At 46.4% G+C, this 71,664-nt stretch overlaps 1 protein-coding gene and 1 pseudogene across 1 annotated transcript; both read left to right on the top strand.

Moving 5' to 3' along the window:
• Positions 1-30,433: 30,433 nt before the first annotated feature.
• Positions 30,434-34,022, top strand: Six2 (SIX homeobox 2). Its single transcript, XM_020168988.2, has 2 exons — positions 30,434-31,101; positions 33,126-34,022. The coding sequence occupies exons 1-2, from the start codon at positions 30,542-30,544 to the stop codon at positions 33,454-33,456; spliced, it is 891 nt and encodes a 296-aa protein (XP_020024577.1). The 5' UTR covers positions 30,434-30,541; the 3' UTR covers positions 33,457-34,022.
• An 18,054-nt stretch (positions 34,023-52,076) lies between these two features.
• LOC109689902 (large ribosomal subunit protein uL11-like) lies at positions 52,077-52,633 on the top strand (annotated as a pseudogene).
• Positions 52,634-71,664: the final 19,031 nt, after the last annotated feature.

Below are 71,664 nucleotides of genomic sequence, written 5' to 3'. Positions count from 1 at the left end.
GAGGAACCCAAAGGAAAGAAGAGCATTGCAATGAGAAAGGAGCACTAGAAGTACCAGCTGCTGGGAGTGGTGGGATAGGAAGGCAGGGCAAAGACTCAGGCAGGTGGTGGGCTGAGTTGGAAGGAGCTAGGGAGGAAGAAAGGGGAAAATGCAAGAAGACCAGCATAGAGTGAAAGTTAAGCAAATGAACTCTGGGGGAAGCAAGCCTGAAGCTAATAATTTCACCCTGCACTATGGGGTTTGGAGCAGGTGTGGGGCAATGATTGTGATGGTGGGAAGGGAAGGATTTGCAGAGACAAAGCTCATGAGTCCTGAGGAATAGCATAAACAGGTCACTTAAAGTTACTGTTGCCTGCCAAGGTTCAGCTGTTCCCTTAGTGTAGCTCCTAGCACCTATGAACTTTTGACTATTTGTGAGTTTTCTAATTTTCGAAATAAGCTCTTCTTTAAAAAAAAAAAAAAAAAAAGGATTTAATGGCCAAGTATGGTGGTTCATGCTTATAACCCCAGCTACTGGGGATTCTTAGAAGCTGAGAATCAAAGTTCAAGAAACTCAAAGTACAAAGCCAACCGGGGCAAAAAGTTAGTGAAATCCCACCTCAATTCCATCACTGGTGGAGTGGCTCAAGGAGTAGAATGCCTGCCTAGCAAACATGAAGCCCTGAGTTCAAACTCCAGTACCACACACACACAAAACAATGTATAAATAAGCCAGGCATGGGGACAAGTGCCTGTACTCCCAGCTGTGCAAGAGTGTAGGTAGGAAAATTGAGATCCAAGGCCCCCCAAAAAACATGAGAGACTCTATCTGAAAAATAGCTAAAGCAAAAAAATGACTAGAGGTGTGGATCAAGTGGTGGAGCCCCTGCCTCACAAATGCAAGTCCCTGAGTCCAAACCGTAGTGCCACCAAAAGAAAAAACAAAACTATTCAAATAAAGCATTAACCTCCAAAGTAAAAGGTGAAAATGTGAAATAAATCCTCCCTCCATAAAGATACATTTTTTCCAGAACAGTCTGTGCACATGAAAACATTGTTTGCTCTTTCTCAAGGAAAAAAAAAATCAAAGTATGCATCCTAATGAACAACTTGTTTTTTTAAAAATCGGTATATTATGTACCTTTTCCAGATGGGCGCACATAGACCCACTCCATCTTTTTCCCATAATCAGACAACATTTCACTGTGTGGATTGTTGAATTGCCATAGTTTATTTAATTCTCTGTTGGTGAATAGTTAAGGGTTTCCAACATTTTGCTATTATAAATAAAGTAATGAGTATATCCATTTCCTTCACAGTCGTGCGAGCACTTCATCCTATATGTGTAATTTTTGGCTCAAATGGTGTGGATGCTCTCATTTTTATACACAATGCTAAACTGCTCTGCAAAAATACTGTGTCAACTTACCCTTCTTTCCCAGAATAAAAATATCTCTTTTCCCCACATTTTTGCCAAACCAGGGCATTAGCAATATTTGTCACCTTTCCTAATCTGATAGGTAAATTAAAAGGCAGTCATTTTTTAATTTGCCTTACTTATTGCTGGTGAGAGGGAGCATCTTTCTGTATTCTTTGTGCTCACTTTAGCAGCAAAAATATCATATGCTATTACCATTTGTAATCTTCTGTGAATTTGTGCAAATGTTTTTCTCCCATTTTTCTAATAAGTTGATGGATTTCTTTTCTACTTATAAGAAGACAACAATTTAAAAATGTATACAATGATGGCGTTTGGTGGTGCACACCTGTAATGCCTGCATTCAGGAGGTTGAGGCAGGAGGAATGCAAATTCAAGGCCATCCTGGGCTACATAGTAAGACTCTTTCTTGAAAAAATAATAATAAAAATGTATACAGAAGTCCACACTAGGAAATATTCCTAAACTTTTTAATGTACACAGACAGTCTTATCATCTCCAACACTTAGGTTCTTCACAAATCCTCACAGTGACAATGTGGATAGCTAAAGCAGTAGAAACACCATTTAATATTGTTTAAAAGACTGAACTTTGAGGTTACAGACATCAGTAATTGGAATATATCAGATCAGATTCAAGGAAAGAGCTGTTCAACATGGACACTAGCTTGTGATACAGAAGCAGATTGGATAGTGACAAAAAATCAGGTAGAATACTACCTTGGGTACCCCCTCCTTAGGGCCTTATCCCAATACCAAGCTTGGAGGAGGTGGTAATTAACCATCAAGGCGTAGCTGATGTCATGCATGCCCACAATGTTTTCTTTACTGCTTTCTATTGATGTGTGTAAGTTAACAATTTAATAAACTGTGTATTAACTTTTTCCATCTTGTGAATTCAAGTCTTCTCAATAAACCCCTTGCATCCTTATAAAAATCTCAAGAATACTCTCATGTTTTATTCAGAGATGATATATGGAGCAAAAATAAGTGTGTGAATGCCGATGGAGGAAAGAGGTGTGAATAGAGCTGACAAACCAACAGTTGCTGTTACCATACAGATGCCCAGAGTGGACAACAAAGACCCTCATATGGGTCAACCATTCCCATGGGAGCACTCCATCATTTGCACAAGCAAAAGAAGGAACCAAGATTGAACCCTCATGATGCCAAGGACCAGATACTCAATAAACATTTGTTAATTAAATCAAAAATTTGGTGAAGCATGCTCCCCCAAGAAATGGAAAAGGCATGCAAATTTAAACTAAGGCCAAGCACAGACAGGTTGGTTTTCACTTTGTTAAGTGAGATTTCTCCTCAGGGGACATTTTTTTTCTTCTATGATTTTCACTTTCTTCTTCACCAAAGTACACTTGCTTCTTTCCCTCCCCAGGGCTGCAGGAGACTCAGGGTCCCCACAGCTGCTCAGCTGGGGCTCTCTCTGGCAACTGATTAGTCCCTAAACTCTGCCTCCTGATCCTGCAGTATTCTCAACACAAATGCCTGAAAACATGCCTTTCCCAACAAGGAAAACATGTGAGATTGAGTTCCCAAGTCATGTTTCATGTTTACAACGGTCTTCTCATCAGCATTAGTTGGATTAAATTTAGTGATTACAAAGATTTTTGTTTTTATCAATAATACCCTTGATCTTGAAAACAAGAGCAATTTAAACAGACCCAGATGCTGTAAACTTCACCACATGTTTGTTGTAGGGTTTTTTTAATCGCATTGTATTTGAGGCTGTCCTTCAAATCAATTAAATATGAATGGTATCCCTATGGCCGTATTTCCCAGCTTCTCACACTAAACCTTTGCTGTTTTGAGTTATTTAATTGCAGAACTTTGGGGGGGGGGAAATGTTTTATGTTAATTGTGATGTTATCCTCCATAATTTCGACATAGGTAAGTCTGCCTACCAAAGCTCATGCAGAAGCCAGGATGTAATCCCCAGGGAAAATGACCCTGGACCTGCAAAGTCATTAAATTTGAGTCACTGCTGCCTGTTCATTTCTTTTCAGGAAAAGATTTTTCCCCGTTAAACAAATAGATCACTTGGGGCTGGAGGTGCAGCTAAAGTGGTAGAACACCTGCCTAGTAAGCACAAGGCCCTGAGTTCAATCCCTAGCACCACAAAAAAAAGGAGGTGGGTGTCATTTGATTGTATTATTATCACTACAATTATCAATAGCTCTTTCTGTCAGTGTAATTCACCCATGACTTACTGAGTGTCCACTAGCTGTGTAAACCTTTCCTCCATCTCTGAATCAAAGCAACCTCAGTAACTGGTCATTCTGGAGATGGGGAGGAGAGGTGTGGACAAGAAAGGTAGGAAACAATAGAATCTCAGATGTATGTTTAAGAGAAGAACGCCATAAATTGAATCCTAACTTTTACATCCTCTGGGGACTTGGGCATTGCACTTCATTCAAATTTTAATTTTTTCATCTGGGAAATAAACATGTACCTAATAATACCTTGAGAGGAAATACCCCCTGGACATATTGGTGGGTAGCACTGGCATCACTGCTGCTTCAACAGTGAACCTGCACAGGAGGAAGCTGCCTGCTCTAAAGCTGGAGCCTCTTCTAAGAAGCTGCGGTTCTTCCTGGGCCTCTTGGGTCTTGCAGATAAAGTCCAAGGACTTTTGGCCAACCACTGAGGGCTACAATGTGAAGGGGTGGGGGGGTCCTCCTGGAAGGGATGAAAATCATGCCCACTCCCTGGACATTCTTGTCCAGAAGCTGAGAAAGAAGGCTAGCAAGGGACCGACAGAGTTGCTCCTACCCTTTGGGAGAGGAGTGAAAAATAAATGTCTCTGGGCCATTCCTGGGATGAGACAGTGCTGAAGGTTCCTGTCCTCTTGAAGCCAGCCTGGTCTTCACTCTTCTCTTCTTTTCTGGGCTCTCCATTAAGATTTACTGAAGACTCTAGAGAAAGTCTAGCTGCCACAGCTGAGCTAAGGGAAGTTAAGAGCAAGGGCTCGGGTCCAGTCAGGATGGGGCATTGCAAGGGCAGCTCCATATGCTGAGGCCAGCAAGGTAGTAGAAACAAAGAAGGTGATCCCCAAGGATGACCTGGACTGGTGGTCCAGAGCCACAGGTCTCCACCTCAAGAAACTCCTTACAAAGATAAATGTATTTGGAATATTATTTTATGGCAAGGAACACAGTTCTGCCACACTCCTTCCAAGTCTCAGAGCCCAGATACTTAAGTACCTGATTTCTCAGAATTAGTAACAAACCTACCTCAACACTGAACTATTTCCAGCGGTGATAATGGGCTGCATAGAGCCAGCCACACTGTCCTCCAAGCCACTGGATGACCAAACTGTATATACTGGATGGCTAAAGTCAGCATTTCTCTAACTTATCCATTCAAATGTTGACCTCATCATCTACGACTTGGCTCCAATCAACAACCAACCAGCCCCCAAGACTCCCTTTTGTGATTTGAAGAGCTGAACAATCCTGAAAAGATACAAGCCTGGAACCCTTTGCTAGAAATTAATTTGCTGTCAGGGGTCAAGTGCTTCCCATTAAATGTCAAAAGGTCACTTAAAGATCAGAATAACCTCCTTTGTCATCTGTGTTTGTTATCTATGTGCTGCACCAAGCATGGTAAATGGAAGCTTATAGTTCCTGGCAGCCTGCTTCTACTCTTTAAATTCAAATTGTAATAGCAGCAGCTAACACGTTGTTTTTTGTTTTTTGTATTTTTTTCAGAATGTAACATATACCAGCCATAGATTATCTCAGAAAATCCATAACAAATCTATGCATTTGGTCTTATTTTGCTTCTTTGAGACTCAGAGAAAGTAATCTGCTTAAAGTCACAGAGCTGGTGAGTATCAGGCCAGGACTCCAGTTGAAAAGATTGGGCTCTTCACCAGTGAGTCACACTTTGCGGTGGCTAGTATTGGTTGATCTTGTGGTCGCTGGTACAGACACACAACAGCAAAGCAAGTTAGTGAATGACTATGGGGTAAGAAGAGGGGTTCATGTTTGCCAGAGGATTTCTAGGAGAGCTCTCAGAGTTCAATGGAGGGCTGTACCCTGGCAGGAAGAAGGCAGGGCAGCTGGGGCCTCTACAGCAGGATTTGTGGGCCTTGTCTCCAGAGCCCTTGGTGCCAGCTCTCATCTTGGGTGGTTCAAAGATACAAAACTCCTGGAATAAAAGGTCAGATTATTCCCAGTATAGACAAATGTATATACATCCTAGACCACTCCGCCTTGGCTCGCAGTGGCAGGAGCAGATACAAAGATGCTGAAAAGGGGGCAAGGTCAGAAGTTCCTAGAGAAGAGAACACTATGAGCTGGGAAGCTGTTTCTCCTCTCCACCTCCTCTCCAGCACCCCAAATCTTCCCCATCCTGCAGTGTATGTCCCACATCCTCCAAGCCTTTCTTGGCCTCTCCCCACCCTCTTTCTTCAACAAACACCTTCAGCAATTCATCACTCCTGACTGTTTGAGTCATATTCTGTACTATTTTTGTTGCAAATAGTATAGCAACATTTTCTGTTTCTTGGACTTCTCTCTGCTAACTGGAATACAGTCTTTGAGAGCAGAGACCTATTTCCTCCATGTTTTTATGCTTTTCTTATATAATCTAATATAGGACTGCACATGATGATAAAATAATAGTGGCCTTTATCTAGCCTTTTTGAAAGGTTTCATTGTGTATTATTTCATTTGCTCCTCACAACTGTCCTGCAGACTACAAAATGGAGATATTCTACCACTCTGTGCACAATGTCTGGGGCCTGTGCTGGAGGACACAGTCATCTAGTACTTGGTATTGGTGCCAACTGAGACCTCTGAGGCTATTGGCCAGAGCACCTCCATGTGGCCTTTCCATGTGGCTTGGACTTCCTCATGGCATGGTGGCCTTGGAGTAATCAAACTTCTTGCACACTGTCTCACTCCCAAAGATCAGGCTGATCTAGTCTCTGAAGTCATCCAGTGTCACTTTCTACTGCTCTCAATTGTCACTACAGTTGACTCATATTCAAAAGTGAGGGATTTAGATGTCCATCAAAGAATTTGCCCAACATGTTTTTAAATTGTCACAAGTCCCATTGAACAGATAGAAAAACTAAGGCTTAAAAAGGATACATGGATTTGCCCAAGGTCATGCAACTGACTAAAAAACTGCAGAGTCAGAAGTCACCCCTACTCCCTGTGCAGGGTTCATTCTCCTTCCTGGAAACTGCTGGGTAATACTTCAATAAGTATCTATGTGCAGATGGGAGCAGCGCCAAAAAGGAGGGAGAAGAAGGAGCCAGTGACCTCTCTGGATCCTCCTGCTCTATATCTTCTCAAAGTCAGTGGGTTCTTGGGGCCACTAGGACCATTTTTTGTACTCTAGGCATAGTTTAACAGGTGCCTACTTTCTCAGCCCTGAAAAATAACTCTCTTTGATAGCTGCGACACAAATAAAATAAGAAAATCAGTGTCAGCTGTGTGGCATAAATTAATCAAACTATAAAGAGCAGATCTGTCTATGGTCTATTTCACGAGGCCAGCTCTATAACCAAGCAAAGGGACTGAGGCTGGAGGCTAGGGCTGGGGCTTGGTCTGGGGATGAAGGCTAATTGCTTAGAGTTGGAGTTAGAGGCTAAGGACTGGAGACCTGGAGTTGGGAGCTGGAACTAAAGGTGAAAGACTGGCTGCTGGGGCATGAGGTTGGGAGCCTCAGCTGGGGTCTAGAGCTGGTATTAGGGCCTAGCACAGCCTGGAGACTGAGCCCAGGAGTAGGGGTCTTTGCCTTGCTTTCCAATACGATCTGATATTCAACCCAAAGCTGGCACGCCTTAACACATCTGTTCAGCACTTGCCTGCAATCACTTAGGTTTTATTATTGACTTGTCACCATATTAATGCAGCTGTACATTTAAACTGATTGTAATTTTAAGTTTCCTGAAAACCCTTCTTTTGTTTTGTTTTTGTAAATATTAATTAATTGATGCACTTAAATTAAAAACAGTTATGGGACTGGGATTGTAGCTCAGCAGAAGAGTGATTAGCACGTGTAAAGTTAGGTTCAATTCCAGCACCAATTTTTTTAATTTAAAAAATATTTTAAACAAAAACAATTATGTAACCACAGACCTGCTTCCCTTGTTCTCCATGTCAAAAATGAGAGTTCTGTGTGACATGAAATATGTGGATTAATATTTCACAATTAAGGCCAATTTTTGTTTGGAAAGGAAGGGTAATGAACCAATTCTTACCTGTAATTTCCTGACCTGTTTTTATTAAGAATACAAATCTTTATTTACTTTCTAATCTGGATGTTCAGAGATCAGGTTAATGAAGCCACTGATTAATAGTGTTATTAACACAATAAACTGGGGCCCTGGCTGAAAAGTTGAGGTGGCATCTGTCTCCCTATTAAGCATGAGGCTAGAATTTGGAAAACCTTATACAAGGGCACAGCACAAGAACGGTCCTTTGTAGCAGAGAGAGAAAGAAAAAGTGGAATTCTCATCCTGTCCCTGAACTGAGGTGCTTCCTATAGGGTGAGGGTAAAATATGAGGACTTTCTAGTCACCCTGTGCTACTTCCTAGCTGTGTAGCTCTAAGCAAAGGACTTGACCTCTCTGAGGCCCCATACCCTCATTTATTAGGTGGGAATAAGTTGCAAGGACCTGGAGAGGGGTTAGGAATTGTACCTGGGCTAATAAATGTACGTGCTCAGCACTAGGACTGCTGGCAGTCAGGGCTCAGTAAAGAGGATGTCATTATGCTCACTGATTCTAGGACAGATAGCTTAGGTGGAGAAATCTCAGACTAAGGAGCAGCGAACCAAGAATCTAGTCCCACCATACCTTCACTGTGTACTCTTGGGCAAGCTCATGTCCTCTCTGGACTTCTGGCTTCCTCTGTGGATGATGTCAACTGGATCCTCTCCTTCCCGGTGACCCTCCCTGAAGCAAATCCCTCCTGTCAGAAGTCAGATTCCAGCTCTTCCATCCTTCATTCACCTCACACGAACTGGGAACTCACCCAAAGCCATGCTCTCAGCAACTGTAGAGATGCAAGATATTGAAAACCAAGTATTTCATCCATTTAACAAAGTCTGCCCAAGGTCATGGCCAAAGAGCAAGTAAGTTCCACAGTCCTCAGTCACCTACATTGTTTGTTTGGTTGGTTTGTATTTGAGACAGGGTGTCACTATTTAGCCCAGGGTAGCCTCGAACTCTTGATTCTCCTGCCTCAGCCTCCTGAGTGCTTGTCCCTTTGTGACAAGCCTTGGCCTCACTTCCCGCCTGAAGACACCATAAACCCCAGAGCCCAGGCTTCAGGGGATGTTGACTACCCCAGAACAGCAAACCTGACCCTTGAAGAACCATTCTCGGAGTTACCCAACGGCAGTAACTTCCAGATATGTGTAGGTGGCAAGATCGGACACAGGCCCCACCTCCTCCCACCATGAATTGAGCCCATCCCAACCTCTTCTGTCTTGGTTTCCTCCTCAGTGAAGGGCTGGGTAGAGGACTTCAAAATCTCTATGATCTCCAGTTATGAATCCTTTTTTATTTTTTATGTTTCTCTGGAATCTTTAATAATTTTATAAAGTCACAGACTTGGGCCAGCAGAGTGGCTCAAATGGTAGAGCATCTGCCTAGCAAGTGTGAAGCCCTGAGTTCAAACCCCAGCACTGCCAAGAAAAAAGTCACAGACTTGACAGAGGTTTTTGACATTCCTTTTATTAAAAGGAGATGTTTGTCTCAGTGGTCAGGGCTTTGAACTCTGTCTCCACCCACTGTATCTGGCTGGTTCCCCACTCTGTGAAATAGTCTCTCTCAGTGAAGGTCAATGCTGAGAGAGGGTCAGTGGGGATGATGGCAAGGAAGTACTCAAAATCCACATGCTGGCCCACTGGCAGGGCTCCAGCCCATGATGTGGGGATGGCACTCCCTTTGTGAGGTCACCAGACCAGCAGAGATTCCCAAGCAAGGAAAGGGAAGAAGGAATTCACAATCAACCCACCACCATTCAGTGAGTGATGACCAACAGACAGAGGCAGAAGCTCTGGTTCAGACCTCTTTATGGGACACTTTTGCTTCTATACCCTCAGCAGAGGGGGCACCTGTGGTTAGCTGAGTTCTTTTGTTGCAGAGACAGCTCCTCTTCCACGTGCTAGTCATACCCTTCTCCATCTTTTTTGACTTGGTCCACTCACTCTCCTGCCTCACACAAGCAACTGCTGACATCCAGCAGGATAGTGGAAGTGGCTGGGATGTAAGGGCAAATCTCCAAGGACTATGTACCGCCCTCCACAACATACATCCTCATGTGGTCCCCAATGGCAGCTATGGCACAAATTTCCCGGATCCAAGGAGGCTGTGGGGCAGGGAAAGCAGAGGGCTGCAGAGAGAACTCCTGGCTATGAGTCTGGATCCTTTTGTTCATCCATTCCACAAATATTTACTGCCAGCCAACAAAGTGCCAGGCACTTAGTTCTAAGCACAGAAACGAATGAAACAACATGTCTGCCTCCATAGAGATCACACTCTAGGAGAGAGAGAGAGAAGAAGAATATGAGAAAAACAAATCAGGTCTCTGGGTGGGAGGGGGTACAATTTAAAACGAGAGGTCATAGAGAAGGTGACAAGGGGGCAAGGACTAATACAGGTGAAGTACCCAATTACTCTTATTAGAAAGTATTTGTTGTTTATCTGAATTCAACTTGGTTTTAGATAAAAAATCTGACAGTCCTGCTGTAGGAGACACAGAAACAAGAATGAGGACGCCCTTCCACCAAATATCCAATGAGAAGGTATCCAACTCAGCACCTAGCTATGGTAGGCGCCCAGAAACGAATTGCTTTGTTTGGACCTCATTTTCTGGAAAACTATCTTTGCCTTCTCGCCCTCCATGTAATCCAGAGGTCCGCTCTTGGTCCCTTGAGCCATATGGTCCCAAAGGGCCAGGAAGAAGTTTCCTGATTAGGGAACTGAGCTGAGTTTGACCCAAATGCTCTTTCACTCTCATTGGTCTTAGAAGGGCTGGCCCTGGGCTCTCCCACCCAGAGAGAGCTTAATTGGAAAAACAGGTTACATCTTTTGATGAAAAGAAAAAACAACCCTCAAAGCTCGATAAAAAGTAGAAATGGGACCACAAAATTCTAGAAAGCTCCCAGAAGGTTTTAGAAAGGGTCACTTAATGTCATGCAGTAGAAGCAAAGTCACCGGCTCCTCCAGTACACAGCTTCAGAACATGCTTTGAACAGCTGGGACTTCTCAGCTGGCCACAGCACTTGTTCTCTCTCTGGGGCAAAATCAGTAGACAAGGCAGTCTGCTCTCAATTACGTGCCTTGTGGCTTATCTGAGTTGTGATAACTTCAGAGTGAGGGAGAAGGAGACTGGGAATAGAAGAGAGGGGACAAAGTTGGCAGAGGGCACTGACCAGAGGCAGAGCGGAGCTGCAGGAAACCACGGCAAGTGGCTGTGCCCATTCCGGTATCTACCACAGTGTAACAAACCACTTTTAGAATGGGTAGCTGAAAACAACCACTTCTTTCAATTTCTTGGGGTTCATGGGTTGCCTGAGCTAGCTGAGCAGTTCTCCCTTTGGATCTCTGCAGACAGTAGCAGGAACTGTAGCCATCTGGAGCCTTGATGGGGCTTGGTGCCCAGAAAAGCCTCCTCTTGCACACTCTGGCACCTGGGCAGGAACAGGAGGGGCACTGGGGGGTGACCTCCACATGTCCTCACCATGTGGCCTTCAGGAAAAGGGATTTTTGACACAAACTGATGGCTTCCCCTGGAACACCTTAGGGACCTGGCTCTGTGCTTCTAGAGTCCAAGGCAGAAGATGCCAGGCTTCCTATGAGCCAGTCTCAGAAATCCCATGCTCTTGCTGACTTCTGGTGCTTTCTATTGATTAAAAGGGCCAACCCAGATTCAGTACATGACTACACAGGGTATGAATTCTGGGAGGGTTATTTCATGGAGGGGACACATATGACCAGCTACCACAGTATTCTTGCTGTGTGGCTGGGACTGAGGGAGGTGGAGCGTCCATCAGCCCAGCTTCCAGGTAGAGCAGAAGCCAAAGCGATGAAGACAGTGTTGTTCATTGGTGCAAAGGATGCTCTAGGAACATGGGCGGAAGGGGGGAGTAGGGAGAATGGAGGGTTACTGCGGTTGGGATGTTGAATGTCCCTCAAAGGCCCCCGTGTTAAAGGTTTGGTCCCAGCGCAGCCCTACTGGAATGTGGTAGAACCTTTGGGAGGTGGGACCTAATGGGAGGTCTTTTGTTCACTGAGGACATGCCCTGGAAAAGAACTGTGGGACCTCCCCCCTTCCTCTTTCTCTTTTGCTCCCTAGCCATGTAAGATGAGTGGTTTGATCTGTCACTCTCCCTGCCATTGTTACCCAGCAACCCATCAGAGGCATAAAAACAATAGAGCCCCTAACTGTGGACTGGAACCTCTACAACTGTGAGCCAAGATAAACCTTTTCTCTTATAAGTAATTAATTATCTCAGTTATTTTGTTATAAGGATGGAAAGCTGACTAACTCAGTGGTGAAAAGAACCAGGAAAATGGGAGTTGGTTCACACTCTGGCTTTCTGGGCTAAGTGTCTTTGTGCTTCATCTTAAAAGTGAGACAGTTGAATGAAATCACTTAAAGTTTTCTTCCCCCTCTGAGGTAAGAAATTCAACATGTTACATGAGTTCATCACAGAATCCAAGTTCTCTCTCAAAAGGCAAAGGGACATACTCCCAGGCCTATTCTCAAAAGCTGGCATGAAAATTAGAGGAGCTAAGTTATCCGTCACCTGTGTAGCAACAAAACTTCTGTGGCTAAATGGATAAGTCTAGTCAGGAGGTCCTACACTTCCCTTCCTGACTGCAAGCGTAAATGCATGTGTGCGTGCACCAATGTGCATATGTATGCACCAGTGCATGTATATGCAGTGAGGAGATGTATGTATCAGACAAGTGTCCTCTGCATGTGTGTTTCTGCTCCGGAAAAGACTGCCAAATGGGTAGTTTATACTGGAAACAGTCTGGAATATCTCACTACTTATATAACTATGTGTTGTATGGCCTTTTAATTTAGCCTTCATTCCAAATGCATGACACATTCTTTTGACACCTTGAAGAAATGTTTCTCAGAAAGCAGGCTGGGCGCCTCAGCTCCAGGCTGCAAAAAGGAAAACTCAGAACCCTGAAAATTAAAAGTGATTTAGGTCCTCGTAGGAAATTCCTCGCTTCAGGCTACTTGATGTGGTCATTTATTAAGTGACTTAATCAGGAAAAGGAATTTGGTCTCTGAGCAATTCAGTCTCTTTCTGGGTGCTTCTGAGTCTCCTGGATGATAAGTGAGCTAGTGCATTCATAATGCATTCTCTCCAGAAGAGAATCCTGTCCTCGGGCTGGATAATGGTGGGCTGCTCAGTGAGGGAGACTGTTGCTGGAAAACATACCTTAAGTTGCTGGATCTGTGGAAACTACCTTTGATGGAAGCCAAACAGTTTTAAAACATGTTTTCATTCACCCTTCAGTGGCAAAGGTTAGAACTATAGAAACACAGCCTGGCAGAATCTGAAGACTTAGTTGTCTGCTGGCCCAAACCTGTCACCTCTCTGCCAAGGAAACAGAGAATGTCAGTGCCCAAGGCCCACACTGCCTTTGGACTAGCACCCAGGACTCCTTTCTCCACCATGGTTCTTGGCTAAACTTGAGGGAAAAGGGACTCTCCAGGACTCTGTTGGGATACTTGAGGGGCTTTCTGGTCTTTCCCCCTACCCCAAAATAACCAGACATGGCTCCAGAAATGAGCAAGGCCAAATGGATTCAGTATTCCTAGAAGAGCATCTGTGCAAAGTGTGAAGGGTGAGTGAGTGGTCAGTGAGAGAACTGATTCAGCAGTATGTCTGAAAGGCCTACTAAGTGTCAGGGACTATGCTAGAAACCAAGAGTACAACAGAGAACACAGGTCCCTAGAGAGGGACCTTATTAGAAGTGGTAGAAGGAAGGTAGAGAATAAGGGAATGAGTGGATGGGGAGGGATTTAATGATGAACAGGTGGATAATATTTGATGGAGGGAGGGAGGGGAGAGAGAGGAGGAGCTGGTTAGTGCATTTAGAAAGACAAGAGAGCAATAACTCAGGGAATAATTAGGTCGTGGACTCAGAAGCTTGGAAAGCTGCCCTTCCCTGCACACCCGTAATGTAACTCCTTCTCAAAAAAAAATCTTTAACGGATAGCCAATCCTCCATAATCCACACCTTACACTGCTCCAGTATTTTATTTCAATCTGGTTAATCTCATCACAGTGCCCTCAACACCATCAAAACCATTTCTGCTCTTTCACGCAGGCTGACATCTCCTCCTAGAAGTCCACCCTCACCTGGTACAGCCTCTTCTCTAGTCCCTCTCCCTCCAGCCAGCCTTCACTGCCCACCACAACTGCTTTAGCACTCACTAATATTGAGCACATCACTCTGGGAGGCGTACTGTTCCTGGCGAGCTAGACCTGTCTCCCCACCCTCACCAAATGGTCAGTTTATCAAGGATATCTTTTCCTCTAGAGGGTCTCAACCGAAGCATGTGTCTGGGCACACCATGAATGATCAATAAAGACTTTAGATATAACACAGAATATGGCAAAGGAGGTCTAAGGAGCCTGGTTTGAGCTCATCCGTAAGAAATTTGAAACCTTCACTTTTCTTTGAAACCTTCACTTTCCTCCTAGGACTGCTTCCCCAACCCCATCCTTTGCAGGAAGCACCCCTCAGGATTAAAATTGGGTTGAGGCCTAGAGTGTTGAGCAGGGGTCCAGGGAAGAACCTCCTGGACCACTTTCCAACAAACACTACTCTTTGGAGCTGGTGAATGATTCAGAATGAACAACTGTTCTCATGCAGGAGACACACAGGGTCTGGCTGACTTTGTGAAGACACCATGCCAGGCTCAGCAACTTCCCAGGACAAATCTGGGCACCTGAGGTATGAACTGCTCTGCCAATCTTCTAACCAGTCAGGAATGGGGAAAGGGCACCTCTGTTGGTGGACCTGGCAGTTTTATAGATGAGGAAATTGAGGCCCAAGTAAATCAAAACCTCTTAAACCTCTCCAGGCTGTCCCTCTCTCTCTGATGTCTGTCCATGGCCTCTCTGAGCAGGTAAGAGACAAAGAATTAACCCTTCTTCAAAACTGCTGCAACCATTTGCTGAAGGAAGAGCCCCTAAATACACATTGATTCTGCTGGGGTCCTCAACTAATTTTTGTGCCTTTGTATCTTTGGCAACTGGTGGATCCTGTGATGGCATCCCTATCAGAATAACATATTTGAATATGTAAAATACTCATGATCGCAAAGAAAACCAGTTATACTGAAATAAGTTTACAAAAATAATTTTTAAATGTGATATAGCAATCTATATGCTTCTTTATTAACATTTTTTGGCAGTGCTAGGGATTTGAACTCAGGGCTTTGTGCTTGTTAGGTAGGTGCTACCACTTGAACTACTCCATCAGCCCTTTTTGCATTGGTTATTTTGAGATAGGGTCTCACTTTATGCCTGGGCCAACCTGGACCATGATCTCCCTACTTTTGCTTCCCCATATAGCTGAGACAAAAGGTGCCCACAATCTCACCCAGCCATTGGTTGAGATGGGATCTTGAGAACTTTTTGCTCAGGCTGGGCTTGAACCTCAATACTCCTGATCTTTGCCTCCCAAGAAGCTAGGATTACAGACTTGATCCACCATGCCTGGTTTTATTAACATTTTAAATTGCAAGGTCTGCAAGAGGTCTAACAAATCCCAGAATTTCAAAGTAGTAATGAACGTAGCTATGTCCAGATATGAGATAAGTGTGTATGTCACTCATTTCACTATGACTCTTGCTGCAGTCCTTTTGTTTTTAGTGTGTTTTGTTTTTCAGATAAGGTCTCATGCTAACTTTGCCCAGTCTGGCCTCACACTTCAATCTTTCTGTCTCTCCCTCCAGAGTAGCTGGGATTACAAGGTATATGCTACCACACCCAGTCCCCTGTTGCCTGCTTTCTTGAAAAACCTAATAATGTCAGATAGAGGTTAGTCACAGTGAAGATGCCCTTTTTCACATCCATGTTCACAGACTCCTCGAATGCTACCCATAGCAGCGTTTCACAGGCTGACAAAGACCACACGACGGTAAGATCTCACATAAAAGCCTAACCTACAGTGCTCAGCACACTGCCGGACTTTCACAAAACTCCATGCTGAACAGAATCAAACGCTTCCCTTGGGCCCCACTCCCAACCCCCACCTCCCTTCAGAAGACATCACTGCTGCCCGGCCCAACTGGCTCCTGAAACCAGGGGCCCTTCAGAGAGGAGCTCGCTCCTCTTTTCCTTCAAGTGTGTTTAGAAGTAGAGCAAGGTGTGAAATAGCAGGTCCTGTGACTGCTGGAGGGAGATCTGGACCATAAGGAAACATTCAAAACCAGTCCATCCCTATGAAAATATCCTCTCTCTGACACCAGTCAGCTCCAGACATGGGAAAAGGCAGTTGGAAAGTTCTCCACTCCAGAACCAGCCAACTCTTTCATTGAGGTCGTTGTCCGTCATGCCCTAGCCATCACTGTATAAAATGCCAGAAGCGTGTGTTCAGTCTGTCCCTGCATCTCAGCTCTAGCTTCCCCAGGACCATGCCAGGAGGAAAAGCGAAGGTCCTGCCTTCATTCTGTGGTACTCAGTCATATCAGCACTGCTGAGCTGTAGGTCTTGGGTCCCCACTTCTTTCCTTTGGCTCCTGCCAAGGTGTGGGCAGTGCAGTCAGCTTTCACTCGACAGTGCCACTGCTCAGAGCCCAGCATAGGATAGTGGTTACTTGCCCAGACCTTGGTTCCACTCCCATCTCTGGCAGAACATAAATCCACTCTCCACTCTGCAAGATGGGCCTAATAACAGTCCCCACTTTACAGAGTTGTCATGGGAGTCCATGAAATCCTCCCGCCAAAGCCCCTTGCTAAGCGTCTGCACATAAGCACTCAGCTAACAAAGAGAGGGAGGAGGTGAAGCAAGTATAACAGAAGAGGTGAACTTGTTCAAAGTTGGTGGAGTGACTCAATGGTGCAGGTGATAGAGCACCTGCTGAGCAAGCATGAGGCCCTGAGTTCAAACCCCAGTACCATCAAAAGCAAGAAAGGGCTGGAGGTGTGGCACAAGCGGCAGAGAGCCAGCCTGGCAAGCACAAGGTCCTGAGTTCAAAACGCCAGTACCACCAATTAAATAAAAAAAGAAGAATTAGTTTTGGGGTGATCCAGAGGTATATGGTGCATTAAAGGTGAACGGTCCCATGAGTTCAGAAATGATCTCTGCGTGTGAGCGCGAATGTTGCAACCATCATGTGTGCACCCACATAAGCATGTGTGGAGACAGGTAGTTGCCTATGTGCACGTTACTTATACATGCGTGCACGTATATTCCTGTTTGATTCTATGCACACACACGTGTATGTATGTTCCTGTCTAGACCCTTTAAAATCTTCTAGGGCTACCAAATATATTCGTTATGTCAGAATCCATTTTCCACTGTTATAACAAAATACCCAAAACTGGGTATTTTGAAAAGGTATTTGCTTTGGCTCATAGTTCTGGAGGCTGCAAAGCCCCAACGTGTGGCTTGCAGTGAGCTATGCTGCTTCATAACACAGCAGAAAAGCAAAAGAGCAAGTGAGATGCTGAGAAGTCAGAAAACATGAAGGGAAGCTTTGCTTTGTAATAATCCACTGTGGTAACTAATCCCGTCCTGCAAGAGCAAGAAGCAAGAAGTGAGAATTAACCCAGCCTCACAAGAGAGCAGTATTCATCCCTTGATGCCTCATGACCCAAACACCTCTTAAATGACCCATCACTTCTCAACACTGTCACATTAGGAACCAAATTTCAACATGAGTTTTGTAGAGAACAAACACATGCAAATTCTAGTCGTCTGATAATTTTGTAGGCTCAAAGTAAGCCTTTCCCATGAGGAAGTCTCATGTCAGGAAATGCTCATGGATTTCTTAGTCTGAATCCACTCTCTGACCATGCTTCCATTCCCCAAGGAGCCTTTTCCCTGGGCCTGCCCTTAGCCTGACTCTGCCGGTAGCCTAATTCAGCCCTTTCCCTTTTTCTTAGAGCAGAAGACCTTTGCCCTCTCCTGCCTCACCCTGCATCCACACAAAGTGATATTTTGTCTACCCTTTAGCATTAACTTGCTATTTAAAACTATGCATGTTTTCCCTGGCCACAAAGGAAATGCAAATCAAAACTACATTAAGATTCCACCTCACTCCTATTAAAATGGCTACCATCAAGAACACAAAAAACGACAAATGTTGGCAAGAATGGGGGAGGGGGTCTTTTACACTGTTGGTGGGAATGTAAATTAGTTAACAACCACTATGGAAAGCAGTATGGAGATTCCTCAAAAAACTAAAAATAGAACAATCATTTGACCCAGCAATACCACTCCTGGGCATATACTCAAAGGACTGTAAGTCAGGATAATAATAGAGACACTTGCACACCCATGGGGTTGTTTGTTTGCTTGGTTGGTTTGGTTTTTTTTGGTGATACTGGGGTTTGAACTTGGGGCCTCAGACTTGCTAGGCAGCTGCTCTACCACTTGAGTCATTTTCCCAGCTCTCTTTTGGTTGGGTATTTTTTGAGGTAGAGTCTCACAAACTGTTTGCCCAGAGATGTCTTCAAACTGCAATCCTCCTGATCTCTGCCTCCTGAATAACTAGGATTACAGGTGTGAGCCACCAATGCCTGGATATACCCATGTTTATTGAAACATTGTTCACAATAACCCTATTGTGGCTATGGAAACAATCCAGATACCCTACAACTAAAAGAAAATGTGAGATATATATAGATATATATTTATAGATATACATAATGGAATTTTATTCAGGCATAAAGAAGAATGAAACTTTGTTATTTGCATGTAAATGGATGGAACTGGAGAATACCATGTTAAGTGAAGTAAGCCAGATTCAGAAAGACAAAGGTCGCGTGTTTTCTCTCATATGTACAAGATAGATCCAAATACAAGCATTATCATATGTGTGTGTGACTGAGTGTGTGTGTGTGTGTGTGTGTGTGTGTGTGTCTCCAAAAGTGGGGCTGTTAGAAGAGACTAGGGGAGGAGGGAAAAAAGAGAATGATAAAGAGTGGATAATATTGAAATGCATTGCATTCCTGTGGGAACAAGACACAATGAAACACTGAAAACTGCTGAACAATATGGGGTGGGGAAAAGGGTAAGGAAGAGTAATAGAGGGGATTAGACCCTCTATTAAAGTACAATATATTTACAGGTAAAATACCAAGACAAAAGCCCACTGAACAATGAGCAGACACTTAAACAATGAAGAACAGGAATGTAAAGCGGTCATGCTAAGGGGAGGATAACATCAGGAGGGGGAGGGGGAACAAAGAGGGTAAGGGAGGGTGAGTATGGTTGAGGTGCTTTCTATACATGTATGAATATGGAACATGGAAACCTGTCAAAGCCATTTTAATAAGGGGAGTGGGAAGAGAATAATGAAAGGAATGAACCAAACCAGGGTACATGTCACAACAAAACCCCATATACAGCCATTATATACTAATAAAAATGTTTTTAAAAAAATAACTACACATTTTGACTTGTATGTTCTAGGTAGAAAGTAACAATGCATGTTCTTTGAAGAGGAAATTGGCTGGTGGTGCAGTCTATCTTCCAGCTGTGGCACGCTGTAGACGTCTCTTGATTTTGACAGACAACCTTGAGGGGTTATTGAAAGCTTGCCAGATGTGGATGAAGTCACACTTAGTCCTCACAATAATTCACAAAGTAGGCATTAACAGTAATCTATTTATAGGTGGAGAAGGTGAGATATTGTCTTAATTTAGGCAGTCCCAAGGAATCTGTGAGCCACAGTGGCACAAAACAGGTGAGAAAGAATACAGCTGCCTCATGGTTGAAGATTGCCCAGCTGGGTCCTGGCACTTGGTGAGCAACTTGCAGGCACTGTCTGGTGTCCAGTGGAAAGAGGGCACTCAGTATTGGTCTCACACTGGCACAGGTGCCAGAAACTCTAGTCTAGGGTACAAAAACTTCCTGAAGCCAGATAGAGGGCTGAAGACCAACATTCATCAGAGAGGTACCTCCTAGGCACTGTATCTGGCCTCTAAGAGAGAGATGGTATTAAGGCCTAAGGCACAAGACTAGGGTTCAAGACAGGTATCCAGATTGGATTGGTAATTAGATTACTAAGAGAAAGCTAAATGTTCTGATGAGCTATTCCTCTGTAGCAATCACTCTAAAACTCTGGCTTAAAATAAGAGTCATCACTGATTTGATTCATTTGCCATTTGGGCAAGACTTGGCAGGGATGGCTCTTTGTGGCTGAGCTGATTTCATTGGAGCCAGAGGGCCCACTTTCAAGATGGCTCACTGACACGACTGGCAAATTGGAGCTGGTCATTGCTGGGAGCCAGGCCAGGCCTAGGGGGCCTTGGTTCTCTTCCACAAATAGGCTCTCTGAGCTTCCTTAGAGTATGGTGGCTGGTTCTAAGAGCAAGTGTCCCAAGAGGACTAGGGAGATACTGCATTGCTTTTTATGTCCTAGCCTCAGAAATCACATTGTGTCCCTTCTGCTAAGCCCACCACATTTGAGGTGACCACACACACACACACACACACACACACACACACACACACACAGTCCAATCAGAAGAATGCCAAAGTCATGTTAAAAGAAAGACATATGGGATAAGAGAAATTGCTATAACTATCTTTAGAAAATAAAATCTGCCACATAGGTAAGAGATTAATCATGCTATGAAATTCATTCATTTTTCAACAAATATTTTGAGGACCTACCATGTGAAGCAGAAGGATACAGTCCCTGCCTGCTGTAGTCACAGTAGTAGCAGGCGGGAAATGAAGGCATGCTGGTGCTGTGAGGCAAGCACAATGAGGACGAGAACAGGAAGATGGTGTGGGAACTGGAGCAGGGTCACAGACCCACCTTGGGGAAGGAAGACGGTCAGGAACATTTTCCAGGAAAAGTAACATATGATCTGGGTCCTTCTCAGAATCAGGAGGTTGGAAATGGAAGGAAACCTTCCAGAGCAAGGGAACACACATGAAGGAATTTGAGGAATTTTGCTGTAGTAAACAACAACCCCCAAATCTCAGACAATGACAACTTTGCACATTATTTCTCACTCATATTAAATGTAGGCTGAGGTCAGCTATGACTGCTGGGGCTCTGCTCCATCTTCCTTTTCATTCTGTGGCACAGGCTGGAGCAGCTCCAGTCAGAGGAATGAAGAAAAAGAGAAAGAGTTCTGATGGCGATGTTCTTAAAAATGTCTGTTCGTCTGCTCATATTCCATTGCTCAAAGCCAGTCATAGAGCCATGCTCACGGACAGCGAGGCAAGACACGTGCTTCTCCAATAGGAGCATAAGTAGGTGCTGAAGGGCGTTCCACACACGGGTAAAAAAGTGCATGAACTGCAAACTGTTCAGGATTGAGGATGGCAGAATCCTGCAGTGAGAGGTGGGTAGGATGCATGTGCAAAGCATAGAGCCAGAGGGCCTCATAAGCCATGCTCAGGAGTCCAGATTTCACTCTCAGGTTAATGGGTGCCATTAAAATTGGTGGCTCTGGCTGCTTTGTGATGGATGGATTGGAAAGGCAATGTTGAGGAGTGGGGAGGAGGGGGAAAAGAAAGAAACAAATAATTAATGGCTCTTGTGTACCAGGCACCACACTTGCACATTGGATAGCAGAGCGGCGCACGTTGGATTGTAGAGTGTAGCTCTATAACCACTTCATTTCACCAAGTCTGGGCTCCCAGTCTCTGTGGATTAGGCAGTGGGCCATATAGACCCCACCTGCCCACCTGAACATCACTGATGAGAGTGGGAGCCATCTGACCCAAGATGAGTTGTATCCTCTCCCTTCCCCACCCCACTTTTTCTCTCTCCTTTCCTTTGCTTCTCCATTTCTCCTCCCCCTCTTTCTCTTAAGAATTTGGAACAGATCAGTGATTTTCAAGTGCCAGAGCCAGGAGGACACATTAAAGGCTGGAGAAGTATCAACAAGAGTAGAAAGAGGGAAGGTTGCTCTTCAGAGGGAGAGCAGAGATGCTCAAAAGGGAGCAGAGAAAGAACCATCCCAGGTCAGGAAATGGCTGCCTTAATTCTCCACTGTTCTGCAGGTCCTGGTTCCACTCCTCTTGAGGACAGTGGTGCTCCTTGCACCCCTGAGTCCTCACCATACGCTTATTCTTCTGTTTCTTCTGTTAGTCCGAGCAGGTTTCTGTGACTTGTACTTCAAAGTGCCTTGACTAAGACACTAATTCTTGGAGTGTCCCAGGCTTACCCTGGCCATAATGGAGACCAACTCAGTAGAGCCAGGAATATGGCCATACTTCACCAGCTATGGAGGAAGAATGCTACTCTGCAGTTTGCCCAGGCCACAATGGTTCATGCCCAACAGGGGCAAACAGAACCAAAGGCCACAAATTCCAGGACTTGGGGCCCCAAAGAGAAAGCTTCTCCTCGCAGCTATCTCATCTTCTTCCTGGCTCCTGGAAGGAACTCTCAACCATTGAGCACTGGAGTGCCTAGGACCCTGAGTGCAGACAGGGAAGACCTGTAGGGAGCAAGAGGAGCATGGTGGGCAAGTTAGCCCACTGAAGTGTGCTCTGAAGCCAAAGAGCTCTGACATAGCTGCATCATTTATACTTATCCTCGCTGAGCCTCAGTGTCATGGAGTTGTTCATGCCCAGATACTGAAATATTGGAAATTATGGAAAACTGTCCAATGCCTGACACAGAATAGATATTCAGTAAATTCTTCCTATTATTATTACTCTTGCTATTACAGAGGAGCTGGGAAGGAGCCTTATGGTTTATGGTATGGATTTTGGTAACAAAGATTGAAATTCCAGCTGTATGACCTCAGTCAAGTTGCTTAACGTCTGAGCCACATCTGTAAATGCTGATAATGCCCACGTTACAGGATTATCATACCAATTGTACATTAGTATATTGCTTTGTGCATACAAGATATTCTATTAGTGGAAGCTATTTTTTATTTTAACAGATACATCTGGCTCTATCTCAGGACACAGAAAGCCAAAGAGGAAGGAGTAGGGAGAGGAAGTGAATCGCTTCATTTTCTCTTGGTCACAATCCACACACCTCTGGAGTTTTCCATATGAGTTGCTTTGTGGTCAGCCCTAAAAACTAACCTAACAGACAGAGAAAGCTTTATGTCAAGCCCATAGGAATATACAATGTCACGCTTACATGCAGCTGTCTTTTGCTTTCTGAGATTTGTTCTAATGAAACCAGAATCCTGGAAACACTATCAGATAATGCAAAACATTTTGGCAGCTGAAGTTCTCCCATTTGTCTCAGAACAAGGATCCAGCCATTTTGCATACATTAATTCACTTCCTCTTCCTAAACCCTGGGAGCAAGGTGTTTGTTATATCTGCTTTCAATGCTTGTCCCAGACCAGGAAACCAAGTATTTGAGATTAAGTGGCTTGTCCTTAATACTGTTACTCAGTAGCAGAGGCAGGATTTAACCCAGACAGCTGACTTACAAAGCCCACACTCTTTCCAAGGTAGCTGTGGATGGCAGATCACAGAAACCAAGGTAGTTTCCTATTGTACACTTTCTTCTTTCCAACTGCTCCCAAGAACCTCCAGTTCCATACCTACGTATTTCCAAGTGTTTCACCTGGGTCCAGGCATATACTGGAGACTTGATAATATTTATCACTTAAAAACTGTCTTTTCCAGGTGTGGGTGGCTCAAACCTATAATCCTAGTCACTTGGGAGGCTGAAATCAGGAGGATCTCCATTCAAAACAAGTCCAGACAAATAGTTCATGAGACCCCCATCTCCAAAATAACCAGAGTAACATGGACTGGAGGTGTGGCTCAAGTGATAGAACGCCTGTTTTGCACGTTTGAAGCACTGAATTCAAACCCAGTCCCCCCCGCACCACCAAAAAAAAACTTCTTTTAGACACTTAAGTCATGAGCTTTCTAAAATACAGTTGACCCTCCCCTCTTACCAGCAGGAGATATGTCCCAACACCCGTGGATGCCTGGGACTGCAGATAGCACTGAACCATAGGTACACTGTTTTTCTTATACAACTTACCTATGATAAAGTTTAATTTATAAATAGTGCACAGTAAGAGGTTAACAACAACAACTAATAATAGCAAAACAATTGTAAGAATATGCTGTAATAAAATTGCCAGCATCACTACTCTTGGCTATGAGGCCATTATTAAGGAAAATAAGGGTCACCTGGACATCCCAACCGATGATAACAGAGACAGTTACCACGTGAGTAATGGGTGAGCAGTATACACCGCACACTGTGCATATGCAGGACAAAGGGATGATTCATGTTCCAGGTAGGTCACAGCAAGACAGCTGCAGATTTCATTAGAGTGACACACAATTGAGATCTTATGTACTGTTTATTTCTGAAAATGACTAATAAGTTGGCCAGGGGTCACTGAAACTGAACCCAGGGATATGGAGAGACTATGAAACACTAATTATATGCAACTCTAAACACATCATCACAATCACAACCCTGGTGGCAATAGCCACTCTTATTGAGCCCATACTAGGAACCAGATGTTTTATGAGCTTTGTCTCCAACAGCCCAAAACAATTTATTGAATTCAACAAACAACTGTTAAATGCATACTATGCTCTGGGCTCTTACACCCATTTTACAAATGAACAAAATAAAGCTCCAAGCTTAAGTAACTTACGAGAGCAGTGAGTCTGGGTCAAGGACCCAGTTGGTCTGATGCCCACATCCTCTGCTCTACTCACCTGAGCATAAGCTGACAACTATAACTATACCTGTCACCACAAGCCAGAAAACCACCGTGCTACCAGAAGACATCTATTGACTTGGACCAGGTCCCCTGCAGCAGCCTCCTGCACAGGTATCCCTGAGCTATCTGCTCTGCCTAGCAGGACTGTATCTTGTTTCTACCTGCTTTATTAAAGTGTTCTTACAGCACTATGCATAAATTAATTAGTGCACATTATTCTATAAGAAATAGCCCCTGGACTTTAGCCTTAATTCATAGAGACAAGAAAGTATTGGCTTTCCAAGTTAGGAACAATGTTGGCTTTTTCCAGATTCTCTTTAAAAATGCAGAACTTGATGGAAACCCCTGTGTGGCTGTCACCAATGGCCAGATGGGAGCAGCCTCTTGCCCAGGTGCTACCCAAATCAGGAGAGCCAAGAGCAGTCACCAGCTTTGAGGAGGGAGTATCACTGATGAGTGCAGCTGATGCATTGTAATTAATGGTAATAAAAATAGATAACTCACGAGAGAGAAGTACCAAGCCAGGAATCCCTACTCCCAGATAGAGTTTCTCACAGGTAATGGAAAGAAGATGAAAAAAAAAAAAAAAGTCACTTCTTACCGGAAACCTGATCTACTCGTTGCCTATAGAGGATTTTTGTAAAGTAACTAAGGAAATGCAACTAAAGACAACAGCCCCAGAAAAATTAGAACGACTACTTAGAAAAGTTTCTTTCCTGCAACCCATGGGAACTTGGTAATGCTGTAGGCAGTCAGACCTGAAATTTTTAAGAGCAGAAAGTTCCATCTGTAGCTTCTTGGGTCCTAAGGGGACTCTAACACCGTGTACTTCTGGTTGAAGAAGGAATCCAGCTAAGACTTCCCCTATAAAGAAAAGGAGGGCTAGGGAGAGAGCGCCAGAGAACAGGAGCCAAGAGGAGGAAGAGGACCATTCTCTACTGGCCGGTCACTTCCCACTTGTTGCTGTCAGTCAAACCCTCTTGGTCATTCAGGCATCCATCCAAACGTGTCCTGGGGGCCCAGACACTGCAGGAGAAGCAAGCTATGGAGAAAAGCTAGTGTCTGTTCCCCAAGAATCCGACCCTGTCTGGCAACCTTTCGCAACCCCGGGTGTCTGCAGCGGTCCTCACAGACGCGTTCTATTTCTCTTGACTTCTCTGCCAGCTCATAGGTGGGTCAGTGCGTGGGGTGAGGAGCAAGGAGTCAGCGGGCACTCCGGGTGCCCTTGCCCTACTCAACTAGGCCTGGGGAAACCGAACAAACCCACCCGAACTCGAGTTCCTGCTTGGAGGGGCGGGGGGGTGGCGCTCGCGCGCAGACCCGACCGCAGACAGGATGGGAACACACAGCCACTCAACCGTTGCGTGGAAAAGCAACCCGCGGCCGGCATCGGCGACTTTCTGAACCCGGCCCGCCGCGCCCGAGTGTCCCACCCATGGGAGGGAGTCAGGGAGAGAGCGCGGCGCCGGGCCTATGCCGTGACCGCAGGCAGGGACCGCAGGCCGCGAGCCAGGTCAGGAGTCGCAGGAAAGTAGCCGGGCGCCCGCCGGGTCCGGGCACCTCCCAGGCCAATTCGCTGCCTCACCGGCCTCTCATGGGCCCCGAGCTCCCGGCTTCGCTCTTTTCGTTTGAAAGAGATCTCCCGGGAGACCGCGGCCTCCAAACCGTTTTCTTAGGACAAGCCTCCAGGCCGCCGCGTCGGTCTCAAGCTAAAAAGACTGGGAGGGCAGAGGGGCAGCTGTGACCCCAGGGATCCTTGCAGACCTGCCCATCTGCGCCAGCTACATGAGGCGCGGGCAAAGCCGCAGTTCGCGCCCTTTTGGGAGTGCAGCTACCTTGCGGGCGCGGGGAGTCCGGGGGGGCGGTTCGGAAATTCACGTAAGAGGAATCCCACCTCCTGGACCTGCCCCCAAACGTTCAGCGACACGGAAAACTGCGGGGTGAGGGATTTGCAAACACCCCTGGGGCGTCTGCCGGACGCGACGACCCCAGCTGGTGCTGGGGCAGGTGAGCAGGCGCCGGGAGCCGCGGCGCAAACCCGCCGGGACTGGCCCGCTTTCAACGAAACGCGCCACTCAGGCCCAAGTGGCTCGGCCGAGTGTGTGGCGGGGAGGGGGACTCGGGAAGGTCCAGCGGCCGCGCCCTGAGCTGCGGGAGCGCGGAGGGCCCCCACCGAGGCAGATCGTTCCACAACTCTGATTCCGGGTGAGGAACTGCGCAGAAGGCGTGAGGCTGGCGGTCCGAGTCTCCCGAGGGATTTCTGCTTTCAAAACTCAAGTGACACACGAGAGAGAGAGAGAGAGAGAGAGAGAGAGAGAGAGAGAGAGAGAGAGACAGAGAGACAGACAGAGAGAGAGAGAGAGAGAGAGAGAACCCGCTCCCTTCTCTTCTCCTTGAGTCAAAACAAGGGCTCTATTTGCCCAGGACAGAGGCCTTCTCATCCGCTAACCTTGGAAATAGCCCGGCGAATGCCTCCTTCTCACAAGATCACCCTCGTTCCTTTAGAAATGGCTCCAACTCAAAGCTCATGCAGCTGTGTGTGGGAGTGGTGTGCCAGCCGTGGCTGGTCCGTGGGCGCCAGTAAGTGGTGGCCTACTGGCTTTGTCCTGAGAGCTTCCTACCCAACTCCAGATGCAAAGGCCTCAAATTGTCCCATTCCAAAAGTCAAGGGAAAAAGCATTCTGTCTGTGTGAGATCATGGGGCGCACCCACCAACTCCTGTGCCAGAAAGTCCGATACTCCCAGGGGACTTCCAACGCAGCTCAAAGTGCTAGGAAGCATTTCCATGAAGCCCAAATGCCCATAGGGTCACAAAAGTTTTCTCTTTTCTGGCCCTGGATAGAGCTGCTCATTTTTGTGCTTGCTGAAGTATTTTTAGTGCAAGCCTCGAGTGAGCATCTTAAGAGAGAAATGAGAGCAAGGATTCTGGAAATCTGGAGAGGTAGACCCAAGGCACCTGGCACCCATAGGCCTGGCAAGCAGCTGTTCTAAGCACTGGAACAGGAGGCTGAGACTGTCTTAGGGTCAGGCTGGCATCTAACAAATCCCCACCCAGACACCTACCAAGTGTTCTGTCCTGTGGCAAAGACTGGGAGGGAGGGAGCAGGCAGGAAGGGACTGAGAAGCACGAAGAGACCCTAGCTGGGCTCCTAACCTTTTCAGGGCAGGCATCTAGAGGCCCCTGCTGCCAAGAAGTTCTGGCCCAGACCTGCTAATACTGGATCCTACAATCATAGAAGAGTGGATGACTGGAGACATAAGAACACACACACACATACATTAGGTAATGGCTCTATAGGTTTTCTATACATGTTCAGTAATGACTTTTTATAAGACACACACTGTATCACCCAGAGTGGCAGGTCCCTCCTCTGCTTTACTCTGCAGTGCTGAGTGTTGCCAGGAAGCTCCAGGACCTGGGGAGCAAAAAGGGAGCAGTGCTGGGAGGGACAGGGAGTCTGAAACTCCAGAAAAGGCACCAAAAATCTGCCTATGCTGAGCATTAACAGGACCCAGTCCTGGGGGAAGTCCATTCTTGAAGCAAATGCTAGGGCCTGATTTTACAGTGATCATCTCCACTTTTTCAAGGTTAATGCTCTAAAACCCACCCAACCCCAGAACTGGCAGGAATTTGAAAGATCATTCAGGTCTCATCTAATAGTGGAAAAGAATGAAACAGAGCACACCAGAAAAGACACAGCAACCAAAAGTCACACCAGGAAGTCACTGCTTGGTCCCACCCACAGCTGGCTGAGGTGCTTCTCTCCAGCCCCAGCCTGATCAGATGGCCATGGCCAGAGCTGCCAACTGAGTCCTCTTAACTGTGTGGCTGAGAAGAGGTGCTGGGGAAAGAATATGTTGCCCTTTGTTGGAGGTTAGCAAGACTGGGCTCTGAAACTCATTACAGTCTGGGATAAATTCTTCCCTAGGTCTCTCAGGATCCCACACAGGGGCAAACCCTGTGTGGCAGCTCATAGAACTCCCAGTAGGGTGGGCCTGGATGCATCAGACTACCTCCTCTCCCCTGCAAGACTACACTGATGCCACCTGGATTTCTGCAGGGAGCTGTCCTCTTGGTGCTGGCTTGGAACCTACTTTGACAGTCCTGTGGCCTCAACACCAGGAGCTAAAGTCTTAGAGGAGTCCTGGGTTCTGTGCTCTCTGCTTACAACACCCCAACAGGGCTTGCAGCATGCTAAAGCAGAAAGAAATTTTTGGAAATCCTGCTGGACACTTAAAGGAATAAATAAGTGCCTTACCCATAGACATTAAGCAAAACCAAAGGTCCAACCCAGCGCTCTGGACTCCAGTTCCAGTGCTCCCATCACAGCCCCCTAGAAACCCTAAAGGGGTGAGAACAAGAAATCTAGCCTAGACTCAGGTTCCATAGCCCTAGGCGGAGAGCAGAACCAGGATCGGTGCTGGCTGGAGTCCTGGTATTGCGAATGGCACTGAGAGCCTCCGGCCTGCAAACAGCTGTGCGGGAAGAGGGGAAACGGAAGTGAGAGGACAAGTCGGGCAAGGAGCTAAGCCCGTAGAAACAGCAGAAACCACATACTCACACTCACACACACACAAACACACACGCGCACACACCAGTTCCCCACATGCGCCCTTCTCCCAGAGAACCAACACCACGTGCCCTGACAAATAAAGCAAAAATCAGGACACCTCCCCCCGCCCCGCCGCCGCCCAACGTTTTTTTAAAAGCCCTCAACGCCCGGGTTCTCAGCCTGAAGCGGCCAGGAGCCTGTGTCCAGGCAACCAGAAAGGCCTGAGGATGGTGGATCTTGCATGCACTCTCTCCATCCACCCGGGAAGCACTACAATCATCCAAGGTTCCCTGCCCTCGACTCCCGTGGGCAGTCTCGGGTTTACGCCGTCCCTCAGTTCTGTGTCGCCGTCCCTCAGTTCTGTGACAACTTCCAGAGGCCACTCGGAACTGCCGGGAGCTTCTCAGACCATGGGACCCGTGGAGTTAAGTCTGAGTCACTGCCCGCCCGCCCGATGAGGAGCTGGGGCGCAGAGTAGGGGCGGTACCGGCCCGAGCAGCCGGCTCGGCTAGGGAAAAGGAGGAAAGGCGGGATCCTCCGGGAAGTTGATTCTCAGATGTCCGCCTGCAGCCACTGCCAAATTCCCCACTCCCTCTCCTTTTCCCTCGAGGACAGATCGGGTCCGGAGTTTTTAGCATGGAGGTGGGGCGTTGTCAGCAGGAAAGGCCAAGTTTTTGAGCGGCGCCTGAGCACACCCAAACTCTCCATCCCACTGACCCACTCCAGGATGGTATCTGCCCAGAACCTCGGGAGGGACGCAATGACCCAGCTGGGGTTGGGGCACCTATCAGGGCCTAGGCGAAGCTGCAGCAGCACCGCCCCTTGCAAAAAGTTGCCCCAAATTTCTTCCCTTTGGAGGCTCCTTCTACTCCTCTCCCACCCCTTCCTGCCAGGCTCCCCCTTAAATGGTCCTCCGCCTTTCCTTCTCTCCTATCCCTCCTCATCCTTCCTCATCTCAGTCTTTCCCTTTTCTTCCCAGCGTCCCACTCCGCCCCCACTTCAGTGTCCTCCTCCACCCACCTCCTCCCTTGCTCTTTGGGCGTCCGCGCCGTCAATCACGGGCGTCGCGGGCCTCTGCCCACCCCCTCTCCGCCTCTAAGGTTCTCCGAGTGCCTCCGGCTTCTGTCTCGGGCCGCCCTCCGCTTTGCGCGAAGCTAGGCGATCTGTCAGCGGAGCCGGCCGAGGGGAGCCGCCCGGCCCGCCGGGGCTCGGGTTACCGATGACTGACAGCGTCTCCATGGCGAATAATTTGACTCGACTATTGTCTGGCACAGGCAGGCCCCGGGTCAGATAACCCGACCAATCAGGGCGCGGGCCGCCGCGCCTCATGCCCGCTTAGAATAATATTATTAAAAAAGCTGCGAGCGAGCTAGACGGGAGGGAGAACGAGCGAGAAGCGAGCAAGGGAGCGGCGGGCGGGCCCGGAGCATGCGGAGCGGCGCCCCGGGCGGGCCCCGGGCTTGGACGAGGGCGCGGGCACCGGCGGGGCGCTCAGGCGGCGGGGGCTTGGAACAGCACGGAGTCCGCGGTCGGCGCAAGGACTTACTGCAGTGACTCGGAACTCGCCTGGAGCCAGCACCTGGCCAGGGGGCTCGCCCCTCCCGCCGCTCTGCCCGGACGGCTGGCGGGGAGGCGCCCATGCGGGACCGAGAGGCGCGGTGAGGGCGCGCGGGGGCGGGCGGGGGTGCAGCCGGCACCATGTCCATGCTGCCCACCTTCGGCTTCACGCAGGAGCAAGTGGCCTGCGTGTGCGAAGTGCTGCAGCAGGGCGGCAACATCGAGCGACTGGGCCGCTTCCTGTGGTCGCTGCCCGCCTGCGAGCACCTCCACAAGAATGAAAGCGTGCTCAAGGCCAAGGCCGTGGTGGCCTTCCACCGGGGCAACTTCCGCGAGCTCTACAAGATCCTGGAGAGCCACCAGTTCTCGCCACACAACCACGCCAAGCTACAGCAGCTGTGGCTCAAGGCGCACTACATCGAGGCAGAGAAACTGCGCGGCCGGCCCCTGGGCGCCGTGGGTAAATACCGCGTGCGCCGCAAGTTCCCGCTGCCGCGCTCCATCTGGGACGGCGAGGAGACCAGCTATTGCTTCAAGGAAAAGAGTCGCAGCGTGCTGCGCGAATGGTACGCGCACAATCCCTACCCGTCACCACGCGAGAAGCGCGAGTTGGCAGAGGCCACCGGCCTCACCACCACGCAGGTCAGCAACTGGTTCAAGAACCGGCGTCAGCGCGACCGGGCGGCCGAGGCCAAGGAAAGGTACGAGTAAGTAGAACTTCCGCGCCGGCTTTCCTGAGCCTGAGGGAGGGAGTCGCAGGGAGTCTGCCCGTCCACCCTCCCCCCCAAAGGCCTAAACTAGACCCTCTAGTCTACAGCCCAACTGCAGCCTAGCCTGACCCAGACAGCACTTAGGTCTTGCTGGAGTCCGGGAGAGCAGGGATTTGTCTAAAGCGGGCAAAATAATGCGGGAAGTTGTCAATTTAATGGACAAGCAGCGAGCTTTGGAGCAAGGGCAGAATTGTGGGTGTGAATCCCCTGCAAGGTAGGCACCACAGGTGAGGCCTGATTTTCCTTCGAAAAACCAAGACCGATGTTTAGGCCTAGGTGGAGGTGGGTGGCAAATTTCTGGCTAGTTGTGCTTACCGCCCCCCACCCTCCGCACTTCCCAGTTTGGCTTTACACACCTCCAGGCGAAAGTATGATTAGGGGTCAGGACTGGGATTAGAACTTCCCTAGTAAGGCCTGGGTAGAGAACGCCATGGACAAGAATTTTCCTTGTCTGGATGTGGAAGCCAGTCCTGTATCCCTCGTGGAAAGGACTAAACGGTAAAAGGCTCCAGGGAGGAGGTGTCAGCTCTGGGAGGGAAGAAGAGAAGCATAGCCCCCTTTTCTGCCTTGCTCGACCCAGCAGCCCGGCAGGCCCTTGACTTCTGTCTTCTCAGGTCCTAGGTAGGTAGGTAAGTATGTCTGAAGAGAGCTGAGACCCACTGATGGGCTGAGAGTTACATGTCCTCAGGGAAACCAGGACTTCCTGAACTAGCTTAAAAGTTGACCAGGAGGTCTTGTAAATGCCTGCCCTGTAGCTCCTCAGAGGTCCAAATCTGGACAGGAAAATGGGAGAGAAGCTGATCGATCGATCGAAGGAACAGAAAATAGCCTGCAGGTAACTGGAAAACAGGACACCTGGGTTTGGTGATATGGGGTGTGTTCAGCCCAGAGTTTGAATGATCCTAGTTAGGGGTGGGGATGCTGGATGGTGGAAACAGATGGAGAGGGTGCTGCAGACTGGACCTTGAACTTGTAATAATCCACCATGGTAAGGTTCTCATTCAGCTTCAAACCCTCTCAAGAAATCAGGAAGAAAACCTTTGGGAAGACGCAAAAAAAAAAAGGTGGGGGGATTCTACCCAGGATTTCAAATATCCACATCTGGTCTGGGTCTTTCAGCAAAGGTAGGGCAGGAGGTGGGTTCTCTGTGCTGGATGCCCTCCATGCAGACTGGCATGAGTCCAGACTTCTGAAGAACTGGATTTTTGGGCCAAGCCCCAGGTGAGAGTTGCAGATTGGGTCCCCAACTTTCTGGTTAAGATGGGCCAAGGCTAGGCCAGGACAAACAAGCACCTCCCTTCTTTCTTGCTTCTTCCAGGGGCTACCCTCCATGCTCCACCTTCTGGTCTTCTGGCTGAAGTTTTCACTATGTTACCAGGGAAAGGGAGTCCTCCACCCTTGGAGCCTCATCCGTAGGCCAAGTCTGTCCCCAGCCAGACGTTTCCCTGAGGCAGAGAAAACCAAAGGGAAATGAAGGCCTGTGAGATACCCAACTTCACGTGGGTCCCTCAGTCTGCAGGGTCCCTCATCGGCCTGTCCCCATTTCTACCAAGCAAACTTAGCTTGAGGAGCCAAGAGTGATCTGAACATACAGGCATCATTTCTTCCATCCTGCCCAGCCCCCAACTCCTGCTCACCAGCCACTGCTCCTAAAAAGAAATAGGGGTGGGGAGAGGACAGGAAGTGCAAAGAGCAGGAAAGATAGTCTTGAGATTGAGAACAGGGGACCCGGTGACACAGGGAGAGGGATGGAGAGAAATCTTGTTGGGGGTTGAGGGGTTGTGAGAACTGCCAGAAAAGAGAACCTGAGAAATTGGTGGAAATCGAAAAACACCAGCAACCAGCGTGGCGGCTCTGTCTCCTGAGAAGGGCGGCAGGTTCTGACTCCGGGTAGGATAGCTCTGAGTGGCCTCGATTTCTCCGCTGACCCCGCTGCTTTGCTCCTGCATTTGCAGGGAGAACAGCGAGAACTCCAATTCCAACAGCCACAACCCACTGGCTTCCTCGCTCAATGGCAGCGGCAAGTCGGTGCTAGGCAGCTCGGAAGACGAGAAGACGCCGTCGGGGACTCCAGACCACTCGTCGTCCAGCCCCGCGCTGCTGCTTAGCCCACCACCGCCACCCGGGCTGCCCTCCCTGCACAGCCTGGGCCACCCTCCGGGCCCTAGCGCAGTGCCGGTGCCCGTGCCGAGCGCAGGCGGCGCAGACCCACTGCAACACCACCATACCCTGCAGGACTCCATCCTCAACTCCATGTCTGCCAACCTCGTGGACCTGGGCTCCTAGGATTCTGTTGTGGACGCGCTTGCTTTCCAGACTTGGCGGGGGAGACCAGAGAAAGGCGGTGCCAGGAGGGCGCCCTGGGCCAGCGGCCCTACCAGGTACTGAAAGACCCGCATGCAGGGCGGGCAGAACTGCCGGGCAGCCGAGGCAAAGCCGACCGCTGTCTGTATGGGTCCTTTTTAGGGATTTATTCTCAACAAGTTGCTTTTGAGATCTTTTGGAGGCCAGGGACGGGGTCTTGAACCAGGCAAGGGAATAAATTATACACCATTCTCTCTCTCCCTACCTCTTTTTTTTTTAATATATTTCTTCTCTCTTTCTTTTCTCCCCTTCTTTTGCCTTTCCCTTTCCTTCTCTTCCCTTCCTTCCTTTTTCTGGTTTCTTTCCTCTCTCCCCTTCTTGTTTTCCTTTTTTCCTGTTTCCTTCTCAATTTTTGGCGCTCTCTCTCTCTCTCTCTCTCTCTCTCTCTCTCTCTCTCTCTCTCTCTCTCTCTCTCTCTCTCCCTCTCTCCCTCTCCCTCTCCCCTCCTCTCATCTCTATCTCTATCTCTATCTCTGTCTCTATCTCTGTCTCATCTTGGCCTGTACTCCTTCTCTTCTGGTCTATTTGCCCCCTCCCAACCCTCACTTTTCAAGAGTGAGGGGAAAGAAGAGGACAGTCAGGGCCTTTAAACCTAGGACATCTCCAAAGACTGTCACCCGAGGACCACCACGGCCCCCGCCTCACCAGGTTGTTGAGCCACAGGTGATGGCTTTTTGCATAGTAACTTAAGGAAACGAGAGAGGGGGGGCCCCAGAAGCCCCTGAACAATCTCTCTCTCTCTCTCTCTCTCTCTCTCCCTCTCTCTCTCTCTTTCTCTCTCCCCCTCCCTCCCTCCCTGCCTCCACCCCCTCACTCCTCTCCCCTTCTCCCTCCGAGGTTCCACTGCGCTGGCTCTCCTCTTCCTCCCAGGACTGTGACCGCGGTGCTCCCGGCAGAGCGCGCCTCCCTAGCCGCGGACTTGCCGTTTCCGTGTTATGCCCTCAGTGAATGTTCTTCGGGAGATATTTCTGCTTTTATTTTATAATAAAATTAGAAATCATAAATATATATGGATATATGCCACGAGGCCTGCGGGCCTAGAGTGCAACAGTGTCTGATTTCCCAACAGGAGCTAGATAACCCTGGTGGGCTTTTCTGGGCACCCGAGCTCCGATGAGACCCCTGAAACCGGGAGATACCTTCCCACGTAATGTCCCACTCTCTAGGTGAAGGGACGAAAAACTCTGAAACCTCCTGCCCCAAATACCTTAGTCCGGGTCCTAGGAAAAACTTCCTGCAGAAGCAGGGAGGGAGGCGGCGTGCTTCTCCCCCACACCAGCCACCAATCAGTGCCACTTTGCACTTGGGGTGTAGTGGAGAGCTATGAAATCGGGCTCCGGTACTCACGTTTGCAGATGCTGAGGATGAGGAGCAAATTGGGCCAGGAAAGTTTTCTGTCGGACAGACTCCTCGGCGTTGGTCGCAGTCCCCAGAACTGGAGCGATTCGCCTACCCCAAGGGCAGCCATTGAGACCTAAGCTCCGGGTGCGCAGCCGGGTGTGGCCGCGACGCAAAGGTCTCTGCACCGCGAACCTGCACTGGGTGCTTCTGTGGGTTTGGCGTGGAGGTGAAGGTTGGGGAAGGAGGAAATCAGAGAAGACAGGGTAGCGGAGCCGCGGGCGCATGTTGTAGATGGGAACAAGTGGGGTGCCTTCAGTCGAAGTATCAAGCCAAAGGGGTGCCTTCCTGCGTGGTGCACTGCAGGTGCTTCTCAGATTGTAAATTAATCTACAGTACCGCCTCCCTTCCGGCCTTCTAACCCCCTTGCAACCGACACGTTCCGGCCGGTCCCGCCAGATACAAAAGGGGCAGGACTGCAAAGAGGAAGTTGAGGCTTTTTGGAGTCGGTTCACAGTGGTTGTGGCTGCTGAACATGTTCCTTCTGGAGACTAGGACTCTAAGACGATCGTGCCTGCTACAGGAGTTGGGGGGGGGGGCGGTGACAGGGAAGACGAAACATTTGTCTGGTCTGTGGCACCCCTTGGAACTTTTCCTTTCTGGTAAAATTGGCGCTTCCTGATAAAATCGGGATAAATTCAGAACATCTTTGCTCTTCCACTTTTTAAGAACCAAGGATTTCTTCTAGCACCGACTCAGGCAGCTGAGTGACCTAATGACTCAAGAGGTTACAGGCTGTGAGTTTAAGGGAATTCCATTATGCTGGGACTACTCACCGAGGCTGGAGTCCTCCGCTTGGGAAGGTGGCACCCTGGGTCCCTCCACTTCTGAACCCCAAGAGAAAATTCCAGTCCCACCAGCTCCCGTGGCCTCTGCTGGAGACTCTGTTTTCAGAAGACAAGTCAGATGAGCTTGAAAACTGGTCTGTGCTTGTAAAGCCTAAGCCGCCCAACCTCAGCTGAATAGAAGAGTGAAGTTGCCGGCTACTACCTGAACTTCCAGAGACGCACACAACTAAAGAAGTCGTTGCGCATCAGCCCAGCTGCATCGTGAGGCTCCTTGCTGAGTCAGAGTCCAGTCCATGCTGTCGTACTTCTGGGGATGAGGCACAGTAGGTTCAGTATTCCGCATTGCCCCTGCCCTCCCCATTGTCGAGTCCCACACTCACCGCCGGAGGCTGTGTATTAACTGTCACATGGACACATACACACATTAGGTCGACTAATCCTGCTATGTTCCATACATGTTGAGTGGCACCAAAACTTCTTACGCATAGTGATAACTTAGGGAAACACAGACTTTTTCACACACACGTTCGCATCTGCGCTCACACAAATACAGAAGCAAGCACAAACAGACCCTCAATCCATTTTCACACACATGTACTCAGGCACTGTCCCCTATACGTGCGAATAACGCACAACTGAATTCCTCAAGAGCGTGTGTGCTCTCACATGCCCGGCCACACCGAAGAGCGCAAATCCACAGTCACACACTGGTGTCTCGGTCAGCAGCCAGCAGTTCTTGCCCAATGACCTGAGGGATCAGGGCTCCTCAAAGTGACTTTCTGGGAAGGCCTCCGGACCTAACTGCTTGGTCCCAGAGAAAGAGATGGTCCCAGCCTGAAAAGGCAACGGATCGGGGATCCCAGCAGGGGCACCCCCTTTCCAGTCAGGCCAGGTGGGATCCCTAGAGTCTGCCCAGAGCTTTCACGTGCCAGCAGAGGGCGGGGAGCCAGTTCCAGGGCTTTTTTCGGTGAAACCAATCCCGCTTAGTGGCGCAACTTGCTGCAAAGGCCCTCTTTCCCTTACCGTTGGACAGCTAACCCGGAAAATGTTTATTTAAACGGGATGGGGAAAACTACACAGATGTGCTGAAAAATTCTAGTAGCTACTCTCCCACTGCATAAATTTTTACAAGTTATCCGGAGCTCCTGCTCCGACCAGAGCACGCCAAATAGACTTAATTTGCACAGCTCTTGCAGGGTGAATAAAGCCATTCCTGTCCGCGTCTATGAGACAGGATTCTCAGTGTCTTGTCAACCCGTCTACCTCCCCTCACCCACCACCCCCCACCAGGGGCAGCCATGGAAGCCTCCAGTTTTGCTCGGGGATCTAAAGGAATGCTGTCGCTTGAAAACGCGGAGTCTCCCCTTCTGCACCTCTGACCGCGTTGCCCTTCATTTTTTCCCTACCAGACTCCATGCCCACGCAGCCCGCCAGGACAAAACCAAATGAAGAAAGAGGAACCAGTCCTCATTGCTTTTGCTCAGGCTCAGGCGTAAAAGCCCTGAGCCACGGAGGGCAGAGGGGAGCAGACAAAGCTGTCCAAGCGTTGATCAGTTGGTCAGTCTCCTCTCCACCCGCACCCCAGCACCCCGTGGCCCTCCTAAGAACTTGGGTCAGGACCTTTTGGTCCCTGCCACAGAGGTGCATCTCGAAGGAGTGGTGCACCCGCTTGGGAAGCAGATGGTGATGGCGGCCATAGCCAGGAAAAGTTAAACAGAGCCAGGCAGATGTGGGAGTAAACACTGGGCTACTGAAAACACAATTTCGGCCCTTGAAAAAAGTAGAGGACAGCCAAGTGGAGACGTCTAAGTCTGCATGCCGGAATTTGGCCTCCACGGTCCCACCATCCCCTCTCTCCTGTGGGATGTCCCAGGGACTCTGAAAGAAAGAGACACAAAGGTTTTTGTGTTGACAGGTGAGCAAAGATCAAGGCGGGACTAGGCTCACGACGGGTCCCTTCCCTTTTTCGTATTTCTACTACAGCGCCACGGGCTTCAGTCTTATGAGCACTCCAAGCTACCTAGAGGACGCTGGAGGTTGACGAGAAGCTGTGAGTGCAGATGTACTGAGAGACGTGAGGAGGGCATGAGAGAAACTGTACAGCAAGAGGGTAAAAAAAAAACGTGCTGGTACGCGTAGACAAGGCGGATGTGCGCCTTACAGCGTGACTGAAAACATGGGTGTGCGTGCGCGTGGCCCGTGGGCGCCCAGGGCACTAGGGGAGCCAGGCAAGTCAGGTGACGCCCAATCGCTCCATCCTCTGAGCGGATGCGCCTGGGGCTGGAGGAGGGCCAGCATCTCCTCTCGAGCTGCCGGATCCCAACCTGGCTTGAGTTAGTCCTCATTCTTGGAGCCGCTGCCGACGTGCAGTCGGTGAACCGGGAGGAAAGGAGGACCTGCGGGTCGCCTCGATCCAAGAAGGGGGCGGGGAGGAGCAGCGGTGGCTTCAAGCGTGGTCTGGAAAGACCTGTCATCCTGATGTCTGGGCCAAGGACCTGCGTGCCGCCTCGCGGTAGTCTGTGCTGCTGGAACTCGGAAATAGCTTTTCCAGAGTGACAGGGTGGCCGCCCTTCAGGGGAGCCAGAGCTGGGGCCCGCTCTCCCGCTTCTAGGTGGCTACTCTAGCCTACCAACAATGGAGTCTCAGTAACACTGTAAAGATGGGTCAGGAAATGACCCACCTAGAGAGGAGCCCCTAGTTACCCTGAAGGCTCCCTTTCTTGTGGGACCTACAACCCCGAGAGGCCGTACATGGACGGACATGCAGGGAGAAGCCTTCTTTAGGACGCCCACAATCCCAGCCCCTCTCCAGCGGAAATCAGAGAGAGGCCCACTCTATTTAGAGCATCTAGCTCGTGCTTTCTCCCCGAGTAACAATATCCGACCCCTCCACTGCGCTGGTCTGCGGACTGGAGGCCACAGGGCTCCGCCTGCCTGCGGAAACCAAGGTCTCTGATGCTTGGGGGCGCCTGGCGCTGGCCACAGCTCCTTCTGCCCCAGTGCGGTGGAGTTCTGAAGACGAGCAGCCGGCGTGCAGCTCAGGCTGATTCTTTAGGACCTGAGCGCAGGGCAGTCGCGAATCGTGGCACTGAGCAGCCCCAGTCCCTGTAGTACTTTGCGCAGGCGGCCTTGCGCAGCCAGCGCTTGGGACAGCTATAGAAAGCCATTTACAACTTTGTCATCTCTGGAAGTCATCCTGGTACGGAGAACTCTACCTCTGCCAGTCCTGGGCACCTGGGCCTGACAGCCAGTGCCTGGGATTCTGGAGTTTCCTTAGCCGAACGTCGCCTCTGCTGCTCTACCCGGAGTCGAACTTGAGCCGCCCGAGGGCCTGTAAAGAGAGTAACGGTTCGGTGGGACAGAACAACAGCTGCAGCGGGCAAGACCTTGCGGAGCTGCCGACTTTCCATTCCCTTCCACCCGGGCTTTTTCAAGGGCCCGAGTGGTTCTGCCCAGACAGGGGTTCACTCGCTCAAAAACTCATTGTCCATGGAATTAGTCAAGTAACTTTCTCTAGGCAGTGAAGACACGAATTCATGTCCCTTCTTTGTTCCCTAGAGTAACTGGTCATAGCTACTTTTTTTCCCCCTTCCTGTACTGGGGTTTGAACTTAGGGTCTTGTGCTTGTTAGGTAGGCTCTCTATCCCTTGAGCCATGTCTCCAGCCCAAATGCTAGCCGTTTCTTCAATGCACGCCACGCATTGGGCACGTTCACCCTTGGTATCTGTTTAATTAGCAGCCAAATAAAGACGCTATTATTACTGGTAAGAGAAACTGAGGAGTCAGATTTGAGAACTTGCAGAGTCGCACACATTACAGAGGCGGGTCGGGCATTTGAACTTGATGTCTGAGATTTCGAAGCACTCGTTCTTCACCAGATATCAGCTCCTGGTCCCGGTTCCGGATGGCAGGGGTGGGCGCCAGTTCTCCAGCGGCTAGCAAGGGGACCGTTCTCAGCAGCGCATGGGTAATGCGAAACGATGGACCAGCCTGGCTACTGATGGAGGGGCAGCAATCTGGCTTGTGTTTTAGGGAGCGGCTTAAGTCAAGTGGAAGAATTTATCTCCTTAGAAATCCGGGTAATTACCCAGCTTCCTCACTAGCCCTCGCTGAGCACACATCATTCATCGCCCTGTTGCACCGCAGGCGGCTCCACTAGTTCTAGTTACTCCAGAGTAAAAAATAAGACCTTGGGGCCTCAGGTCAGTCTGCGACTCTCAGCCCCATCCTGACCATTCTGTGGGGATGGATGAGGCTTAATGAGGACCCTTGGCTGGGATAGGAGTCTTTGGTGAGACATCCTCCTCATTGTCCATCCCCATTAATCCTATGCTGATCAGGAATATAACTCTCATCTGAAGTGGTAGTATATTAAAGTTTTATTGCAAGCCGTGCTTGGTGGTGTAGGCCTGTAATGCCAGCATTCAGGAGGCTGAAGCATGAGGATGGTGAGTTCAAAACTAGCCTGGGCTACATAGCAAGTTCAAGGCCAGCCTGAGCTACATAGTGAGACCCAGTTCCAAAAAAACAAGATCTGAGGATGTAGCCCAGTGGGAGAGGTTTGTGCAAGACCCTGGGTTCCATCCCAGCCCTGGGAGGGGGGAGGACAGGAAAAGGAATCCTTTTATTCACAGAGTACCACTGGGATGCTAGGAGGGAGCCCAGATCTCCAAATCTGCTCTCTAAAGGACCAGAATAGATCCAGCCCATTCCTCCTGCCACACACACACACACACACTTAGCAGAGATGTTGGTGGTACAAGCTCTCCAACTCCACCTAAGTAATTCTGTCAGTTTCAAGATAGGGTATGTAATATCTTACTGTTCTGAGGCAAAGCCATCCAAGTCCCTGGAAGGTCACCATGAGACTCCAAGCCCAAGGAAGTAAGCCAATGAACAAAGGGTGAAAGCAAGTATAAAGAAAGCAAACCAGGAAGTGGTTCACTCTCCCTTTTCCTTCAGAACTGGGGACAACTCACTACAGCACAAGACTCTTTATGGGGTGGGGGAAGAGGTCAGAGGGCATCAGAAAAGCTGAGAAGGTGAAACCGAGTAGTTTCTAAAAGCAAAATAATATAAATAGCTACCAGCATTCATATGGTATAGTACTTTGCAGAGTATCAGTGGTCTCATTTTTTAACATTTGAAGTTATATAGGGTAGGTAGGAAATTCTGATTCCCATTTGACAGGTGAGGGAATGAGACTCAGGGTATTGTTACATGTGGCTTTATTCAGGTAACACAGATAGTAGAGGCTCTTTCCTCTGCACTCTAATTTTGAGGTGATTTGTTGAGCTTTGAGAAAATATTAGATCCTGAACCAACCCAAGCAAAAATTATTCCCTGGGGGTTGGAGAAAGTATTCAGAGAGATGGCAGAAGTCATGAAGTCTAGACAATGCTGAGGCTTCAAGTGGTTGCCCTCAAAATTAGAACAGCCTACCCCTGGAATAACTGAAAGGAAACTCAACCAGAAGACGCCTAGTGGAGTGGGTGGGACAGAGAACTAAAGCTTTGCCCACTCATTGGGCTCAGGACCTGTCAATTAAGGATTTCAATAAATGAATTGGGAACCAGAGATTTCCTCAGAAGGTGAATAAAAATTTTGTAAATAATGCTGAAAGGATTATAGTTGTTTTTAACTGGAAAAAAAATGGGGAGAGACTCAAGACTTTTGTTTACTGGGAAATACTAGCTCCTGGTGTTAATTTGGGTAAAAGTCAAGTCTCACTTTATCATTTATTCATTATTTTTTAAAGGACTAGCTAAAACCATCACCCTGAAGACAAATAACATTAAATAGGAAGAAATGAGGATGAGGGTTAGAGATCCAGTAGGAATGAAAACAGGCTCAGAGAAGGGGTGAAGGAGGTGATACTTCAGAACAGTTGGAACCAAGACACAATTTCCAGGGCTAAGAAGGGGTCAGCACACAACACCTCTGTTCCTGAAGACCAGGAACGTGGAGCCTGGGAAGTTAAACAGATAATGCCACATCACCCAAAGGCAACTGTGATGTGCTAGCCACCAAACCAGAAACCAGGAAAGACTGAAAACCCACCACACCTATCAGCTGTGTCAACAAAAAACTACCTCAGGCTCAAAGTCTACCCAACCCAGACCAGGTTCCAATTCAGATGGAGCTGAGGCAAAAAAAAAAAGCAGGAAAAGACACTGTACTGATGGTCCCCACCTCTGATGGTAGAAAAGCAGTGTGCATTCAGTAGAAATCATACTTTGAATTTGAATTTTGGATTTTGATCTTTCCCTTGGCTAGCTATATGCAGTGTAGTACTCTCTTGCATAGGCAGTGAGCTTCAGCTCCCAGTTAACCCCAAGGGAAACCAATGTTCTGCAGTGTACTGTTGTTAAGCTAGGATGCACTGTAGGTTAAGTGTATTAGATACATTTTAACTTATGATATTTTCAATTTAGGATGGGTTTATTGGGATGTAAGACCATTGTAAGCCAACCAGCATCTGTATTAGGTATTGCTGTAACAAATACATTCTAAAACATTAACTTATTTCTTACCACAAAACAGTCCAATAGAAGTGTCAGCAGGTGGTTTCCCAGAGGGGTGCTTAAAGGACCCAGTTGCCCTCATGAGGTGGTTCCACCATCACCTAAGTCCTTAGGGTCCTTCACATTCAGTTGTTGTGTGGATATGGAACATGGAGGACAGGGATGAGAGATCCAGCATCAGAGGGGGCAGATTTAGAAGTGCTCATCAGGGCTGACCGAGTGGTTCAAGTGGTAGAGTGCCTGCTTAGCAAACATGAAGTCCTGAGTTCAGACTCCAATAACAACAACAAAAAAAAGAGAACTCTTAAAATGACTCTTAGATGACCACTTCTATTCATATTCTATTGGATGAATCTTAGCCATATGACCAACCCAACTATAAGAGAGGCTGGGAAATGAAGCTACCTATGTGACTTAAAAAAATCCCAGGAAGAAGATTTACTGAGGCTGTATAAAGAGTTAGTTGTCAGTGACTTTAGAACAGAGGCATTTTAACTGTGTAAAAATTTTTTAGAAAGAAATTAAGAAGGTGAATCTAGTTAATGTACATTTTGATACAAGAATGAATATAGAATTTTTAAACCTGTTGAAATTACCATAAGAAGGGAACTAAGGTGGAAAGGAAAAAAATAGAGGGAATGAACCATTTGTGTATGTTATAATACATATGTATTATATGTCACAGTGAAACTCCCTGCATAGTTATCTTTTTTTTTTTTTTTTTTTGTAGTACTAGGGCTTGAACTCAAGGCTTCACCTTGAGCCACTCCACCAGCCTTATTTTTGTGAAGGGTTTTTCCACATAGGGTCTCCTGAACTATTTGTACTGGCTGGCTTTGAAACGTGATCCTCCTGTTCTCTGCCTCCTGAGTAGCTAGGATTACAGGTGTGAGCCACCGGTATAGCTATCTTAAATAAACAAAAATGTCTTTTTTCAAAAGCAGAGGACTGGAAGATAAAACAGGTTCTGCTGGGGGGTTGGTACCAGTGGGAGGGGTGTAAGAGAGTGAATATGGTGGAAATATTGTGTACTCATGTATGAAAACAGAAAAATGAGACCTGTTGAAACTATTCTAGGAATGGGAGGAAGGGGGATAAAGGAGAATGATGGAGGGAGTGAATTTAATTATGATATATTGTAAGAACATTTGTAAATGTCACAGTGTGCCCTCAGTACAACAATAATATGATAATAATATAAAATTTCCTTTTTCTATGAAACTGTTGTTACTATTGTTTTTACTATTATGGTTTTAGTGCAATGTTTTGATGTTTTGGGAGGTTTTCTTGCTTTTGGTTGTATTTTGTCTTATCTTGGTTTCTCTATGGTAACTAATATATGTAGAGGGACTGCAAATGAAACTCAGGGGTTGAGCATGTTCTTAGTAGGTGTGAGGTCCTGAGTTCAATCTCCAATGTCAAAAGGAAAGGAAGACAGGAAGAAAGGAGGGAGAGAGGGAGGGAAGGAGGGAGGGAGAGAGAGGGAGGGAGAGAGAGAGAGAGAGAGAGAGAGAGAGAGAGAGAGAGAGAGAGAGAAAGAGAGAAAGAGAGAAAGAAAGAAAGAAAGAAAGAAAGAAAGAAAGAAAGAAAGAGAAAGAAAGAAAGAAAGAAAGAAAGAAAGAAAGAAAGAAAGAAAGAAAGAAAGAGAAAGAAAGAAAGAAAGAAAGAAAGAAAGAAAGAAAGAAAGAGAAAGAAGAAAGAAAACGTGGAGATACCACTCCTATGTTTTGGTCTACAAGTGCCACTCATTTCTCTGGGTCTGTTTCCTCATTGTTGCAGAGGATATTAATCTGGGCAAGGTTCAGTTGAAAGTGATTTTTAAAAATTGAATCAGAAGGCTAGAGGTGTGCCTCAAGTGGTAGAGCACCTGCCTAGCAAGTTCGAGGCCCTGAGTTCAAGCTCCAGTACTACCAAAAAGAAAAAAAAAATTGAATGAGAGTGTCTTAAGCAAAACAGAGGATTATTTCTCTCACACATTGAAGTCTAGGTAGGCAATCTAGGCTTGGTACAAAATAGTCACGCTCCTCCTACTTTGTTGCTCTTCTGTGCAGGATCTTAACCTCATGTTCTAAGATAACAGCAGGATGGAGAAAGGACTGAAGAAGAAAGAGGAAAGTGGATCCTGAGGACAATGCATCTGAACTCTCGGGGAGTTAAACTTGATGATTGCTAATGAACTTTACTGATGGTCTTTGTTTTTAAATTAAAATGAGCAATAACAAGAACAACCAAAACAATAGCGTTGTATAAACAAAAAGATTATTTTTTTTAAACTAAGGCAATTTGTTAACCAAAAAAAAAAAAAACATGGTTGATTCATTTGGAAAGTTAAAAGTCACAACAATAAGAATATTCTTCCCCTGGTATGTACAATGTTGTTCCAGAATTTCATCTCTGGGACTTCCTTTCAGTGGAATATCAGTTAACTATTTCCCATGCATTCATGAAGATATGTTTTCTGGAAAAAACAGAGAAATAGTAGGAGAATTTGTAGCCTTTTTCATTGTTAATAGAACAGTGACGTCTTCAGAAAAATATTTCTATCTATCTTTAGAAAAATATTTCTAACCACGGAGAAATAACCCCATTCCTTCATTCATTTATTAATCCATCACTCATTTATTCTGTCATCCAATAAATATTTTCTGAGGACTTCTACCTGCTAAGAACCAGATATGGATACATATAATTTTTTCTCCCATCTTCATGAGTAGCCTGCCATTCTCTCATGCTGTTGAGTGTGGCCCTGTGACCATGTTTTTTCCAAATGAATGTAAATGGACATGATGTGAACTACTTCAAGACCCGTCCCTTTCTGTGCTCTTTCTCCCTTCCCGTAGGCTGGATGGCAATGACTAGCATCACCTAGAAAGCCATGCATTGAAAATAGAAATGCTTCCATTAGCCTGGATCCCTAAATATCTACAAGGATTAGAGCACTAAACTTCCCTGTTGATCTGGAACAGCTGCCCCAGATTAAATAAGAGAGAAACAAACTTGTTCTGTGCTTCAGCCAACATGTTTTGAGATCAATTTGTTACAACAATTTATTCTAATTCTGTCCCAGAGCATCACTAGCCCCAGGAGGCACCATCACACTGTACTCTATGAGCCCCTGGAGTAGAGCAGCCTAGTTAAAAAACTAGGCACGTGTGATGGATACACCAGGCAGAGACTCCCCAGTGTAGACAGATGACTGGATCAGTGTCCTATTTGTGAAGTAAGGGATCGTCATCTTAACTCTCAAATGTGTGATCTGTGGGACAGACCAAAGCAGGTAGCAGATAACTCTTTTTTTAAAAAATGAATAGACTCTTCTGGAGCCAGTGCTTTGAATGAAGCCAGTCTGCTTAAGTCCTAAGAGTTCCTTTCTTCATGTTGTATGGGAATGAGTGGGGGCAGAGAGAACAAAGAGGAAGAGATCAACTGAAACTTGTATTCAAAACTAATAGTGAAGATGAAATTCTGGTTTATCCACACAGAGCACCTGCCCACAACCCCAATTTCATCACAGGGAGAGAGCACTAGGTGGGGAGCCAGGAGATCTGAGATTTTACCTCCATCCTCACCTCCCTTTGTGAACTGGAGCAGGTTAGCAAGTCCTCTGAACTTCAGTTTCCCTGACAATAATGGGAGAGGACTAGCCAAAGCCTGTCATTCTACAGTTATGTCAGGAGAAGCCTGATTAATGTAGAAAGCAGCCTGAATTTTTTGGAAGAAAGTCTTTGAGTATAGTGAGGAACGTAGAATCCAGTTGCCCACAGAGATCAGGGCATCACAGCCCCCAGGACACACCACAGCATGGAATCTAGCACAGTGTATCCTGGAGGATCACTTCCGATGCTTCCAACTTTTCTGAGTGCTGTCACCATACTAGAGCAATACTGTGTGTTGTCTGTGACTGTAACACCTGGCTTGTGGATGCCAGGTGGTCTCAGAGCATCCTGGACTCTGGCAGACCTAAGAATAAGTTGGGAATTAGTGCTGCTTAAATGTCATGCTTATTCTGACTGTCTTCAGTCACTGAGCAAAAAAGTAAAGAATTGGTAATGCAAAAAAAAGTAGAAAGACTTTGAGAATGACTGCATTGGTAAGAGCATTGTTCCTTTAGAAGGCAACATGAAGTAATGCTCACACTATTACAGTAAAGGCTGGGTCCCAGGACAAAGCACTGAACTTACTATTTGAGTTTCTGTACTGGGATTTTTAAAATAAGGTTTTTGGGGAAAAATACTTCTACTAAGAATGGCAGAATAAGTAACTCCAAAAGCCCAGTCCTCCATAAGCAATAAAGGAATTGGAGAAAACTGTCATAATCAATTTTTTTCAGAACTCTGGAAACTAAAAGCTTACAGCAACCCAAAAAAGCATGCAGTTGAGAAAACAGCTGAATCTCAGTAACAAGAGCAAGCTTTGTGGTATTTTAACTTGCCCTAATCCCATCCCCGACTCACCAGTTCAGCCTACCTTCTCAGTACCTTTCCAGGAAGGAGCAGAATGGGCCTCCTTTCTAAAGTGTCCTTAGCTGATCTGTCTTCTGGCTCTTTAGTAAAGTCTTGCTCAAGAGATTTGTCTTTATCTTGCCTGCTGGATGGAATTTGCCTTATATCCAAGTCACTGGAGGCACATATAAAAACATTTGCAGGCTAGGGTTTTGCTTTCTGCTCCAAATAATAGAATAATTAACAGTTGGGCAAATAATAGAATAACCAAAAGGCTTGGAAGAAAAGGCTGAAGTGAAATGCTTTGGGGAGTGAGGGTTTTAGAACGCTACAACATATTCTTGAGACTCTAGAAGACGATGGGCATGCCCAAAGCTGGGTGCATGCCCAGGCAACACCTGAGGAGGCACGAAGCTCTTAGCTCTGGTTGACCTTGAGGCTCTGCACAAGAATGAGAAGACTAAATCAGAGCTGTAAAATTCTTGGCTGAGTGTTGAAGACATACTCAACATACACACAGAAACCTTCCACAAGGACAGAACTTTATGGTTCCAAGTGTTTAAAGAAATAATTGTCTAATCATTAGCTGACTACTAAACTAATAGAACAGAGTTCAATGGCCATACTTGACAAAGAATACAGACTCTACTTAATTAGCTCAGAAAAGTCACTAAACAAATAACAGCTATAACAGACACCACCAACAAAAAATGCAGAGGAGAGGTGAAAGCTGATTTCAAGACTTGCCATAGTCAGAGTGTCCAATTTTCAACAAAGAAAAGTATGAGGCATACAAAGAGACAAGAAAGTATGTCCCATAATCAGGAAAGAATAGGAGTAGTAGAAACTGTTACTGAAGAAACCTATACATTGGACTTACTAAACAAGGACTCTGAAATCAAAGAACTAAAGGAAATGTTGTCTAAAGAATTAACAGAAAGCATTAGAATGACATCTCACCAAATAGAAAATACCAATAAAGAAATAGAAACTATAAAAAGGAACCATACAGAAACTCTAAGTTGAAAAGTACAGTAACCAAAATGAAGATTTTATTAAAGGGGCTCAACAGAAGATTTGAGATGGCAGAAGAATCAGCAAACTTGATAACAGGTCAGTTGTTGTTATCCAATCTAAGCAACAAAAAGAAAAAAGAATGAAGAAAACTGAACAGAATTTGTGAGACCTGTGGGATGCCATCAGGCATACCAACTTAAACATAACCAAAGTCCCAGAAGGAGAGAAGAGAAACAATGTTTGATGAAATAATAGTCAAAAACTTCCCAAATATGATGAAAAACAAATCTTCATATCCAAGAATTTCTATGAACTCCAAGTAGAAAAAAACATAAAGAGATCCATGCTGAGATATATTATAATCAAAGTGACAGAAGACAAAGAGAGAATCTTGAAAGCATCAAGAAGGAAGAGACTCTTGTTCAAAAATCCTCAATTAGATTAATTGGTAGGCCCTAGCTACTTGGGAGGCTGAGATCAGGAGGATCAAGGTTCAAGGTTAGCCCAGACAAGACCCTGTTTCCAAAATAACCAGAGCAAAATGGACTGGAAGTGTGGCTTAAGTGGTAGAATGCCAACTTTGCAAGCTTGAAGCCCTGAATTCAAACCCCAATCCCCCAATTAACAGGTAATTTCTCATCAGAAACCCATGGATGCCAAAAGACAGCAGGATGACATATTCAAAGTGCTGAAAGAAAAAAAAGTAAATACCTCTCAATGAAGATTCTATATATGACAAAACTATTCTTTAAAACTGCAGAAGGGTTGGTGGAGAAACTCAAGTGGTAGAGCACCTGGCTAGCAAACATGAAGGCCCTGAGTTCAAGCCCAAGACCACCCCCCCAAAAAAGAAGAAGAAATTAAGACATCCATAGATTAAATCAGTTTTGCTTTCTAATAACATCCTCAAATGCTACCAAAAGAGCCTCCATTTTATAGTGAATAGTGTATAATAAAACCATGGCTCCCCTTTCAGGATGTAAGGAAGCCATGGGCCTCAGTTTGGTCCTTGCCCCGAGCAAACAATCAGCACTCAATGATTTTCATCCCCATTATTAGAAGTGCCACTCATTTCTCAGTGACAAACAAACAAAAACAAAAACCAGGACTAGATCCAGAAGGACTAGCCTATAGACTTCTTCCTTTGAGACTTAAAGGTACCTGCAAGGACACTAAAAAAAGTTCATATTATTCATTTATTCATTTTTCAGCTGAAAAGGCTAATTCAGAGAGATAAGGTGACTTTCCAAAGCCCACATAGGAGGATAGTTGTCCTGGTTCCACTGGCTTTGGGGACTCCTCTTTACTTAACACTCAATAATAATTAATTATTTATTTTTTGCAATATTAGGTTTTGAACTCAGGGCCTTGTAGTTATTTGGCAGGTGCTCCCTCACTTTGAGCATGCTGCCAGCTCAATTTTTATCAAGTTCAAATATATATGGAAGGGAGAATCCAAATGATTTACATTTTGTTAATTAAGTAAACTCAATCAATTTGGTTTCATTCAAAAAATCAAACACCTTTAAAATATCAGAAAGAGGGAAAAAGAAGGAAGATGATGGAAAAGAACATGGAGATGGAGAAAAGAAGAATGAAAAGAAATAGACTAAAAGAGAGGAAAGGGGGAGCCAATGGGAAAAGCAAAATAGAAAAAGAATCAAGAGGAATATAAGTAAAGTGAGAAAGGGGGATATGAGAGGAGAAAGAGTGAGGTTGATAGGGGTCAGGAAGCCTAGGAGACCTGGGGCCTGGATTCATCTCTAAGCAAGTCTCAGTTTCCTTAAATTGAGAGTGCCACATTCCTGCACCAAGGGGCAGTTGCAAAGAGATGGCATCTTCTTTTGTATCATGAAATATGAAAGTTGATATTAGAGGTAGAATCTCTTGGTGGGATCTGGTCCTGGTCCATAGAACCCCGACTCTATCCCTATATACTTTATCTTGCTGGTAAACTCTATCCTGATAGCTTCAGGGCTTGACACTGGTCCAGCAATAAACCCTACCTTATTCTCATAACACAGCTAAAACTGATAGAATTACATGAAGGATAATACTAAAAATTACTCCTTCCAATATTCTCTGCTTTCTTGTCCTTGGTTCTGTACCCATCTGGCTCCATCCTCTAATCTAGATTCCTTTTTCTGACTCAGGTCACTGCCTTGGTTTAGTTGTTCATCTGGACTTCTTCCCTTCCTTCTTAAGAGTCCCTTGATTTGGGTAGAACCCAAAAGTAAAGTAACCTGCCAGGGGCATTTACACAAGACACCATTCCTTGTGTCATTATCTCTTCCTAACAGCACCCAGGTTTTCCTTTGGGAAATCATCTGTTTCCCCCTTGCGTAACAGTCATGTGATTTGGGTGTTACTGAGCCTAGCCCAACTTCAGGGGACAGTCCTAACTGTCTTACTACCACTAACACAATCACACTCCTCTTGCCACAGTTTTGGTTAAAATGGTGGTCATATAACCCAGTTCAATAGGGCATCCTGAACAGTCAAGATTGGTTTAGGTTTGTTGACTCACAGAGAATTGTGGGACTTATATACCTAAGTCTAATAAAGGAAAAGAAAATAGATTTCTCCTCTCTCTTTGTGTTGAATGATATGAGGTTGTGATCTGGAACTGCTGGAGTCATTTTGCTACCATGAGGAAAGATAGCCTGAGGGTAAGGCCAACACACAGAGTAAGGCAGGGTTTTGGGGATTTCAAAGAAACTGACCCAGATCCTTGATCAACTGTGCTTGAAGTTTGCCCTAACTCTAGAAATTTTATTGGAGGGTTTTATTCGGACCAAAAGCATCCTACTCATGCTATATTCCACTAACTTCAATCCTGTAGAACCCCATGGGCCTTTTGTCCATGTTTCCTTCCATCAAGGAAACCTGCTCAATTGACCCAGGCTGACTATCTGCAAAGTGCCAGGGGTAATTCCCCATACAAATACTAATGGAAAATAGTATTTCATCCTTGAATAAGTGCACTCGAATTGTTAGCTCTGCTTCCTGACAGCCAGTATCCCCAGCCTGGCACCCTCATGGTGGATGTTTTTGCACCACAGTCACTCTATGAAATTCCTACCCACTTCCAGAATGTAGTGTTTACTAATGGTTTCTGCCTTGCCCCCTTGACATTGACTGCTATTGCCCCCTTTGATTCAGGTCTCATCTTTCTTAATAATAGAACCTGAAATTTGTAGCTAGGCATTTGGTTGCCCATAATAAAATTGTATTTTCCCTCCTCCCTTGCAGCTACATGTATCATGTAACCATGTTTGTGCTAATGAATGTTATTAGAAGCTTTGCATACAAATTTCTGAAAGTGTTCAAGAAAGAGAACCTTTCTTCACCCTTCCTCCTTCTTGTGACAGGGATACAGATGTGATATATGGAGCTTGCATATAACCAGGGAAGTTAGACCATGAGGCAACAGGCTTAATGTTGGTGGAGCAGCCATGTTGAAGGAGCCTGAATCTCCTATGACTTTGGAGTCTCTGTTTTAGCCATAGAGTTCTACTCCAGACTTCATTTAAGTAAAAAAAAAAAAAAAACCCCTATCTTTTTTTTCCTTTTGTTACAAATTTCTTGGATTTTCTGGCACGTGTAGTTGTATCTACTGCTAATTAAAAAAAAAAAGACCTAACTGTTCATATTCCAAAAGCATAATCTTTCTTCCTCCATCCACATAGCCCTTTTATGTGTGTAATTTGCATTTATTCTCTCATATTGTAGTATTAAGTCTGACCATTCCTGTTTCACAAAGGTACTAAAAAATTTCATGGCTGAGTTCAAAGTACTGCCTAAGACAAGGAAGTGAACTTGGCTGAGAAGGTGTAACTCCTAGTCTTCCAGGGTTCGCTGTACTCATCAGAGGGTATTATGAAGAGGTAAGCTTCAGCACAGCCAAGGCACCAGTCATACAAATGCCTGAATGAATTTCTCTGGACCCCGAAGGATTCCAGAGATGTTCCTACTTTCAATTCAGGCTTTTTTCAGGTTAAGCTATAGGAAAACACAGTTAACTTTGTTCCCTTTACAGCTTATAGAAATAGTACAAGAACACTTCATCTAATTTTTATAAATGATCCTAGCACATGGTGACATATCCAGATCAGCAGATGACAAGTATGTCCTTCTAGGGAATGAAGGATAAAGACGATGAGAGAAATTCAGGAAACTCTCACCAAAGCTCATGAGTGGACAGACAAAGGATAGGTAAACTGAGGCAAGTGACTAGGAGACTGAGTATGGATAGTAACCTAAGTTCATAGATGAGAGCTAATTGTGTAGGGATAGATTTTTTTGTTGGCTAATCTAATAAACTCAACTACATAGCATTTATCAAGAGTCTGTGATGGCTTTTTTCATCTTTCAGCTTGGAGGAGGCCAAGGTGCAGCTTTCTTAGGATGTCCCAAATCTAGGTTCATCTGACACCAGCCACCTCCACCATGCTACCCAGGTTTGACCTCAAGGAGATCAAAGTTGTTTCCCTGAGGTATACCAGTGGCTAAGTTGGTACCACCTCTGTCCTGGCCACCAAGATCAGCCTCTTGGGTCTGTCTCCAAAAAATGTTAGTAACATTATCAAGGCAACCAGTGACTGGAAGGCCCTGAGGATGACAGTGAAACTGACTATTCAGTACAGATAAGATTAAGTTGGTACCTTCTGCCTCCGCCCTGATCTCCAAAGACCTCAAGGAGCCACCAAAACAGAAACAGAAAAGTATTAAACACAGTGGAAATAATCACCGTTGATGAGATTGTCAACATTGCTCAAAAGATGTGACAGAACTTTAGCCAGAGAACTTTCTGGACTCATTAAAGAGATCTTGGGTACTGCACAGTCTGTGGGCTGCAATGTTGACTGTTGCCATCCTCATGACATTATAGATGATATCAACATGGTATAGTGGAACACCCCACTAGCTAAGAAGTACAGGGGAAAATATTTCAATAAAAAGTTATCTAACCAAAAAAAAAAAGAGAGAGAGAGAGTCTATGACATGTCAGGTACCATGCCCAGTGTTAGTTTGCAAATTATATGTGCAATATTGGTCTTGCCTTCAAGGGGTACATGGACTAGCTCCAAATGTCAACAGGCAGGGCTTTGGAAATATTCTGCTTCCCTGCTTGGTGGGACACTGTATGCAAAATGGATCACTGAGTTTAGCAGGGACCTCCACAGAGCTGCAACAGAAGGGAAAGTGCCCCCATGCACTGGTTTTACTCTGACTCCAAATCAAATGGAACCTCCTCTACAAAGCCTGCCTAATTGGCTCCCCCGGGTAGAATTGACTGACCCTTACTGGAGTATTCCACAATACTTTGTATACAACTGTGTTGTGACACTTATTCCAACTACTTTTTAAACATATCTTCCCTTCCATAATATGTTTCCTTGGATTTGTATCTTTACTATTTCACATAGTATGCACATGTGTACAATACGTGCTCAAAGAATATTTGCTAAATTAATGGAAAGATGGACATAGATTCTTCTGGTCTCCCCACGTTTTTTGTTCATATGCTTCATTAGGGAAAAATATTTGAGCATGTTCTACATTATAAAACATGTAAAGATAATCAAAACTAAACTAGTTTTGATATGAAATTTGCTATCACAGAGCCAGGTGAGGTGGCACATGCCTCTAATCCTAGTACTCAAGAGGCTGAGGCAGCAGGATCTAGAGTTCCAGGCCAGCCTGGTGAGAGTCTGTCTCAAAAAGCCAAAAAAAAATTGTTTTAACGTTTGGAGTATCTTATTTTTAACAGCACATCATTAACAGTCATAGATGCAAATTTTGATTATTTTTTGTCTCTCTGATTAGGATATCATTGTCTTTGCTTTGTGACAGGGTATCTGAAGTATCTAAGTCAGGAGATGAAATACTCAGTCTGCTCTTTTTAATGTTATTTTGCTTGTATTGATTGTTTAGTTTTTCAACTTAAAGATTGTTTACAAGTTGGGCACCTGTGGCTCATGCCTGTAATCCTAGCTACTCAAGAGGCAGAGATCAGGAAGATCGAGGTTCAAAGCCAGCCTGGGCAAATAGTTGGTAAGACCCTATCTCAAAAAAACCCATCACAAAAAAGGGCTGGTGGAGTGGCTCAAGATGTAGGCCTTGAGTTCAAACCCTAGTACCACAGGGAAAAAAAAATTGTTTACAAAAATCCTGGTAATGGTCAGGCACAATGGCTTGTTCCTATAATCCCAGCTACCTGGGAGGCTAAGATTAAGAGGATTTCAGTTCAAGGCCAGATCTGGGGGAAAAGTTACTAAGACCTGATCTCAACCAATAAGACAGATGTGGTGGCACATGCCTGTCATTTAGCTATGCGGGAGGTATAGGTAGGAGGACAGAGGTCCTAGGCCAGCCCTAGGCAAAAAATAAGACCCTATCTGAAAAATAGCTGAAGCAAAAGGGACTGGGGACATGGCTCAAGCAGTAGAGCACCTGCCTAGCAAGCCCAAGGCCCTGAGCACAAACCCTAGTACTAGAAAAAAATCCTTCTAATAGTCTTAATAATTCAAAATAAGTAATTTCATTAAAACTAAAAATGAGGAGTACGAATGTAGCTCAGTGGTGAGTGCTTGCCTAGCATGCTTAAGACACTGTGCTTGAGCCTCAGCAAAAAAAAAAAAAAAAGTGAATAAATAAAAATAAACTAGGTATGATCATCCTGGCACCTCTAAAGTCCATCATCCTGTGACATGACACTCCCAAATGATTAAGGGATCCCCTGGCGATCCTGTTGGGGAGCATCCATGCTTCTCTGGGAGTAGCATGTAAGTAGCATCTGAAATATGGCCTGAAGGTGGGTGCCACCGTCAACTTGTATATGAAATATTAGTAAATCTTTTTATAAAATTTTAAAAGTAAAATTAAAATATAGATGGAAATTCTGTTGTTTTCCTGTCCTACCCCAAATGATCATTGGATCATAGGCCTTAGGTATTTAAAGAGGCTGCCTGGAACTTTGACAGAGAGGTGGGATTTTTTTGCAGGAGGACAGTACTGGGGGTTGAACTCAGGACCTGGTGCTTGCTAGGCAGGTGCTCTACACTAGAGCCATTCTACCAGTCCTTTTTGATTTTTTGTTTTTGTTTTTGTTTTCCGGATTAAACTCAGGGCCTACTCTTTGAGCCACCCCACCAGCCCTTTTTTGTGAAGGGTTTTTTCAAGATGCAGTCTTGAAAACTATTTGCCTGGGCTGACTTCAAACCACTATCCTCCTGATCTCTGCCTCCTGAGTAGTAGAATTACAGGCCTGAGCCACCAGCACCCAGCTGGGTTGGGTATTTTTTAAATAAGGTCTCACGTCTCACTTTATGTTCGTGCCAGCCTGGACGCAATCCTCCTATTTATGCTTCATGCTGTAGCTACAATGACAAGTGCGTGCTACAACGCCTAGTTTTTTCTGTTGAGATGGAATCTAGAGAACTTTTTCTCCCTGGCTGGTCTGGTACTGTTGTCCTCCCAATCTCAGCCTCCTGTGTAGCTGGAATGACAGGTGTGCACCACTGTGCTCACCTGTTGTTTAAGATGGGGATTTCACTAACTTGTTGCCTGGGCTGGCCTCAAACCATAATCCTCCCAATCTTAGACTCCCAAGAAGCTAGGATTACAGGCAGAAGCCACTGGTGCCCAGCTCAGATCCGTGTTTTGTTTGTTTTGTTTTACAGTGCTAGGAATTGAACCCGGGGCCTTGTGCATGCTAGGCAAGCAGTCTACCAACTGAGATACATTCCCAGCCCAAAGGAAAGGTTTTGAATAGAAAAGAAAGACTAGATTTAGTAAGTATACAGCTGGCAGCAAACACAGAATAACTAATTTCAATTCAAGTAACATGGTTTTAAAACATGGTGGCATTTTTTATTATATTCATCCCATCAAGAGGCAGAATTTATCCCCCTTCCCCTACAATCTGAGGGTCTGACGATGTGGTGGCAGTAATGTTATATGACCTCCGAGACTAGGTCATAAAAGGCCATGCAGTTTCCACTTGCTCACTGGAACTCTGAGTCTCCAGCAAGGAGTCAACCACCCAGAGGCCTCCCTACTGGAGCAGCTATGTAGAAGTGACCCAATTGAAAGTCCCAGCCCAACCTTCCAAGCCCTCCCTGCCAAGACACCAGACAAGCAATAGGTGTCTTAGAGCCTCCCCCAGATCACCGGCAGATTAAATGCCACCATATGACCTCTGCCAATTCTATGTGATACAGACAAGTACTACCTGAATTCCTGACACAAAAACTGTGAGATATAAGATCAAGGTTATTTTAAATCACTAAATTTGGGGCTTGTTTGTGATGCAGCAGAGAACAAGCAGACAAGGAAAGTGGTTCTTAAAATCAGAGGTCTCAAACAGTAGAACAGACCAGCTTGGAAGAGAGTGATTGCAGCAACGGCCAGTTTCAATAAAAGCTGGACACACATGGGTCAAGGGTCATTGGGAGGCAGTTGTGTGGTTGTGAAAGAGTACTGAGGGGCTGAGGGTGGGGCCCAGGGATAGGGTGAATGCTTAGCATGCACCAGGCCCTGGGTTTGATCCCCAGCACAAAAAGAAGGAAGAGGGGAGGGGAGGGGAGGGAAGAGGAGAGGAGAGAGGGGAGAGGAAGAAGGAAGGAAAGAAAGAAGGAAGGAAGGAAGGCAGGTTCTGAGCTTGAAATCAAACACTGTCAGGTCCTCCCACTCTTTGGGTGAGTTGTGTCACTGTGTGCACTGTGTTCATTGTGAACATTAAAGGGAGTCTGATGCAGAGTTCTGGTGGCTCACACCTGTAATCCTAATCACCTGGGAGGCAAGGTTCAGGAGGATCACTGTTCTAGGCCAGCTTGGGCAAAAATCATTGCAGGACCCCATCTAAATGGGAGCACCCACCTGTCATCCCAGCGATGGTAGGAAGCATAAAATAAGAAGATGGTTGTCTAGGCCAGCCTAGGCTAAAAGCAAGGCCCTATCTTCAAAATAACCAGGGCTAGATGTACGGCTTGAGTACTAGAGTGCCTATTTTACAGCACAAAGCTCGTCATTCAAACCCCAGTACCACCAAAAAAAGGATCTGAACACCATCTGCAAACTGGACTCTGCAAGTTGTCATATTGCGAAAGAATTCCTTCACTGGGTGACCAGTTGAATTAGGTGAATTAGCTGAGATTGTAGAAAAAGAGAGTGGTCCTACTTCATGTAGTAAAGTATATAAGTGTAAAAATCTGACCTTATTGGTCAGGCTTTCATCTTCCAAAAGACTGTTCTGAGTTATATCTCCAGAAGCCTGTTCTCCTTGCTGCCTCCCCTAACCTTTGAGAGATGAGAGGGTCAGCCAGGCAAGCAATCTCATTATTAGTTTGAGAATAATGGTAAATTTTAGAAGCTCTCCATCTGTGTGCACAGAAGATTGAGAGATTTGGGGACAGTACTAGGAACTGAGAGTGATAGAGAACATAATTATTTATGACTTACCCAAATTTTTCCTTAATGTTCCAGGTCTAGAAAGAAAATCAGTATTTCTGACAAATGTTTAGGTGATTGTTTATGATACTCAAAGAAACAAAAATCTTGAGGCGAATGGTGTGAAGGAAGTTAGTTGGAGAAACAATATAGGTCCTGATGGAATATTAAAGTCCTAAAGGCTGAGGAGGGGCGTCCAGACAGAGAGCCAGGGTTTGCAAACTCAGTTGCCATGGCCTGCGAGGATCGGAAGATAAAGTGATGGCGCCACCTGCTGGAGAAATGTAAGCTTGGCGTCCCTCCACTTGCGGGTTGTGTTCTGCTCCTCCCTGAAACTCAGGCTTAAAGGTCAAACCCTCCTGAGCGCCAAAACCTGCAAGAAGGTGGGAAATCACTGTCCTGTTTACCCATGAGCCTCCAGCCATTCAAGCCTGTGCTTTTGGTCCTCAGAAGCCTTGCAGTTTTTCCCAAAGAAGACTGGGATCCCACAAACTTGTTCCAAGTACCTTAGAAAGGTAGGATCATAGAGATGACATCCCCTGAGCCTCCCCTGTCTGTAAATAAGCTGCCTGACCACAATGGTAAAGGTCCTGTCCCCGGGGCCCTCGGGATAGCCACTGGTGACGCCCTTGGGGAAGAGGCATGGCAGATGAGAGAGGGGCTCCTACTAACACTGATGAGTCTGCAGACCCCACTCTGCATAGGCTGCATTTGAAGGGTTCCTTAATGACCCAATAATGGAACATATGCCTCAAAAATGCCTCCCTCCTCCAGGGTTCACCAGAAAGCTATTCAGGGCGTCTATTTCTTAGTGCTAATGAAGGTGTCAATAAGCTGGGCGAGTGTTCTTTTATGGAGATAAATTACTTTATGTACATAAAGGAGTGAAACCTTGACCGCTACCTAGTAGCTGTATTTTATTCTGCATATATGGCAGAAGCTGCATTGTAGCACTTTGCTATGCATTAACAAAGATAACAGGTTTTTAACCTCCAGCCCACAGTCAACCTCAGATCAGGGGTCAGTCTGAAGGAAGCAGGGTAGGAAGTGGAAGTAGACTCCAGTGGATCATTGTCCAGGACTTATGGGGTAAGGGCCATCTTGGCTGTGAATTCAACTTGAGAAGTTGTATCCCACCTGCCTCTCAGAAAGTGGTTTCAAGCTCGAGCGCACAGCAGAATTCCCTGGAGGCTTGTTCAAGTCTAGATTGCTTTGCCCCACCCCAGAGCTTCTAATTTGGTAGATGGGATGGGGGTGTGGGGGTAGCTCACACTTCTAAATACTTTCCCAGGTGACAGGAAACATACTTAAGGACTGCTGCTCTGAAACAGGCGTGTTGAACTTGGAATTCACAGCTGCCCCTCCCCCCACCAAGAGATTCGTGCACAGCATTCAAAGAAGGCCTGATTTGGGTTGGGAAGAAACACTTACCTTCTTATCTTCAGTGCCTGCTAACTGAAATTTAGCTTTTTCTTACATTATGATGGCTAGTACAATTGACACTGCTAACATATTTTTAAATCTCTCAACAGTTGTGGCACATATCTACAAATATTATCTATGCTCATTACTGCTGCAAAACTCTGGGGTTATTAGTCCCACCAGAAGACTTTTATTCTTTAATCCATTAAGGGAGAAGCACACATTACTATATCACTACTTTTAAAAAATATTGTGATCACTGTATTTCAAAATGATTGGTTTCCTTTGAGGTCCTATATATTTTCTTTTATGCATTTGAAAACGTAATTCAGACTGCCCAGGGAAGAGGGGGGATGGGAGGTTGGACCCATGGAATGAATAAAAGAGTAAAAACCTTGCTTTAAGAATGTGAGATTAATCTTCAAGAGGAATCTGGAATTTCCTCCAAGGGGAAGTTTGGAAGAAGTGATGATGCTTGGCTGGGCCAGGAGTTAGGGATAGGAAGATGGTCCAGAGGCAGAGATGGGCATGACAGGGATAGGCAGTTATTAGCAATGTTAGAGGAAATTCAACGTGTTGTGTCTGTGCTGTTTCATACTGGATCAAGACAGGTGGGACTGGGCAGAGGCAGTAGCAACAACTCCATTAATATTTAACATATCACTAACTTCATTCAGGAGCTGTAGGGCTTCTTAAGGACTTGTGCTTGTGGTACAGTTTCTTTGAGAGATCTGAAGGTGGTCAGAATTTTATGAAGCACAAAGATAGGGAGGCCTTCCACTCAGTGATCGGGGACATGAATCCAGACTTTGGATTCCAAAGCCTATACCTCTCAGTCCCTTGAAGGAATGGACCTATGACTCTCTCTCCCTCTCTCTCTTTCTCTCTCTCTCTCTCTCTCACACACACACACACACACACACACACACAGAGAGAGAGAGAGAGAGAGAGAGAGAGAGAGAGAGAGAGAGAGAGAGAGAGAGAATGTGTTTCTGGATGTGGGAGTTCGGAGATAATGCCCCCAGTCCTGTAATCCTTTGTCCCTTCTCTAAATGAACAAGTCCTGTCTCTTTTCCCTCAGACTCAAACCCAAAGTTCTCCTTTATGTGGCATTAAGGAGGGATCTAGGGACAGATGTGGGTTCTGATGCTGACCTGCCACTGTGAGACTGAGCGGGTACTCAACCTCCCATACCTCAGGCTCTGTGTGATTTTAACACCAACCTGCATGTCTGGTGGCACACACTGGGAGCTCAGTAAATGCCAGCTGTCATCACTGTCATGCCTGCCCTTGCTCCAGTGCCCCCACACCAGCCTCTCTGATCTGCTCCCCTACCAGTCCTTGTCATTTTTGCCTAGCCCCCCCACCTCCTCCCGCTTATCTTCACCTTACTCATTCTTCCTGAGTTCCCTGCATCTCCCAGAACTAGTCAGCAGACAGGAACAGCTCAGCCCAGGTCTACAGCAATGCTTACATTACCCTTAAAGGCTGCTGCTGTAGGCCAGTACCTGGTCAGAAGAGAGAGAGGGTTTCACATAGTGAGTCTCCCCTAGAATGGTGGGAATCTTGCTGGCATCTTTCTTAGCCAGAAATTATTATTTGGGACCCACTTTGACTTTTTTCTTTTCCTCTCCTGTATGGGTTGAAAAAAGTCTCTCAAACCTGTGGCTTTGAGTGCAGCCCCTGTGTTTCTGCACCCTGACCCTTCTCAGTCTGCTCTCCCTTTTTTGGATGGTGCCATAGAAGCACACAGAAGTTTTGTGTAAGAACTGGAAGGAACTGGCAATGCCAATGTATAAAGTCCTGTGCTCAGAGGCATTGCTCTTATTGCTCCATGTCCTTACAAAAGTCCCCTATCCTTTCTGGGGCTCAGGATCATCAACATATCCCAATAGAGTGAAGAGACAGTTGCTCCATTTTCCTGAATATGTAAAAAGGGTGAAGAAGGAGTCAGTTGTATCCTCAAGGGGGTAGTTCAAGTTTAAAAAACATGTTGGCTATGTTGCTACATGCCAGATTCCCAGTACTCCCACCTCCTCTTTCCCGTCCTTCCAGCCTTGATATCGGCCTTATGAAATGATCAGAAACTATGACCTTAGGCCTTGGGCACAGGTCAGGCAAACTTGTAAACAGTGCCAGCCACTGTGATCAGCACTGTCCCAGACATATGCAAACACCTGGAGGTGCAGGGTAAGTGGCTATCTCTTGCAACCGGGCAATGGGTTCAGACCTGGACTGTTTCCTGGGCTGAGAGAGAGGAGAGACCACATTTGGGGTTAATAATTAGTGACCCACTAACCAACCTGGGGCATGCAGAAGGACTTGCAGCTTTGCCACAAAAGATAAGGACATGTAGATGTAGACAGCCAGGTGTTCAAGATAGAAAACTAGAAAGCCACAACCAAAGAGCACTTGAAACCCAGGGCCTCCCGAGGCTTTCCTGAAGGAAGTGTGTGCTTAGAGGACAAGGAAAAGAAAGCATCAGTCACTATAATACTAACCATGATAACTACTATGTGATCTGCATTTATTGAGCCTGTACTTTGTGCCCAGAAATTGCTGTGTTTTGCTTTGTTATTTCATCCTCATAGCAAACCCACATTTGTATAGCTGGGAAAATTGAAGCTCCAAGCAGATGCACACCAAGCACACAGGCACACAGCACTCTGTGTCCAAGACCAATTGTGGTGCCCTGGGGAGCCAGATGGGACCCCATGAAGACACCTTTAACTTCAGCTAATGTCCATGGTGTCAAGAGCCAGCATGAACTGCATAGCCTTTGGCTGATCCTCTCCCACATGGGCTCTGAACTTTTATGGCTCCAATGGTGAGAAACAAATCATCTAATAATAAGGATCAAGGGCTACAGCTGAACAGGTCCAGGCTACAGGCCCAGGTCCACCTGCCCTGGCCAGGAGTATATGAGCCACCAACAAGTGGGAGGCAAAAGAGGCAAGAGGGACTCTCTCCCACCAGAACCAGCTGGCTTCTCTGACCCCAGTCTGTCTTATTCAGAACCCTCTGCTTACTCGACTAGGGAACTACATGTCCTTGCCTAGGATTCTGATCCCTTACTGAGAGAGAATGCGGAGGAAGTGCCAGGATGGGAGCAGAGAGGAGCCTCAACACCCCACACCTACCTCCTTCTACTCTTTCTCCTACTAACTCATTGAGGTCAACAGCCAAGCCCTGGAGACTGACATCAACACCATCACCCTCCGCAGACTGTGAGGAGTCCTGCCGTGTGTGTGTGTGTGTGTGTGTGTGTGTGTGTGTGTGTGTCCACCATACCTTACTTCTGACCTTCATGGTCTTAGACTAGGTCAGAGGGACAAACCCCAGGAAAGCTGGGAAGAGCTGGAAGCCAGGTAGCAGCCTGGATAGCTGGACTCAGAATCACTGAGGGCCAGACAGAAGCTTTGTGCCTACAGGACCTGGGAGAGAAGGCTAGGGGCTGCTTACAGGCACCTAAACCAGGGTCCTGCCTCCAGCCCAACAGCTTCTCTCTGAGAGCTGGAATTTCCCTTCACCTTCCTCTCCTGTCCGAAAACACCTTCTTCCTCCACCTTCACCCACCAGTTTGGAGGAATGGGGACGTGGTTCTCCTCACCCCAAATTTTCATCAAAGGTCCTAGAACCTTAGTGTCTCTCAGCCTCAGCTTCCTCATCTGTAAAGTAGGACAGTTGAAATGTGATACTATAAATAAAAAGCTATCTTAGTCTGTTCAGATCACTATAACAAATTACCATGGACTGGGAAACTTACCCACAAACAGAAATGTACTGCTCATGATTCTAGAGGTTTGGAAACTCAAGGTCAAACCACTGGCAGATTCAGCGGTCAGGTGAGAACTTTCTGGTGTTTAGATGGTATCTTCTCACTTCATCTTCACATGTGGCCAAGGACAGGAGAGCTCTCTTGAGTCCCTTTTATAAGGGTGCTAATTCCATTTATGAGGGCTTCTTTCCCTAATTACCTCCCAAAGGTCTCACCTGTCATTGTAATCACATTGGTGACTTAGGTATCAAATTTATAGAGAACACTTAGAACATTTAGACCATGGCAAATGCCCAGGGCAGAACCTGACTGGACAACAGTCGGCATCAACAGTAGTTGGTCTTTCCCCTCTATTCCCTGCTCTCAGAACTAGGGAGTGGGCCAAGTGTCCCCAAGAAAACAGGTCCCCATGGCTGTTGCTAAGCTGAGATCCTACGGTCAGGTCTAGGCATGAGACTCCCCCTCACCCGGCAAATCAAAAACAGGTTCTAGAACAAAGATCAAAAGCCAGCTGTCCTACCCTGGAAATGGGTATGCCTACAAGCAACTGAATTCACTTTCAGTATTTAAGGGGGTGCTATACTTGTGGGAACTAGTGCTGGGTGGTACTGAGGAACCCCAAAGGGTAAATAATGGACCCATAGAGGGTGCTGTGGGGAGAGACAGGGAGGAAGAAGTACACACTCTGGACTTGAACAGACACTTATATACCCATATTCATAGCACCATTATACTTGATAGCCAAAAGGTAGAAACTACCCAAGGGCTACAGTTTGAATATGTGTATCTCACAAAATTCAGATGCTGGAGGCTAATCACCAGCCTTATGGTATTAAGAGGAGAGATCTTTTAGAGGTTATTGGGTCATGAGATAGAGCCCTTATCAATGGTATTAGTGCTTTATGAAAGAAGCTTGAGGGAATATAGGCCTGTTTTTGCCCTACCACCAAGTAAGAACACATAGAAATCACCATTAATGAAGAACAAGCCTTCACCAGACACCAAAACTGCTTGACCTTGGACTTCCTAGGCTCTAGAACCATGAGAAATAAATTTATATGGTCTATAAGTGAGTTAGTGTAAGATATTTTTTTATAGAAGCCCAAATGGTCTAAAGTACCAAATGTCCATCGGTGCATGAATGGATAACAAAATGAGCACTAAATGCATGCAATTCAAAATGAGTGGTAGATGCATATTCTCTGTCTCATAAAGGAATGCAATTCTGAAGTATGCTACAATGTGGATGAACATTGAGGACAGATGCTAAGTGAGAAAAGCTGAGCACAAAAGAACAAATACTTTATTACCTTTATTATTTATTAGACCTAAAATAGTCAAATTCATAGAGAAAGAAAGGGGCTGGGACAAGCCAGAATAAGGTGTTAGTGTTTAATGGGCACAGAGTTTTGGTTTGGAAGAGGAAGAAGTTCTAGAGCTGGATGGTGGTGATGGTTGCACAGCAATGTGAACAGTCTTAGTGATATTCTTAACTCTATACCTGAAAATGATGAAGACTGTCAATTCTGTTATATATAGTTCATCACAACGAAAAACTGCACACTGGAAATTGGAGTTCTGGGAAGTTCAGTGAGGGAGGCTGGGGATTTGGTTTGTAAACACACAGCCCACTCACAGTTTGCCATGGATGTCTGTGCACTGCTCTGCTGTGTGTGGAGTGATGACTGGGACCCAGGCCTTGAGTTTGTGGGGAAAAAAGTACTAGAAGGAATTAAGGGAAAGGACTCTAGGATCAGCAATGTGGAGTGAGGGGACTCAGAGGATGCATCCAGAAGCCTGGCTTGGGATTAAGCACAGGAGCCAGGGTGTAAACCTGGCTGGAGTAACAGCTGAATGAAGCCTGAGAGCACAGCAGGGCTGCAGGAAAAGAGAAGGATTTCACTGTGGTCAATGATCCTAAAAGTATCCTCCCATTGGGAAAAGGTCTTTAGTGTCTGAAGAGGAATTTCCTGGATGGTGGGAGCCCTAAGATTCCTATGGAGGAGGAGCTTAGAGCAAGCTTTCTCCTGGTACTTAGGTATTTGTGCCCCCACTGCCCCAGGTAGGAGCAGCTGGCTTTGTTCCATGACCAGGAGACTGCTTCTGGGACAGTACAGCTAGAGATGGCTGTCCACAAGGTGTGACTGGGAAGCTTTCATTGGGTTTCCAGAGCCAGCCTTAGGCTCTAGACTCTTCTTGTGTTCATTTATGAATACCGCGAACCTTGCTTTCTGAAGAAAATGTATGAGTCTCTATTCTAAGAAGTCGAAAAGTCCACCTTATTCTCTCCACCTTATTCTCTTATTCTTGAGGGAATGCCTAACAGAAAGAAGAGTTCTCTGAAGACTTTGGAAGAAGCTCACTTCCAACTGGTTGGGATGTGGGTGACCTTGTTGCTTATTACATTTTTGACCTGGGATTCCTGCAGCCATCCCAGTACATGCACACACACACATGCACACATACACACAAAGTGGTTCTGCTGCAGCTAGTATAAAGCTCTGCAGAGTCAGTTTAAAGATATTTGCATTTGTTCACTTTCCTAGCTGTGAATAACTTGGCATTCTGACATTAGCCTGTCTTATAAGTAAGGAAATTGTTTCCCCCATTCTCACCATGTGTTCTCATCCCTTGTCTATGCTGCATGTACTCCCTGAGCCCCAGGAATGTTGGGGCCCACCAGTCCACACCTGTATGAAAGTCTTTGGATTTGGGCTCTGAGTTGGACAACCTTGGGAAGTGGTAAATTCCCCACCCCAGAAGTATTCTAAGATAAGCTATCCTCTGCATGTTTGGAGTTCACTGTGTGCTGGGCTGCTTGGTTAAGACAGTGAGCAAAGATCCCCAGAAGAGGAGACATTGTCAAAAGAAGCTACTAATCCTTGCAGGAGCCAATGTGGCCCAGGCACTAGATAATCCCAGACTGCCATTCTGGTTTCCTTTCATCCCAGGGCCCGGTGAAAGAGGCAGGGCAGCAGAGTCCTGTTGCTTCCTGACAACAGTATGGACCACAGGCAGACAGTGTGACTCTCTGTGCCTTTGTCCTAAGTGCTAGGGTGAGTAGAGGATGGGCAGGAAGATGGACACACAGAGAGAGGACATGTTACCCTCACCCTTACCCACTTGAAATACGACTACAGAACCTAAGATCAGCTGCCCTGGGCTTCAGGGCAAGGACCTTGGGCTCCCAGGATATGGCAGGTACAGGGGTGTGGCCCAAGGCATAGGCGGGATGGGCCCTGGGTAGCTGAGATGGCCAGTTTTTGTCCTCAGCAACCTCTACCCTTGTGTCAGTGGGCTGGGCTCTCTAGAGAAGTGGCATTTCCAAGAGGTTCTGGAGAGAATAGCACATAGCCTAAAAGTTCAAGTAGCACTCCATGGTTAAATTTAAGGTGGGCCTGGCAGGTTAAGGTGAGGTTATCTGTTTGTCCAGAGGGAATTTACTGGTACCTTTTCACCCCACTCCTCTGCTTATCCCAGAAGGGCCCATGTGGGCTAAGATCAGTCGCTGGGCTGCCCATTAGTACTTCCCTGAAGCAGGAAAGTCTGTGTGAACTTGAGAGTCTCAAATCTACTGCACGTCAGAGTCACCTCCAAGGTGGGTCAAAAATACAGACTCCCACATGCCCAGGTCCCTGGCCTCTAAGGTTCATCTCAACGAAAAACACAGGATACCATGGAAAATGAACAGAATGGTGAATAACATCTAGGAAGAGAAATGGCCATCTTTGATGGAGTCTTTGCCTTGCCAGGTCAACAATCAGGTGGCAGTGAGGGGACCTGTGAGTACCTGGGTTCATGAGCATCCTGCATGGAACATTTATTAAGCACGTGCTATCTTCCGAGGATGTACAGATGAGAGAGAGACAACACCCAGCCTCATGAGATGGCCAGCAAACTGTCTGATGATTATCCAATTATGTGGATCTCAAAATTGCCCCAGGAATCAGCACTCTAGGGCTCAGCAGATAACCACACACCAGCCAAGTTCTAGCAAAGGCCTCAGAAGCACTCCAGGGGTCTTTCCCCAGGCTCTGCTGGAACCTTCATCCAGCCTTGTTTCAGCCATTTCTATGTCGGTGCCAAGCTAGCCATCTGTGGCTGGGTCACCACCACAGCTGATGAGTGTTTAGAGAATCCATCAGGGGCCGTTTCTCCTGGTGACAAGCAGAGTCAAGTGGAGAGCTAAAGGGAGCTGTCACATCAGAGAATACGCATGTCCACCACTGTATATATCTGCACAGACGCTGCACATTTCTGTGGTGGGCTGGCCAGAGGATTTGATCCCCAGGTCAAAGGCAAGAGGCCAAAGGTGTCCAACCAGCAGGGTTGTGTCCTAGCTTCAGAGTTCTCTTGTAGGGAGTGCCAGAGGCTGGAGAGAAGAAGGCCTAGGCTAAAGGCCATTTTCTCAGGGCTGATGAAGGGGAGAATTGCTTTACTTTGGTGGCAGTTGAGCAAGGATTCCTCCCCATTAGATTGCGATCAATTGTAGATTCTTAGGAATGATGAGCTGATTCATAAAGGCCTCATTTTTCTACTTTCCTCCTCTCCCCTGGAGCTCACAAAATACCACCCAGATAGTAACTCAAATACCTGTTGTTTGCTTAGTTCTTACTAGGTTCTTACTGTGTCACATTCTGTGTGTCCATTGCTTTGCATCTCACTAGGGACCTCTTCCCTGAAACACCTCTTTGACATCTAGCACAACCCTCTCCTGGCTGTCCTGTGTTCCCAGTCACTCCTCAGCTTCTTGCACTGGTTCTCCCTCTTCTCCCTGACCTATAAGTTAGAGTGCTCAGAGCGCTGCCTGTTCCTTTGCTGTTCTCTACTCACATCCTCACTAGTGAGGTTATCCCATCCTATGACTAGAAACACCATGTACAGATAACATGCCAACAACTCCAGCCCTGCAGACCTCTCCTGAGTTCCAGCTGCCCACTCAGCTCTCTCACCTCTCCACCCAGTTGTTTCATAAATACTCATACTCAACATATCAAACTGGACTCCTGGTCACCCCCCCACCCCCACATCCCAAACATCCTTTACTCAAAGGCTTCCCAACCCCTGAGACCAACCTTGCAATTGCTTGGAACCTCCATGGGCTCCCATGTCCCTCTAGTACAAGCCAGTTCTTTACAAGGGTAAGTGCTTTTGTGTGGCCTTATAGGACCTGCACCTTGACCCAGCATCACTTCTGTGACTACCTCCCCCTCCCAAGTCACACTGGTCTCCTTGCTGTCCCTCAAACTCAGCAGGCATGTGTCCATGGCAACTGGTCTCTCTTCTTAGGGTACAGTCCGCTCAGATGTCTGCTTGACACATCCCACCTGTGAGTCTGTTCACATCTCCCTTTGTCTATGAGGCTTAAGCTGACAACCCTTTTGTTGTCTTGATATTTCCCCCATAGCTTGTCCCCATTCCATCCCTCCTGGTCACCTTACCTTGCACAACTTTTTATTATTCTTTGTAACTTTCAAATGCAATATAGTTTTACATATTTATTATTTCTTTCTTTATTGTTCATTTCCCTTGACATAAGGACACAGATCTGTGACTGTTTTTGTACGCTGATATCACCCAAGTTCCTAGAACAATGCCTGGGCATAGTAGATGCTCAATAAATGCTTGAATTGGTTGACCTAAACCGTACCTCCTTCAGGCCAATTTTAAGAGTCTCAAAGGCTACTTAGTGAACATACTAAAATATTACTACCTTAGGTTTCCTGCTTAAAATTTCCTGTCTATGGAATCTTTTTTTAATTAATGTTTTGCCATATAGCCCAGCCTGACCTGGAACTTACTATGTAGCCCAGGCTGGCCTCCATTTCCTTGGTGCTGGGATTACAGGCATACACTATCCAAACTGGTTCTAAGGAATCTTGACACATTTTATTTATGTGGCTATGATGCCTCAATTATTGAGCCTATCTGGGAAATGTGAGACCCTACCTTACAATCTGATTTCAGATCTTTTACAAATATTACATTAATGAACTTTAGATATACTAATAAAAATGTATTCATTGTGGTCTTTGCAATTTTTCATATTTTGGAGCCAAAAAGTATTTTTAATACCTGAAACATTGTTGCAGGCCCTGGTTTGGGTAACTCTGATGCCTGCAGAAAAAACTGTCTGATGATGTTAGTGGTAGAGTACAAGAGCACATCAACCCACCTGCAGCCAACAGCCATATCACCTTGATTCTGGAGATGCTTCAAACTTGAACAACCTTCTGATTTCTGAATAAGTCACACCCCTGTGTCCACAAGGTGTAACTGGGCAGCTTTCTTTGGGTTTCCAGAAGCCAGCCTCAGGATCTAGACTCTTCTTGTGCTCATTTCTGAATTCTTGTGCTCATTTCTGAACCTTACTTTCTGAAAAAAATGTATGAGTCTCTATTCTAAGAAGTCAAAAAGTCCACCTCATTCTCTCCACCCTCTAGGTCCTGTTTTCTCTGTCATTTCCAAGACAGAGAAATCTTGAGGGAATGCCTGACAGGAAGAGGAGTTCTCTGAAGACTTTGGGAGATACTCGCTCCCAACTGGTTGGGATGAACTTGTTGCTTATTACATGTTTGACCTGGGATCCCTGCAGCCATCTCAGTACATGCACACACACACACACGCACATACACACATGCACACACACCCACACACATGCAGACACACACACATGCACACAGAGGGGTTCTGCTGTGCTGGTATAAGGCTCTGCAGAGTCAGTTTAAAGATATTTACATTTGTTTACTTTCCTAGCTGTAAATAACTTGGCATTCTGACAACATTAGCCTGTCTTATAAGTAAGAAATTGCTTCCCCCATTCTCACCATGTGTTCTCATCCCTTGTCTGTGCTCCAGGAATGTTGGGGCCCACCAGTCCACACCTATGTGAAGATCTTTGGATTTGAGCTCTGAGTTTGTAACTTCAATTTCAGGACAGCCTTACTAACCCTGCAGCTTTCTTTGCTCTCTTGGGGATCCCTGTGGTTGCTGCCCTTGTTAGAAATGTTCATTGCTTCTGTCTTCCAGATTCACCCAACTGTGGAGCAGCTGCATCTCAGTACATCTACCGGCATAATGCTCCTATACCATGATGTCCCCTCCCTCTGGCCTCCAGGAAGTCCCATCCCCTTCCCTGCTCTTTTCTTCCTACCCCTAACCCTTGACATTGAGACAACATGTTACATGTGGGTGAAAAGGAACATGAGCCTTGGAGGTGTTCGAATTTGGGCTCAAATTCTGAATGTGCCACTCAGTGAACCTAGGCATGTTACTTATCCCCTCAGACCCTCAGTTTTCTCATGATTCAAATGGGTTTAATAATACTGATATCTCAGAGGCTCTGTAAGAAATGATTCATTGAAGTACCTTGGACAGCGCTGGGTGAACTCTAAGTGCTGGCTTAGCTGTTGTCTTTCCTTGGCTTGGCCTTTCTGGCCTAATATCTATAAGCTCTATTTTTGAAATAGTGCCTTTTTTTTAACCTTACTGGGAAGTTGAACTCAGGGCCCATTTAAGCCACTCTTCCAATTGAAGTAGAGGTCTTAGCTTCAGTCTGAGTTCATGGCCACTCCCAATTCAAGCTCACATGTGTCTGCCACAACCAGTGCACAGGTTCCCTGTGTCTTCTGTCTGTTACCAACCCATTTTAGAGTTCCACCTGGTTTCTTAGTGGGACATTTGTTAGCTGCTCTGAGGTCAAAGTTCACTGTACCCCTGTCTGGGCTATAGATTCAGGAATCTTAATTTACAAAGTACCCCTTTTCTGCTCCCCTCTTCTTGCCTCCACTTTCTGTAGTCAAGAGAGGGAGAGGTGAAATACTGGGTCTTCCCAAATGGTCTGATATTAATCCTGAGTTTTCCAGAGACAATGAGGTTAAAATACACTTGTCCTTGATAAAAATAAGCAATTACATTTTTCTCTTGACATAATGAGTCTGCATTTTTACCTCACTCAGGCAGCCCCTACATTCCTGCCAGGCCCACACTTTGCTGCCTCTCCACCAGCCTCACTCAGGTACAAATACCTGCAAAGGACTTTGCTCCAGGAACAGCTCTTAGTCAACAATGGCTGTGACCTTCTATTCATCTTTGCCCAGATGACTATTTGTGATGCCACTTAGCGCTCATGCATTTAGTTGCAATGTCACTATGTGTTTTCTCCCCTTTGTCTCCTGTCCTGAATACAAAGCCTAACAAGAAGAGTTTCTCTCCAAAGACTTTGGAAGATGCTCTGCCTCTATCCAGCTGGGTTAGGATCCAGGTGGTCTTATCTGCAAACAAAGGGATGGGTGAAATCAGTGAGTGCTCTGGAGGGAACTGCATTAGACACAGGTCCCTGCTCTCTGCTACTATTTGGGCTGCAATGTGGAAAGCCCTTCCATCTGAGGCAAGGGGCTGACAGCATGAGGACCAGCAGGAGGCCTATCTTAAGTTAGTCTTCAGTTGGTGCCAGAAACAACTGAAGTCTGCATCCCACATCCTCAGATTTGAGAGAGGCCCATGGTACCTTGCTCAGCAGGTAAGTCGTGAGGACCGCAGGCTCTGGACTCACCTCTTCATTCCTCTTCCCATCCCACCCTTCTTTTCTGTAGATGAGTCAAATTAAACTGAATGGCTTCAGAGGGAGAAGTTACACAAAGTCTGAGGGGAAATGAGAAAAAGCAATCTCCTGTTCCACTTTAGGGATGGGACAAAAGAGGTGAGGGTTTCTTGAACCTGTGGCTTTCAGGTCTTTTGGGGTCCTAGCTGGTGGAAAACCCCATGGGCTTTTTCAGGAGCCCCTAAATCTCTGAGATGTCTGCTCTGAGTCCATAGCAGCAATCCTTGCTTTCCACACCATAGAAACTTCTCAGATCCTCCAAGACAATTAACACCAGTATTCATCAAGGTTCTTTCCTTGCCAATAAACTGCTTTATTGCAGGGGAAATGGAATTACAGCATAAATGCTTTTCTTGTTTATGTTATTTATGCAGAGGCTACATTCCTGGATATGGTCTGTGTTCCTTCTCATTCTCACCATTCACCCAGGGCCTTTCTGCTTAGGGTAGGAGTAGGGGTGGGGATCTGTAGGCACTGAGCAAAGCCAGTGCAGGGATGCAGGGATGGGAATGGTGTCCCTGGGCACAAAATGGGTAGATCTGCTTTTCCTCTGTCAATGCATGGGGAAGGCACATTTTAAAAAGGGGGTGTCACTTTTTCACTCTTTGAGTTGCCACTACTCTTGCTCTACCACAACCTCAACAGCTACTTGACACCCAGCTCCTTGGACTTTGTGCATAAGGTATGAATGCTGGGGACCAGGTGAG

The sequence above is a fragment of the Castor canadensis genome, chromosome 12, assembly GCF_047511655.1.
Source record: "Castor canadensis chromosome 12, mCasCan1.hap1v2, whole genome shotgun sequence".
NCBI lineage: Eukaryota > Metazoa > Chordata > Mammalia > Rodentia > Castoridae > Castor > Castor canadensis.
The sequence above is the reverse complement of the archived record's forward strand: the minus strand, read 5'-3'. Positions and strand labels throughout refer to the sequence as shown.

What these genes read in the sequence shown, in the direction of transcription:
- Six2 (XM_020168988.2), top strand. Translation starts at nt 30,542, where the DNA reads ATGTCCATGCTGCCCACCTTCGGCTTCACGCAGGAGCAAGTGGCCTGC. An exon ending in GCGGCCGAGGCCAAGGAAAG is followed by an intron (nt 31,102 to 33,125) that starts GTACGAGTAAGT and finishes CTGCATTTGCAG; the next exon opens with GGAGAACAGCGAGAACTCCA.